The following is a 72,089-nucleotide window of genomic DNA, read 5'->3' on the forward strand; positions in this document are numbered from 1 at the left end:
CTAAACCTCAGCAGTCCAACCATCCCCCAAGCAATGTTGCATAAATGCTGCTCTCTCCACACAGCAACATCTAAACTGCAAACTTGAGTTTACTCCCTCTCCAGGGAGACAGTCCTGGACCCACTCTGGTCTCTAATATTTTGTTGTTTTCAGTTTCCCATTCGACAGAACCAATTCCCCAATCAACGCCCTGACTTCTTTGTCGCGCCCAGCACACCACAAAACCCGCCCATAAACGCTGTCACCCACGCAGCATACCCCAAACTCGACCCCAATCAATATGACCCGCCCAGCACACCTTAAACTTCACTCTCAAACGTTGTGCCATGCCCAGCAATCCCAGATTCCCGACCCAAACACTGTTCCCCGCCCAGCACACCCCAATCTCCGCTCCCAAACACAATTCTCAGCCCAGCACACCCTCCATTATCCCATTTCTCCTCCTTCCCTCCCAAGGACCAGGTCTTTCGCTTTCTCCCTGTTTTTTTGAGTTTGATGGTGGGGGTTTTGTTGGAAGTTTGCAGGTCGGGAACAGATGTGATTCTCTCTCCTTTGCAGTGCTGGGGTGGGAAGGGAAGGTTTGTCAGAGAGCCTCGATGAAATTCAGAAATTTTGCTCTTATTAAAACTAGGCCTGAAGCTTTTGGACCATGTTTGACATCAAAATTTCAACACGTCAGCCCAACACACTGGTGGTGATTTCGGCCCTGGCGTGGCCTCCTGTTGCATCATGCCGATGATGGGCCAGAGTACCCCTTGGGGGCGCACATTGACCCCTCCTTGCTGGAGCCCACTGACGCCAAGACGCAGCCTCGGTGCCATCCAAGCCCTGGAGGACGGTGATTGGTGAGCTGCAGCTGCTGGTGGAGGTAGTGCTGGGTGTTATTCAGCTACTGCTGCTCACCGAAGACATGGTGCAGGAGGGACCGTGCTGACACAGATGGCTAGCGGGCTCTCAATCCTCCATGTTTTAGCTAGCAGTGGGCAAGTACCTGGAGCCGGGCATTCAGGACACTCTGATGGTAACCATGGAAACTGCGAGTCGGGGGCAGGCGAGGCTGCACTCAGGCGTGGAACAGTAATGGCACACCATATCAATTGGGTCAGATTGAGGCCTGAGTCAAATGCACGGCCAATTGGTAAGGCAAAACTAAAACAGAGGCAGATCCTAGATTTCCTTGCACTAAGCAGCAAGAATGGTCGTTCACTCTTATTGGCTCACTCGTACCAGGACCATTATGCATCCAAGTCCGATATGCTCCTGCATTAAATCCACTACTGGGAGTGAAAATGGATATTTGGCTATCCCAGCTCTAGGTCGACGATGCACTCTGAGCCGATATTTCACTGAATTGTGAAGATATTGGTTAATTGACAAACACAGCACATGGTCTGAGATGCATCCGAGACCTGCACCACGGTCAGGGTGCGAATGGGATGTGGCTCATTTAGGCCCAAGTTTCAACCTGCGCTGTCTATCCCTGATTTATGGAGTTCAGCTAACTCTAGAACAACTGGAAGTTCTAGGCAAAGGAACTGGATCTTAGGCCTAAACTTCTTAGCACTGCGGGTCCCAATTCATCCCACATCATCGAATGAGAGATCGATTTAGTAAAGGGCCCAAGAATGGAGCCTGGGACTCTCCTGCTCTGTGTGCACTTGCTTTTAGCTGTGAGTGTGAAGGTCCTTAGTTTCACAGCATTCTGTAAGGTCAAATCCCCAAGATGATACCTAGATGTTCGTTTCACTAAATTGTGGGTCTTGGTCAGTCCCGGAAGGAAAAGTCAAGAAAACTGGCAGATAATGCATACTGGAATGAGTCACTTGGCTTACTTCAAAACAGAATCGTCTTTTTACTCTCTCTGGTTCGGAATGAGATTGGTCTTATCGGCAGTACAAAGCCAAGGTGGAACCTGGAAGGTTCCTGCTGTGGACGTCCATACATGTGGGGGGTCTCAGTCCCAGAGTCCATGAAGGATCAACAAAAATGAGCCTGAGATGGGACCTACGTCTAAACCTCCCTGTCTGGGTCTCCAAAAGTCCCACACTGGATGAAATTGTTAATTTTGATGCTTGGCTGGAAATGGAGCCTGAGGCCTTCACTTCCCTGCCTGGTGCTCGAACCGCCATACACCGGGTGAAATTGGTAAAATGAGTGCTCGGCCTTAGATCGAGTAATGGCATGTCTCTGCAATGCTTTGCAAGGTGTGTGGAGGAGAAACATATAGTTCCTGGTGAAGATACAATTCCCGGCGTAATATAAATACTGAAGTGCAGATTGAAAGAAGCAAGAGCAGTGCAAGATCAATTGCTTAAAACTCAGGAATATGAAACGTGAAATCACAAAGCATGGAACTACGGATTATTCGGGAGGCTGAAGGGGTAACTGAGAGGAGTTACCGGGAGTTGGTCACTCCTAAGGCTCAGGACAAGGATAGATGGGTTACAGTTAATGGGAGAAAAGGGGACAGACAGACAGTGCAGAGATACCCTGTGGAAAATCCCCTCAGCAATAAGTATACCGTTTTGGACACTGCTGGGGGGATGACCTACCAGAGGAAAGCCATACCAGTCAGTTCTCTGGCACTGAGCCTGATATTGTGGCAAAGAAGGAAAGGGAGCAGAATAGATAACTACTTGTGGTAGGGGACTCGATAGTTAGGGGAATCGACAGGAGATTTTGTGGTCAGGATCGGGATTCCCGGAAGGTATGTGGCCTCCCTGGTACCAGGGTTAAGGACGTTTCCGATCGGGTGTATAAGCTTCTAAATGGGAAGGGCGAACAGCCAGAAATCGTGTTACATATTGGCACTAATGATATAGCCAGGAAAAGGATCGAGGATATAAAAAGTGATTTCAAGAAGTTAGGATGGAAACTGCAAAGCAGGACGAACAGATTAGTGTTCTCTAGTTTACTACCAGTGCCACGAGATATCGAGGCGAGGAATAGAGAGCGGACACAGCTTAACACGTGGCTGCGCAGCTGGTGTAGGAGGGAGGGCTTCAGGTATGTAGATAATTGGGATGCCTAATGGGGAAGGTTGGGACCTGTACAAGAAGGACGGGTTGCATTTGAACTGGAAGGGCACCAATGTCCTGGGTGGAAGGTTCGCTCGAGCAGTTCGAGAGGGTTTAAACTAGTATGGCAGTGGGGTGGGAACCTGAGCTGTATACCGGAGGTGAGAGTTGATCCAGACAAGGCAACAGCAAGAGCAAGACCAGCTACTGGGAAGGATTTTCCTGGGATTGAACCAAGGGATCAGTCAAAGTGTGTTTGCTTTAACGCAAGGAGAATCAGGAATAAAAGTGATGAACTTAGAGCACGGACCAGTACCTGGAGGGGTGATGTTGTGGCCATAACAGAGACATGGGTTTCTCAGGGGCAGGAAAGTTTGCTGGATGTTCCAGGGTTTAGAACATTTAAAAATGATGGGGGTGGTGGTGTAAGAGGAGGGGGTGTAGCACGACTGATCAGAGAGTTTATCACAGCAACAGAAGCTTCCATTGTCGAGGAAGATCTGCCTACCGAGTCAGTATGGGTGGAAATTAGGAACAGAAAGGGAGCGGTCACCTCGTTAGGGGTTTACTACAGGCCCACAATAGCAGCAGGGAGATGGCAGAAAGCATAGGTCGGCAGATTGTGGTAAAGTGTGGACGTCGTAGGGTTGTTGTAATGGGTGATTCTAACTTTCCCAATATTGATTGGAAATTCCTACGTGCAGATGGTTTGGAAGGAGCTGTTTATGTAAGGTGTGTTCAGGAGAGTTTCCTAACTCAGTACGTTGACAGGCCGACGAGGGGAGAGGCCATTCCAGACTTGGTGCTCGGAAATGAGTCGGGGCAGATATCAGATCTTGTGGTGGGAGAGCATTTTGGTGATAATGACCACAACTGCCTCACATTTTACATAGCTATGGAGAAGGCGAGGATGAGGCAAAATGGGAGGATATTTAATTTGGGAAGAGGAAACTATGAGGCAATGATATATGAGATAGGAAACATGGATTGGGAGCAATTGTTCCATGGTCACGGCACAATGGACATGTGGTGACTGTTTAAGAAACAGTTGTTGCAAGTGATGAATAAATATGTCCCTCTAAGACAGGCAAGAAGTGGTAAGATAAAGGAACCTTGGATGAAGAGAGCAGTGGAGCTTCTCCTCAAAAGGAAGAAGGTAGCTTACATAAGGTGGAGGAAGCTAGGGTCAAGCGCAGCTCTGCAGGATTACAGAGAGGCGAAGAAGGAGCTCAAAAGTGGTCTGAGGAGAGCCAGCAGGGGGCACGAGAAAGGCTTGGCAGAACGGATTCGGAGAACACAAAGGCATTTTACACTTACGTGAGGAATAAGAGAATGGTCAAAGAAAGAGTCGGGCCATTCAGGTCCAGCATAGGGAATTTGTGTGTGGAGTCTGAGGAGGTAGGGGAAGCAGTAAATGCGTGTTTTGCTTCTGTCTTTATGAAAGAAAGGAACTTTGTAGTGAATGAAACCTTTGAAGAGCAAGCCTGCATGCTGCAATGGATAGAGATAGAGTAAGCTGACGTACTAAACATTTTGTCAAACATTAAGATTAACAAGTCGCCAGGCCCGGACCAGATTTGTCCTCGGCTGCTTTGGGAAACGAGAAATGCAATTGATTCGCCACTTGCGAAGATCTTTGCATCCTCGCTCTCCACTGGATTCGTACCTGAGGACTGGAGAGAGGAAATTGTAATTCCTCTCTTCAGGAAAGGAAACAGGGAAATCCCCGGCAACGACAGACCAGTAAGTCTCACGTCTGTCTTCTTCAAGGTGTTAGAAATGACTCTGAGGGATAGGATTTATGACCATCTGGACGAGCATGGCTTGATTAAATGCAGTTTACACGGCTTTGTGAGGGGCAGTTCATGCCTCACAAAGCTGATCGAGTTCTTTCCGGATGTGACTAGAAACGTTGATGAGGGTCGAGCTGCGGATGTGGTGTATATGGACTTCAGCAAGACGTTGATAAGGTTCCCCATGGTAGGCTCATTCAGAATGTTAGGAGGAATGGGATAAAGTGGAATTTAGCTGTTTGGATACAGAATTGGCTGGTCAACAAAAGACAGTGAGTGGTAATAGAAGGAAAATATGCTGCCTGGAAGGCTGCGGTGAGTGGTGTTCCACAGGGCTCTGTCCTTGGACCTCTACTGTTTGTAATTTTTATTAATGACTTGGATGAGGGGATTGAAGGATGGGTCAACAACTTTGCAGACGACACAAAGGTTGGAGGTGTCGTTGACAATACAGAGAGCTGTCGTAGGCTGCAGCGGGACATTGACAGGATGCAGAGATTGGCTGAGATGTGGCAGATGGAGGTCAACCTGGATAAATGCGAAGTGATGCAATTTGGAAGATCGAACTTGAAAGCTGAGTACAGGATTAAGGATAGGGTTCTTGGTGGTGTGGTGGAACAGAGGGATCGTGGTGTGCAGGTACATATTTCCCTTAAAATGGCCACCCAAGTGGATAGGGTTGTTAAGAAAGCATACGGTGTTTTGACTTTCATTAACAGGGGATTGAGTTTCAGAGTCGTGAGATCTTGTTGCAGCTCTATAAAACATTCGTGAGACTGCACTTGCAATAATGCGTCCAGTTGTGGTCGCCCTATTATAGGAAAGATTTGGATGCTTTGGAGAGGGTTCAGACGAGGTTTACTAGGATGGTGCCTGGACTGGAGGGCTAATCTTATGAAGAGAGGTTAACTGAGCTCGGACTTTTTTCATTGGAGAAAAGGAGGAGGAGAGAGGACCTAATTGAGGTATACAAGATAATGAGAGGCACAGATACAGTCGATAGCCAGTGACTATTTCCCAGGGCAGAAATGACTAATACGAGGGGACACAGTTTTAAGCTGGTTGGAGGAAGGTACAGAAGGGATGTCAGGGGCGGGTTCCTTACCCAGAGAGTTGTGAGAGTATGGAATGCGTTGCCAGCAGCAGTTGTGGAATCAGGGTCATTGGTGACATTTCAGAGACTATTACACATGCATATGGTCACAAAAAATTGAGGTACATACGTGGAGCAGTGCCTGTTCTGTGATGTATTGTTCATAGTTCTATGTTCTAAAGGGGCCAATCGGCAGAGAAATGGCAGATGGAGTTTAATTCAGTTGAATGCAAGGTTCAGCATTTTACGAAAGTAAATCTTAGCAGACTTACACACTTCATGGTAAGGTCCTGGGAGTGTTGCTGAACAAAGAGGCCTTGGAGTGCAGGTTCACAGCTCCTTGAAAGCGGAGTCGCAGGTAGATGAGAGAGTGAAGAAGGCATTTGGTATGCTTTCCTTTATTGGTCAGAGTACCGAGTACAGGTGTTGGGAGATCATGTTGTGTCTGTCCAGGACAGTGGTTAGGTCACTCTTGGAATATTGCGTGCAAATCTGGTCTCCTTACTGGTCTCCTTCCTATCGGAAAGATGTTGTGATACGTGAAAGGGTTCAGGAAAGATTTACAAGTATGTTGCCAGAGTTGGAGGATTTGAGCTACGTAGAGAGGCTGGACAGGCTGGGGCTGTTTTCCCTGAAGTGTCGGAGCCTTTAGACGATTACAAAATTATGAGGGTCATGGATAGGAAAAATGGGCAAAGTCTTTTCCCTGGGGTCGGGGAATCCAGAATTAGAGGGCATAGGTTTAAGGTGAGAGGGGAAAGATATGGAAGAGACCTGATGGGCAACTTTTTTACGCAGTATGTGGTACTTGTATGGAATGAGGTGCCAGAGGAAGTGATGGAGGCTGGTACAATTGTGATATTTAAGAGACATTTAGACTGGTATAAGAATGGGAAGGGTTTGGAGAAACATTGTCCGAGTTCTGGCAGGTGGTACTAGATTAGGTTGGAATATCTGGTCGGCATGGACGTTTTGGACCGAAGGTTCTGTTTCCATGCTGTACATCTCTACGACTCTCAGATGTTCACGGATAGCGATAACAGCAGTACTCTTAAATTGAAGGAAGGCAAACTATAGAAATATTAGGCAGGAACTGGAAAATTTTGATTAGAGGCAGGTATTTGAGGGTAAAACTACATCGGACATGTTGGATTATTTCAAACAGCAGTTGACAAGATTTCACGAGTGGCACATTCCTGGGAGAATGAGGGATATGAATGGCAAGTTACATGAACCTCCAATGACCAGGGATATTAAGACCTTAGACAGTAAGAGAAGGAAGCATTTGTAAGGTCGACGACGATGGAAACTGATGAAGCCAATGAAGTGTGTAAGGAAACTGGGAAATAACATAAACATGGAATTAGAAGGACTAAAAGGGGTCATGAAAGGTCATTATCAAACAGGATGAAGGAGAATTGAGCGTTTTTTAAGATAGTGCAAAAAGCAAGAATGTAGCCAGGGAAAAGGTTGGGCAACTCAAGGATCATGGGTGGAATACATGGTTGGAATCAGAAGAGGTTGGTGAGATCCGAAACGAATACTTTCTCTCAAGATTCAGCAAAGAGAATAAATTGGTGGAGGATGATCTCAGGGACGAGTGTCACGGTGAGTTATTTACATTGTCCTTTCCTCCTTCTGTGAAAGGCAGTAGAGTGCAGGGATGAATGGTGAAGTTGAAAGAGAGACAGATGGCGAAGGTGGTATTGCAGTAGACAGATCACTTCACTCACTGAGGGTCTGTTGAAATGTCACTGAATGATTTCGTCATGAATGACCTTTCATGGAGAGAAGGTGGGAAATGAAGAATGAAAAAGTTTTTTTCAGGAGAGCTAATGGTATGCAAAGTATGACGTTGTTGTTGCTCAAGGGATAAAGACTGTGAAATAGAGATAGAGCGAAGGATGGACAGAACATTCGAGAGACAGAAAGGATTGAGAGCCACTGAGTAAGAGGGCAGTTCGATGGCAGTGACAAACCATAAGACTGAAGGGGAGAGGGGGGAGATAGAGGAAATCAGCCATTGGGAGAGAAAGAGAGAAGGTCAGTGAGAAAAATGAAGCGGGACTGTGACAGAGATCAAGACAGACAGAGCGAGATGGAGGGATACAAACAGGGACCACAAGAAAGAGAGACACTGAGTGATTGAAACGGAGCAGGGATAGAGCGAGAGAGATCATAAAGCTGCGTGTTCACAGCTCCTGGTGCGCCATGTGTGATTAGCTGTGTGATGTGACAGTCAGGGATTAGCTGAAGTTTACATCTCATTGCACCCTGTACGCTAGTCTGGCACATCTTCGCCAAAGAGGAATGGGTATGGACAGACACAGCCTGGGCACCTGGACTCCAGCCCAAGTCACCTCGGGCCAGGAAATGGCAGCTTGAAATCACAGTTCAGATCAACAATGTTGTTCCTATAGGAAGACAGAGAGAGACATGAGACAGAAAGACAGCTATGGAAAGAGAGAGAGAGAGAGATGGACAGATAGACAGAGAGGACTGAAACAGATCGATCAGTCCATCCAGTCTATACAAAACATAATCCCAAACTAAACTAGTCCCACCTGCCTGCTGCAGTCCCTTATACCTCCAAACCTTTCTTTTCGTATGTCCATTCAAATGTCTTCTAAATGTTGTAATTGCACCCACATCCACCACTTCAATGGGAAGTTCAATCCACATGTGAACCACCCTCTGTGTAAGAAAAATGTTTCTGATGTCTGCTTTATATTTCGCTCCTTAAAAATGTGCCCACTAGTCTTGAAATTCCACACCTTAACGAACCATTAACACGATCTAGGCCTCTCGTTATTTTACAAACTTAAGTCAGGTCACCCCTCTCAACCTCCTATGCTCCCGTGACAAATGTCCCAGCTTATCCTGATGACTCAAATGTTCCATACCGAGCACAATCCTGGTTAATCAGTTCTGATCCCCCTTCACCTTGCTAACCTCCTTCCTGTAACTGGGCGACCAGAACAGGAAACGGTATTCCAAAAGAGGCCTCACCAATATTCTGTACAATCTCAATATAATATCCTAACCCTTAAACAGAAAGGACTAACCAATGAAAACAAGCGTGCCAAACACCTTTTCTAACCATCCTGTCCATCTGTGACACAGACTTTAATGAACAATGAACGTGAACTTATCGATCTCTCTGTTCTGCAACACTGCCTTCAGTCCAACTATTAATTTTACAAGACCTACCCTTGCTTGTTGTACCAAAATACAATAGCTCGCATTTATCAAGAGAGAGAATCTGTGAGAGAGATCAAGACAGCAGAGAGCGAGGGATAGAAATTGAACAAGTGAAAGAGAGAGTCAAGAGATTTGGCAACTGATAGACATAAAGGGAAATTGAAAGACTCTGAGGGAGTGAGAGACAAACACAGATCACATCAGTTGTGTTTTGCTGTTGCCTGTCAGGGAGTGTGATGCCCCACTTGCCTGGATGGCTGCAGCTCCAACATCACTTAAACTTGACAATGACCAGGCCTGCTTAATTGGTACCACATCCACACCCGCCACCACGGACATTCAGAAACAGCAGTGGGGTATATCTACAAAACGTACTGCAGAAAGTCACCAACGATCCTCAGACAGTACCTTCCAAATTCATGACCCCTTCCATCTGGAAGGATTAGAGCAGCAGATGCATGGGAGCCCCACCCCCTGCAAGTTCCCCTCCAAGCTAGTCACCACCCTGGAAATATGTCAGCCATTCCTTCTACGTCACTGGGTTAAACTCATGGAATTCCCACCCCAAGGGCATTTTGGGTTAAGCCACAGCACATGGACTGCAGCAGTTCAAGAAGGCAGCTCACCCACATTCTCAGGAGCAACAAGGAACTGGGAATTTATTCCCGCTGAGTCTGCCACGTCCATGTACCGTGAGAGGATATAAGAAAAAAAGGCTAAGAGGCATTAGATTTAAAAGGATGATGAGGAGGAATTATTCCCTCAACTGGTTTTGAAACAATGGAATTCATTTCTCACAGTGTGTTAGATGTCAGTTCATTGATTAAATTAAAAAGAGGACACAGACAGAGTGTTAATTACTAACTCATTGACAAGTGGAGTTAAGGCTGAGGTGTGATCAGCCACAGTCGTATTAAAGGGTGGGTCAGGCTTTCATTGCAGACGCCTGCTACTCAATCTCAAGTTCCTTCCATAGTGTGTCAGTGAGATTCCTTCAGCATTAGCATCAGAGACCGCAATGGAGAGAGATAGAGAGATGGAGAACACTGATAAGGCGACTCTGTGTGGAGTTTGCACATTCTCCCCGTGTCTGCGTGGGTTTCCTCAGGGAGCTCCGGTTTCCTCCCACAATTCAAAAATGTGCAGGCTTGGTGAATTGGCCATGCTAAATTGCCCTTAGTGTTCGTTGAAGAGGTAAATGTAGGGGAATGGATCTGGGTGGATTGCGCTTAGGCGGGTCAGTGTGGACTTGTTGGGTGGAAGGACCTGTTTCAAAAACTGTAAGTAAGCTAAGTAATTGCACAAAGATTAATCCTGGTTTGCCCCGTACACGAGGAAGCTGAGATCCAGCAGTTCAAAAGTGCTTGGATGAGCTCTGAGTTGTGAAGCAGAAATCTGCTTGAGCGACAGTGCTGGAGACAGAAAGACATTAAAAAAGGCACCATGAATTATCTCGTATGTATCCAGGAACCAGTCTAACAGACATAAAGTACAAAAACGCTCCTCTCTACTTAATTAAAATATGCTCCCCAATACTAACTCCAGGATTAAACTGAGATTAATGTCTGATCAAAAATAAACATTTATTTCCACATCTGGCTTGGCTCACTAGTTAGCACTGCTGTCTCACAGCACCAGGGACCTTGGTTCAAATCCAGCCTCAGGCGACTGTCTGTGTGGAGCTTGCACGTTCTCCCTGTGTCTGCATGGGTTTCCTCCCACAGTTCAAAAATGTGCAGGTCAGGTGAATTGGCCATGATAAGTTGTCCGTAGTGTTCGGTGCCTGAGTCAGAGTGAATTGAATCTGGGTGGGTTAATCTTCGGAGGGACAGTGTGGACTTGTTAGGCTGAAGTGCCAGTTTCCACACTGTAGTGAATCCACTCTGGACAAAAACCTGAGCATCCAGTACCTTCAAACGAGACAGCTCCTCGATTCATTTATCTTAATGATTGTACACAGAGGTTTAGCAGGTTGTACAAAGGAATAATGTGGAAACGCTGGGGTGGACAACCTCAATAAATTGATTTAGTTACAAACAAAGAAATAGATTCATTTCGCTAAACATCAGAATCGCGCTCACGCAGGAGGTAGTTTGTGCCCTCCATTGACGAGCATCACCGTTGGCCAATGGGAGTCCATGGAGGACAGAAGTAAGCTGGGCCGCCAGGCAATCAGCGCTCCTCTATTATCTGAATGCGGTAGTTGGACAATGAAGTTGCTGATTGGTGCCCAGAGAAGGTGCTGCTCCTCCTCATCTCTCACTGAATGAAGATGGAGCTTCAACAAGACTGAACCATCCTCCTGTGGGAAATCATCTGGGAGCATTTTATTGTATTTCTGTTCTTTTCTGATTTGGGGTTAAACTGCGGACTTGCAAGAATTGCACGTTCAGAAAGTGAATCCAGGGAAGGGAACATTATCTAGAAAATGAGGTCCATGTCTCCCACTCTGTAAAAGACAGTGACATCGGTTACTGTTCTGAGGGAGGGTCACTCGACCCGAAATTTTGAACTTTGATCTCTCTACACTCATATTACCAGACCGGCCGAGCTTTTCGAGCAATGCCTGCGTGTGTTTGTGACATCCTTTACTCAGTCAGTTTGGCGCACTCGTTTGGCTGGCTCACAAAATTACGTCATTTCATAATGTTTGCAATTAAAAAGGTTGATTTCCAGGCAAGAGCTGGCAATGTGATGAGGCATTAGATTAATATCAGGTTGAATTATGCAATTTTTTGTCATACTGTACATATTTGGAAATACCATGCGAATATAACATCCACCAGGAAAAAGTGAGGATAGCAAATGGTGGAGTTCAGAGTCAAGAGTGTGGAGCTGGAAAAGCACAGCTGGTCAGGCAGCATCCGAGGAGCGGGAAAAGCAACGTGTCAGACATAAGCCCTTCATCAAGAACGAGGTTTGTGGGCTGGGGGATGAGAGATAAATCGGTGGATGTCGGGGCTGGAGGAAGGTAGGTGAGAATGTGAAAGGTCGATGAAGGTGGGGGAGAAGGTGATAGGTTGGAGAGGAGGGTGGAGTGGATAGATGGGAAAGACGATGGATAGGTCAAGATGGCAGTGCCGAGTTGGAAGCTTGGGAAAAAGGTAACGTGGTGGAGGGGGATACTGGTGAAATCCGCATTAAGTCCGTATGGTTGCAGGATCCCAAGGCGGAAGATGAGGCGTTCTTGCTCTAGGCGTCGGGTGGTTCGGGTTTGGCAGTGGAGGAGGCCCAAGGTCGACAGGTCCTTGGTGGAATGGGAGGGGGAGTTGAAATGTCCAGCCACTGTGTGATTTCAGGAGTCCATGCAGAATCAGTAGGCAGGAACTGAGGACGATATGTGGCTGTGGTAGCGAGTCTGCTTCAGGAAGTGGCTGAAAGATTTGTGGCTGAACATTTCAACTCCCCCTCCCACTCCTTTATGGACTTGCATGGGGGCGGCTTGGGGGGACCTAGGCAGATAGTGAGGAAAGAGATCAATCTAAGACTGGTGTAGTTGAGAAAGGAAGCAAGTCAAAAAGTCAGAGCAGGAAGGAATCAAAAAGAGAACAATTTAGGACTGATAAATTAAACTGAATTACTTCAATGCAAGAGGCCTAGAAGAGAAGGCAGATGAAATCAGCACATGATGAGGAATATAGCACTGGGATAGCATATCCATCTAATAAATGTGGCTCGGGGGTGTATAGGACTGGCAGCTCGATGTTCCAGTATACAAGTACTGTCGGAAGAATGGGAAGGGGGTCAAGACTGGTGCGGGTTAGTGGAGGGTGGGAAGCGTAGCAATGTTTATAAGGGATAGTATTACTTGCTGTACTTAAGATACTCATGGGAATACATCTGGAGCCATTATTTAGGTGGAACTGAGAACTAAGAAAGAGATGATCACCTTATTGGGATTTCAATATAGACCCGCTAATAGTCAGTGGGAAATTCAGAAACAAATTTGGAAGGAAAATTCACTTTTCTGTAAGGAATATAGGATAGTTATGGTCGGGAATTTTAACTTTACAAGCATAGACTGGCACTACCATAGTGTTAAGGGTTCTGATGGAGAGGAATTTGTTACGTGTGTACAAGAAACCCTTCTGATTCAGTATGTGGCTGTTCGTAAGAGACAAGGAGCAAAACCTGACCTGTTCTTGAGCAATTAGGCAGAACATGACTGAGGTGTCATTGGGGTAGCACTTTGAGGCCAGCGACCATAATTCCAATTAGTTTTAAAGTAGTTAATGAAAATGTTGGACAGGATCTGAAAGCTGAAGGCCTAAATTGGGGGCAGGACAATTTTGACGGTGTTAGGCAAGAAATTTCAAAAGTCGTTTGGGAGGTGGGCTGGGGGGTCGTAGATGTTCGCAGGTAAAGGGGACAGCTGGAAAATGGAAAGCTTTCAGAAATGAGATATCGAGAATACAGTGGCAGCATATTTCTATGAGGGTGAAAGGAAAAGGAGGTAGGTACAGGGAATGGTCGATGTCGAGAGAAATGCTTTGGAAAATAGGATTAAGGATAATCCACAAGGTTTCAATGAACACATTAAGGACAAAAGGGTTACTGTGGAGAGATGATGGCCCTTCAAAGATCAGCAAGGCATCTTCGTTTGGAGCCGTAGGAGATGGGGAGACATGAAGCACATGTTTTGAATCAGCTTTCACTGTGGAGAAAGACATGGAATGTGGGGAAATAGATGGTACAATCTTGAAAAATGTCCAGATTGCAGGGGTGGAGGTCCTGGATGTCATGCAATGCATAAAGATGGATAGGTCACCAGAGAAATCTGAGAAGCCAGGGAAGTGATTGCTGAGCCCATTGCTGAGATATTTGTATCGTCGATCGTCACAGGTGAGGTGCTGGAAGACCAGAGGTTGGCTAACGTGGTGCCACTGTTTAAGCAAGATGGTGGGTAAAAGCCAGGGAACCTTAGACCAGTGAGTTTGGCATCAGTGGTTGACACAGTATTTATATGTATTTGAAAAGCAAGGACTGGTTATAGATAGTCAGCTTGGGTTTGTGCGTGGAAAATCATGTCTCACAAACATAATTGAGGATTTTGAAGAAGTAACAAAGATGATTGATATCGCAGTGCATTGGACGTGATCTGTATGGACTTCAGTAAGGCGTTCGACAAGTTTCCCCATGGGAGATTGGTTAGCAAGGTTAGACCTCATGGCATACATGGAGAACTAGTCATTTGGATACAGAACTGGTTCGAAGTCGGTGGTGGTGGAGGGTTGCTTTTCAGACTAGAGGTCTCGTGACCAGTGGAGTGAAACAAGGATTAGTGCAGGCACAACTACATTTCATTATTGTATAAATTATTTGGAAATGAATATGGCAGTTCTAATTAGTAAGTTAGCAGCTAACATCAAAATTGGAGGTTGTAGTGGACAGCGAAGATTACCTGAGAGTACAACAGGATCTTGTTGAGCCGGGCCAATGGGTTGAGGAGTGACAAATTGAGTTTAAATCAGAAAATTCGAGGTGCTGTATTTTGGGAAAGCATATCAGAGCAAGAGTTGTACACTTAATGGTAAGGTCCTAGGGAGTGTTGCTGAACAAAGAGGCCTTGGAGTGCAGGTTCATAGCTCCTAATAAGTAGAACCGCAGGTAGACAGGATAGTGAAAAGGGTTTTCCTTTATTGATCAAAGCATTGAGTATTGGAGTTGGGAGGTCATGTTGTGGCTGTACAGGATATTGGATCGGCAAGGTTCGGAATATTGCATGTAATCTTTGTCATCTTCCAATCAGAAAGATGTTGTGAAAATTGAAAGGTTTCAGAAACGATTAGCAAGGATGTGCCAAGGTTGGAGAGTTTGAGCAATAGGGAGAGGATGAACAGGTGGCGGCTTTTTTTTCCTGGAAATTCTGAGGATGAGTGGTGAACTTGTAATAGTTTATAAAATCACAAGGGCATGGAGAGGGTAGACAAGGGGTGGGAGAGGGAGTCCAGAAATAGAGGGCATAGCTTAAGGCTGAGAGGGGAAAGATATAAATGTAACCGAAGGGGCAACTTTTGCACACAGACGGTGGTGTGCATATGGAATGAACTGCCACAGAACGTGATGGACCCTGGTACAGTTGCAGCGTTTAAAAGGCATCTGGATGTGGACATGAATAGGAAAGGTTTACAGGGACATGGGCCGGTGCAGGCAAATAGGACTCGATTCGATTAGAATATCAGATCAGCATGGATGAGAGGGACCGAAAGGTTTATTTTCATGCTGTACATCTGAACGACTCTAAAACAAGTATTCGACCATGCAGTATAAAGGGGGCTGTTCGGCCCATGCCATATGCACTAACAGCAAATAGAAATCTACTAATTCTCATGAATGTGCATCACCTTGCAAATATTTCCTTTGAAGTTTTATCTTGCACTGAGATATTGATGGCTTTCTAATCAACATTTTCAGATAATAGAAAGGAAGGATGTGGAGAAAGAAATCTAAAATTAACATCATGTCAAGATCTGAAATCACTGGATTTGTCAGGAACAGAACGTAGTGCGTGATCCACCCTGGAGGGAGAATTTTTTCTCTGTTCTATCTGCTTTAAAGAATTTCAAGCAAAACATCATGATATATACACGCCATGTGAGAGTGTTTCAGTGCACCGACAGTGAGAAAAGCTGAAATCAGCCTAAGAAGAAAATTGCACAATTCGCAACCAAGAGAGACCATTCATATGTTCTATGTTTGGACGAGGCTTCCACGGATTGTTTGACCTGGACAGGGAATGCGAACAGTTTCTGCATGGATAAACCCTGGAAATGTAGGCATTATAGGAAGGAAGCTATTACTCATCTGCTATTGAGATTTATGAGCGCAGACACACGGGGGAGAGGCCATTCACCTGTTTTGTATGTGAGAAAGGATTCAGTGTTCTCTCTGACTTTCTGACACACCAGAGATTTCACGCTGTGCAAAGGCCATGCACCTCTCACCGTGGGAAGAGTCTCACTGATGCATCCACCCCATTGGCGCGCAAGTAAGTGGGTATTCCCCTGCTCTGATTGTGGGAAGGAATTCATCAGATCAGCCAACGTGCTGAGACACAAGCGAGTTCACACTGAGGAGAGGGCGTCGTGTTGGTCTGAGGGTGGTAAATGATTTATTCAGCCTTCTGGCTTGGTTATTCACCAACAGCTTCACAATGGGGAGAGGCTGTTCACCTTCTTTCAGTGCGGGGAGGGATACATTCAGTTATCCGACCAGCAGACACATCTTCAAATTCACATCCGGGAGAGGCCGTTCACCTGCTCTCAGTGCGGGAAGAAGTTCTCTCGATTCTCTGACCTGCAGAGACACCAGCGAGTTCACACTTGAGAGAGGCCGCCCGCCTGCTCTCGGCGGCGGAAGGGATTCACTCGAGTATCCAGTTTGCAGAAACACCAGCGGGATCTCCGGTGACTCCAGGAGTGTGTTCAACTGCTGGCGCTGCTGCTCATCATGTTTAGGACTGAACCATGTTGATCCTGACAGTGGGTGAAGTGAGCAGCTCAGAGGGTTTCCTTCTGCTAGAGTGGCCACCCTCACCACTTTGCTTCCAGTGAGGTGGATGCTTCAATTGCCATACGAAGCACTGAATGAAGAAAGGTTCGGAAGGTAGAAGATGTTTAGTCTGAAAAGGAACCTCAATTATCCAGCAATATTGCAAGGTCGCAATGCTTGGCTAAACTGTTATCTGGCATTCAATGAACTAAGCAAAATTCTCCCCAGCCATGTCCTTCAGATTATTTTCTCCAATAACGTGCCACGTTGGCATAGAGACGGTCATGTTCTGCTGTTGTTTTGATAAATTGAGGTGGGCGTTTCGCCCAGAAGGTAACTGGGGATTTGTGAAGATGGCAGGTCATTTGGAATCGCTGAGGGGAAATGAAACCGGAAGGCTAGCTGAGCTCGGAGCTGGAGGATGCAATCTTCAGTAAGGCTGTCGGTTAAATGCATTAGGTCTTGTGTTGGCAGCAAGATGTCAGACATTGGCGATATGAAAGAGGAACAGTAAAGCTATTCAGCCGTTCGAGATGCCTCACGGCGTGAGAAGATTGTGATCAATCGAATTGTCATCTTCATTCCTGTCTAAACGCTCAAAGCTCGCCTCACAAGGTGGTAAAAAGATGATGCCAACGCTGTAACCGAGTCAGTGGAACTGGTATGTTGTCACGGTCAAAGGGTGGAACTTTTAAAGTAAAAGTTCTAGGGATCAAGGGGTGAATCAGTGTTGCGAAAAGTGGCTGGTGTTTCCCCAGGGAATGTTGCCCAAAGACAGAAGCTTCTGAGACACTAATTTGTTCTAATGTGATTACCACGAGTGAAAATAGAGCCGATCAATTCCAAAACACGTATATTTTCAGTAAAGTCACTCCAGATGTCCCAGAAAGCCATGAAAGACATATATTCTGAGTTGCCAACTCAGCTGAAAACGTTATTAGAAAAACATTTTCCAAAATGGTTTGCATTTATCCATTAATTGTGTAAATTCCAGATGGCCTCCTTCTTCAAAGATCGGAATTTCCTCGCCCATGTGGTTGACGATGCCCTCCAATGCATTTCATGCACGCCCTGCACCTCTGCCCTCTAACCCCAACCCTCCCAATGCAACAAGCATGGAGCCACACGCCCCCGCACCGGTACTCAGCTTTCACCCGACCAAACTCCATATACGCTGTATCATCTTCCGACAATTCTGTCACTGACAAACTGACCCCACCACCAGAGACATATTTCTCTCCACACTCTTACAGCATTCCAGAGGGGCCATTCCCTCTGAGACTCCCTGGTCAGATGCACGGCCCCCCACCCACTCCTGACACCTTCCATTATCACCGATGGAAGTGCATAAACCTTGACCCACACCTCCCCCCACCTCCGTCCAAGGCCCCCAAGGATACTTCCACATTCGACAGAAATTTACCAGTACCCCAGCCAAGGTCACCTATTGTATCTGTTGCACCTGATATGGTCTCCTATACATCGGACACAGGACGCCAACTTGCGGATCGTTTCTGGCACAACTGCATCAGCCAACCCTTCCGCCCCATCGCTGAACACATCAAATCCCCCTCCCACTCTGCCAAGCACGTGCAGGTCCTGGGCCAGCTCCATCACAAAACCCTTCCGCCTACAGCTTGAGGAAGAATCGCTCATCTTCAGCCATGGGACCCTGCAACCACTCTGGAGCAATGTGGATTTTACAATTTTCCTCATTTCCCCCTTACGTCTCCCCAGCCCACCACGCACCACGACTCCCGCACCCGGTTTTCTGTGTCTCAAACTGCCAACTCGGCAGCACCAGCTTCATCTGTGCATCACCTTTCTCATCTATCTGCTCCGCCCTCCTCTCCCACCTTCATCTCTCCAGAGTTGACAGATAAATGGGGGTGGGAGGAGGTGTAGGGCTGATGATAAGTTACGAAAGAGTACAATAGGTGAATGGGGGTGGGAATGGTGGTGATAGGTCAGAGAGGAGGGGGGTTGAAGTTTGCAAAGTTTTTAAACCTCAGCCAGATGTGGAAGAGTCGAAGTGGTAGAACATATGAACATAGAAAAATACAGCACAAAACGAGCCCTTTTGCCCATGATGCTGTGGCAAAGGTGAATCCTAATGAAAAATAAAATGACCTGCGCACCCCTCAATTCACTGCTTTCCATGTGCATGTCCAGCAGTCGCTTAATGTCCCTAATGATTCTACTCCCACCATCACTACTGGCAACGTTTTCCATGCGCTCACAGCTCTCTGCACAAAGAACCTACCTTTGATCTCCCATCGATATCTTTCTCCTTATTATCTTAAAACTGTAACTACTCGCTCCAGTCAAGCCTGCCGTGGGGAAGAGTCTAGAAAGAAAATAAAGTACAAAATTGAGAAAGCTGTTGACATTATTGTGGGATGAATAGTTTTTCTTCTGAATGGGGATTAGGAACAAATACCAAGAAATGTAGAAAGCCAACTTGCCCCTTGAATGTAAAAACACATGGGAATAACATCACCAAACATGGTGGGAACCAACCATGAACCAGTTGCAGGTCTTTTGACAGGCAGCTGTGACAACACAGACGCTGGGCCATTTTCAGATAGAAAATTCTAGAAATCACAGTTATAACAATGGGAAACTGGGGAGGAATCGGTGTAAATTCCAGTGGGCTATGGCATACGTTTGTGCTGATCCCTTTAGTCAGTGAATGACCCTCCAGGACATCATGAGATATCCGTCTTGGCCAGTAAAAGTGAAATTCAATTCCAAACATCACAGATATATTAGGATTGTGTTAAAGAAGGATGCTTTGTTAACCTTCTCCTTTGCCCAATAAAGTTTGTTTTTGTTTAACAAAGAGACCTGAGTGGCCATGCAATACTTGCTGAATGTTTCAAATGAATAGCAAGGTTTTGGAGGGATCTGAGTCGTGTGTTGCAGGTGGGACAAAATTGGGTTGGGATATCTGGTCGGCATGGACGGGTTGGACAGACCGGTCTGTTACCATGCTGTAAACTCTATCACTCTATATTGATTGTACTGACAAAGATTGCAGGATTCCTGTTCCCGAGGAACAAAGGAAACCAGGGTCAGTCAGTGGGAATCTCCGTATACAGTGAGGCAGCGGAAGCTGGTCAGGTTCAGAAAGTGATGACCGGATAAACCACCTGATGTAGGAGGAGCGCTCGAAATACCAGTGCTTCCAAATACACCTGTTGGACTGTAACATGGTATTGTGTGATTTTTAACTTTGACCAGATAAAGCGCATATTCAACTTACAAAGCTCACAGTGTGATGAATTTGTTTTTGGTTGACACAGGGAGTGTGTCAGAAGAAAGATTTTTGAAAATGTTTGAATGGGAGTGTCACTGGCAAGGCCAGCAATAGGTGCCCATCTCTACCTATCCCTAAACAGTGATGGGGTATCAGTCAGCTACTTGAAGTGTTGCCAACTCAGCCTCTCTGTCTGCTCAGCGACCACTGGAGCCGGTCTTTCCTGCATAATGAATGTCAGATTACGACTTAAATTGGTATTCTTTCAAATGGATCTGACGAATGCATGCATTGGGAGGGTACGTGGTGTTAGCTAGTGAAAGAGAATGCAGTAGTACCGTAGTTGAAGCCAAACTGCTTCGCCTGTCCTTCCCTTCCCTCCTCACCTGACACACACTCACACACTGGCCCCAGATCTGAAATCCACACAGAGTTTGCGCACTCCCTTGTGGATGATGGGTGCAGGAGACAATCTCAGCTCTTGAAGCTCACTCACAGAGTCCGAGAGTCCTACAGCACGGAGACAAGCCCTTTCGTCCAAACTAATATGTGCTCACCAAAATGGCTGTCCAAGCTAACTCCATTTCTGCATGTCCTTCCAATCTTTACTGTCCATGTCTAAATGCCTTTTACATCGTGTAAATGTACCCGTTTCAACCACTTCCACTGGCAGCTCATTCCATTAGCATACCACTCTCTGTGTAAAAAATGTTGACCCTCCGGTTCCCTTTTTATTCTTTCTCTCTAACCTTAAACTGGAGCCCTCCAATCGTCGATTCCCCAACCCTCGGAAAAAAGATTGAGTGCATTCACGCTGTGCCTCTCATGATCTTGTACATATCTAAAAGGCCCCCCTCAGTCTTTTAACTGAGGATGAGAAAAGTCGAGCTTGTTCAAACTCTCCCAATGAGGAAAGGCAGCATGCTTGTAAATTTGGTCTACAATCTTTCGAGTTTATTAACATCCATATTGACTACGTTTATTACTCTGCCCTTGTCAACACGTAACATAGTTGTGGGGCCTCATGTCCTACTCAGAAAGCCATGCTGTCTACTTTTAATCAAACGCTGTTTTTCCAAATGCATGCATATCTTATCCCTCAGAATCTTCTCAGGTAATTGGCCCACCACAGATGTTAAGCTTACAGGCTTTTCTTTGCAGCCGTTCTTGAATATCTTGAATATGTCCACAACATTCGCTATCCTCCAGTCTTCTGCCTGTGGCTAAAGATGATACAAAACTGTCAGCCAGAGTCCCCTCAATTTCTTCTCTAGACTGTTGCAGTATTCCTGGATATAACTGGTCAGTACAAGTATTTTTATACACCTTCATACATTTTAAGACATCCAACACCACCTGGACTGTGATATGGACTGACCCCAAGATATCACCACTAACTTCCCCACTTTCACAAAATTTCATGTCTTTCTCCACGGGAAACATAGAGGAGAAATATTCTTTGAGAATCTCTCTCCCTCTGCTGTTGTTATGCAATACTTCTCCCCTTTGGTCTGGCGGGGGGATGGGGGGAGGGGGGGATGGGGGGAGGGGGGGATTCTTATTCTCGCTCTAGTTATAAGTTTTCATTTAATATACTTAAAGTACCTCTTTGGATCACTCTAATATTCTCAGTCAAAGCTCCCTCATGCTCCCTTTTCGCCTTGCTGATTTCCTTTTAAAGTAAGCTACTGTGTTCCCTGTATCCCTTCAGGGATTCCTTTGATCCCAGCTGTCTGTACGTGAACCACACTTTTTCTTTGCGCATCTCTTGTTATCCAAGGTTCCTTGTTCTTGCCACCAACGCCCTTCACTCTCACAGGAACGGATAGAGCTTGATTTCCAGTTGTGTCAATTTTAAAGGCCTTCTATGTTCCTTCCACATAGTTTTCATTCCAGTGTTAGTTTATTTTATTTAATAAGTAATTATTAATTGGCTGAAGCAGTTATATACCGATGTTGACAAGCAATTATGGTTGCAGAAGTAACACTGGTTTGCCTATTTCCCACAATTTTCACTTTTTCTTTAATAATCATTTGTTATCTTCTGCATATATGTCGTTTGCAAATTCGCCAGCAAATGTTCGGAAATTTCATTTATTTTCCCAGGTCACTTGCTCTCTCATTGTTTAACAGGTAGAGCCATTCCCCCCGATTTATCATTCGGGCATTTGTGTGGTCAAAGCTGTTTTAATCGACCTTTGGATTAACCGCCGTTCGCAAATTATGATACAGCATCCTATTGCGATTCCTAGTCCCACCACTACGATCAAGGAAGTAAGGATGAAACCACCACACCCTCCACTTTCCAACCACAATTCTTGCCACCCGGTGAATGATGTGCTGACTCCTTCATTTTCAGCTAGTTCGTGGGCAAGTGTTGTTTGAGCTTGCAGGGGTCAATAATAGACCCATCTGGGGCTCTGTTATTTGGAATAAAGGCACAACAGCTCCCTCCGTACATTGCACATATTCCCTTTTTTTTCTGCGAGGATCATACCTCTGGATATTCTATTCTCCCATGCCATTCTGCTGGTTGCATCAGGTTATTCGGCTATACCTTTAATTGCATTTCTAGTTTGATTGGTGAACCTTTGCTGATTATAGAAAGTGAAACTTATCCAGTCCACATTGTTTTGACTGTTACGCATCAGAAGAGATCTGATTCAAAAAACCCTGTGAGCCGTTACGAGCCTTGAACTCCTCAGGTACCACTCTTGGGATTCCTATAGAGTCTAGATATACCTGATCATCAAACGAAGTACCCAAAAGTGATCTTTTACTTCATCCCCCTTCCTTTAATATCGCTTTCTTTTTAAATGCCAGCATGAACTGAATTTCCAATTGTACAATTGCACACATGCCCCTCCATTCGGGAGGTAAGGTGGGTCTCAATACTTTCCCCCTGCAGTACCACTACAGATCAGCTCGGGGAATCCTTATTGTGGAGCACTGCCCTCCCTTTTCCGTCACGTACTCAATTTTGGTACATTATTTCGGCTCCCCCAAATATCTGGACCAATTGTTCCTCGCCTGCTTACACACGATGTGTGATTTACTACCACGGCAAAACATGGCCGGGGGGCGACTTTAAGACTTCCTACTTTAAAGGAGGAAACTTTAATAGAAGGGGGATACAATCTTCATTATTCCATGCAGACTCATCCTGATACAGGGCTATCATGTATGTTATACCCTTCCTGTCTCGCTTCCACCCAAGCGGAAAGGGGACTACTTGGGCCATTCGTTTCCCAGAGGCGCACGCTTAAAAATTGTTTTTGTTCAAACTTTTCACAGTGTCCTTTACCCATTCAAACCAGGTATTTGTATACCTAGCGTTTTCTACTTCAATGGTCTTTAACTCGACAATTTTTATCACCATAGGGTCAGAGTAAGGTACTGTACTATTCCTTTCTCCTGATCGGGTTCATTCTTTCACCTGTATTTTTTTAAAAAATGTCCCAGGAAATTCTTCCTGTCTGCTCTCATCTCTATCTCAAATATTTGTACCATTTGTACCTGAGAGGATCCAGCCCCTAAAACTGTTTCATCCCATGACGTTTTCTTTATTGATAAAGATATTGGGTTAATCTTTTTATCGGGACAGTCAGGAGCTGGCTGGAAAGGGCCTCGGTGTACTATACCCAATGGAATAATCAAGAGATCAACTCTGAGGAGTTCCTGCCTCCACCATTCTTTGCATTCTTTATTCCAAAGATATCCCTTACACTTCTCTCTCCGGGACATTTTCTTCCTGTTAGTTTTATCCCATGCCCTCTTTTCGGGACCTTTTTCATACGATCTTAGATGTCTCTCTGAGTTACTGCATTGCCTATGATTTCTTACATCTCCACAATCCACCAGGCTGCAGGCATCTGTTTCTATGACTTGTTGATTTGTACTGTCTGGAACCATTATCACTACGTAAGACGACCACATAATAGCTTTACAGAATCCTATGATTAGAAAAGCTAATATAGTGTACCTAAACATTCTTCCCATTCTACAGTGTTATTGAAGCACCGAGAGACTCAGCATAAGATACGACAGAAACTGTCTTGCGCTCGTGCTATTATTGTATAATCAGGTATTTGAAGTCTTTTTAGCTTAAGTTAAAACGGTTCTTTAGTCCATTCGGTTGGCCAGACTTCCTTCCCAACTGGAGATTCCACTGATGCTTTTATTCGAGTGTAGTGAGTCCAGCCTTTCTCTGCCGTTCTTCTCGCCGTTTCAGTGGTTAAGAGTGCTTCCGACGGCCCCTACCAGTCTACTTGCAATTTGGTCTCGGTCCATGATTTGACTAGGACCCAATCCCCCGGCTGGATCTGATGGACGGTTACCTCAAGGGATGGAGTCAGTATCAACAAACTCTGTTCCCTGAGGAAAGACAAAGAGGAGATCAAGCCCAGTATATACTTCTTTAAGAACAGATCTTTAGTCTCCTGGATTGACAGTTCCCCTTTCGTTCCCAGATAGGGAAGGCCAGACAAGACCTCATGAGGGAACAGCCCCATATCTTTGATTGGGGCCATCCGCACTCGTGAAAGGCTGTAGGTAAACACTTCGTCCAAGGGAGCCTGGTTTCTCCTATTAATTTAAATAACTGCTTCTTGAGTGTCTGGTTTATTCTCTCAACCTTTCCTGATGAAGTTGTGTGCCAGGAGGTGTGGAAATCCCAGGAGCTTCTTAACCGTTTCATCACTCCCTGGAGTACCCTGGAAGTAAAAAAGCTCCTTGATCTGTGTCTATGCGCTCCAATATCCCGTATCTGGAGATTATGTGTTCAGGTATTACATTGGACACCCCACTTGTGGAGGCATTGAATAAATGGTATCCCTCCACCCCTCCAGATAGGTGATCAACCATTACTAGCTTTTACCTCAGTGTTCCAACTCGGGGTAATTCGGTATAATCTACCTAAATCCTCTGAAATGGTTTAACCCAGGGTCTCTCCCTCCTCTGACTTGTTTCTTTAACACGTTTTTGTTTTTTTTTTACCTTATGCATCCCACACACATCTGTTTGGCTATTGTATATATCCCTTTGCATCCATGTTTCTTTAAGATTAAATCACACATTGATTGCACTCCGCAGTGACTCCCCTGATGTAAGACAGCCACAGTTTCTCGCATTGTCATTTCATTCAACATTCCCCCCCGCCATCGGGTAACATCCATCGCCCATCGGCTGTCTTTGCGACGCCTAAATCTCTTAGGTCCTTTTCCTCCTTTGCAGTAAACAACGGGACAACATGAAGATCTGGAATTGCAGGTAATAGGGGTATATCACTGCTCCCTGTGGATTCAAGGCTGCTTCTTTAGCTACCTCATCGGCCAGTTTATTTCTCCTTACTTCTGGTTCATTCCCCTTCCCATGTCCGTTTATATGAACGACTGCTATTTCTTTTGGGTGTATCAGAGATTCCAGCACTTGGTTGATCAATTCCTTATGCGCTAGTTCTTTTCCCCTGCTGTTTATTATTCCTCTTTCTTTCTGAAGGTGTGTACCACTCCAAATACATATTTGGCGTCTGTGTACACCGTTGCTTCCTTGTCTTCTAAGCCTCTGAGAGCTCTTTCAAGGGCATAGAGTTCACAAGTTTGGGCTGACCAGTTTTTCAGCCTCGAAAACGCTTTCCTCTATCTCGTCTATGACAGCATATCCATTGGGCAAATTCCCCTCAATCACCCGGGAGGACCCATCGATAAACAACCGATCTGCAACGGTATGTCTCCTAAGTACATCCGTACTTTAGTCTGATATACAATCATATCAAGGCATTCGTGTTCTAGATTTCCAAGGGCAATCCTCTCCCTGCAACAGAAATGCAGCTGGATTCACGCATCTGTCTGTGTCTAACACAAGGTCATTCTGCTCTCTTAAGTTTGTCTCACATTTAAAGATCCTAGAGTCTGTGAGCCATCGTCCTGCTTTCTGAGTTAGTATGTTCCGTTCCTGATGTGGGGTGCTGATTATTAAGGCTCCCTCAAAATTAAGTTTCCGATTCTCTTATACCAATAAGGTTGTTGCTGCTACTGTCTCACACACTCTGGCTACCCGCTTGACACTGGGTCTAATAATTTAGACAAGTAGGCAACCGGTTGCTTCTTACCACCCCCCCCACCCCCGACCCCGACACCACCCCCCCATCGCTGGGTTAGAAGCCCGAGAGCCACTCTCCTGTCTACCATGACAAACAAATGGAAGTGCTTGTCTAGGGATGGTAATGCAAGAAAAGTGGCATGGATTAGGTTCCTCTTTAGTTCTTCAACTAATTCCCTCTCTTCTTCTGTCCAATTCAATAATTTAGGTTCTTCCTCTAATAGTTTCAAATATAATTTCTTTTTTTTTTCTGTGCATATGAGTCTAACCACCATATACCATACCATGCAAATCCCAGGAATTTTCGTAATTCCGTTTTGGTTTTAGGCAGCGACATTCCCACAATTCCCTCAATTCCTTCTGGACTTATTATTCGATTTCCTTCACTGAATAGGTGTCCCAAATATCCGACTTCTTTCTCTGCGTTCTGCAATTTATTCTTGTAGGCCCTCAATCCTTGTTGTCCTTGAAAGTTTACGAATTCGTTTGTGGCTTCTATTGTTTTGTCCCTTTTCTCGCCTGTTACAAGATGACCATCTACACATTGTAACAGGTTAGTTCCTTTGGGGCTATTGAATTTCTCTGAGACTTGTTCCAACAACTCACCAAAGAGAATCGGAGAGTCAGTAAGTCCTTGCGGGAATACCGTCCATCTGTCCTGCTTTTTTCATCCTATTTTTGGACCTTCCCTCTCGAAGGCAAACAGATTCCTACTCCCCTCCGCCAGTGGACATACACAGAAGGCATCCTTGAGATTCACTCCACTGAACAATTTAAGACCATGGGGATATTTACTCAGTAATGTAGAGGGATGAGGGATCACAGAGTGGCGGGCTTGTATTATTTGGTTCAATGCCCTTAGGTCTTGGACCAGGCGATAACTAACGTCCAATTTCTTTACTGGCAGGATAGGGGTATTGTAAGGGGACATGCAGTGCTCTAGTAATCCATCCTTAATCAATTCCTCAATTACTGGCTGCAGTCCCTCACGTCACTCGACTGAAAACGGATATTGTATTTGGAAACCACGTCTCCCTCTCTCTTTGAACTGATTTCCAAAGGAGGTATTTGTAATCCCCCGCGATTCCCTTCCCATGCCCACACTCTGGGTTCTATTTCCTTCTCCACTTCCTCGGTCAGGACGGCCATTTGTATCAATAATCTGTGGTCTCATACTCCAACCTCCAGTCCCAGGAGTATAATTAACTCCCTCCACAATAAGTTACTTCCCATATCAAGAATATATAACAGTTCACTTTCGACTATATCTTTCCCACTTTCGATTATTATAGGTTCAAAAGCTGGAACTGTAAATCCTTCTCCTTTTACTCCAGAAAGAGTTAAAAGTCGTTTCGAGATTTCCACTCCCTTGCGCTTCAAATTTAAGCAGGACCTTGCTGCCCCCGTATCGACTAAGAAAACTACGTCCTCTTTGTAAGGTCCCACCTTTAAATTTATCAAGAGTTTCGGGTGGGTCCCCCGGGGGAAGGAACCCCTGACACCACTATTCTTCATCAAGGTTCATAAACTGCACTGCCTTTGCTTCCTTTTTCAGATCTGGACACTCCCTCTTAAAGTGACCTATCTTTCCACTGTGAAAAGATCCCGCCTGTGGGGATTTCGACTTCGAACCTTGTTCCTATCCACCAGACCTCTTAACATCTCATCGCCCATTTTTTCTCCTCCCTTTATTTTCAACATGCTGCCCACCGCCATTCAGAGTTCCTTCTGCTTTTAGTTTTACCCTTCTCTTTATTACCTAATCAAACGTGGCTATCATTATTTCTGCCTTTAGTTTCTGCTTCTCATGTTACGTTACCGGATCAATTGCTGAGCCGATTTAACCAATTGAACAGCTTTAGGACCATGTAATGGCCATTCTTCATCACCCAATGTTTTTCTCAGATCTTGATTTTTTTTAAAGAAATATTGCAATATTTCTTTCTCCCTGTAACCTCAAATACCGATTCATCAATGTATGTTTGTCTAACTTTAAAACCTTTTCGTAACTATACATTTTGGAATCGTACTTGTAAATATATATTTATATATAAAAATTCATTTATTCAGCATTTAACATTTCACATGTTCCCAACTTCGAAATCCACTATAATTACCCGGTTTTAGCTCCTTAATCTAAATCCAAAATTACTGTTCTTAAGTCGTCCTCACCAGTCATTGCTCAATTACATTGATTTAGGCAGTGAAATACCCGGGGCTCCCTTAAAAGTATTTGTCTACTCAAGTTTCAAAAAATATTCTTATGCATGAATAATGGCCGAATCCACGGACGCAGGAATTAACCATAGGATTTTTTTTTTTTTGTTTTATTACAATCTAATGTTGAACTGAAACTTCAACAATCCTGCATAAATCGCTTTTATGTCAGGATAAAAGAGATTAGTTACAAACTGATAGTAAGGCAGTCATGACCTGTAAAAAGAACAGGAGTTAACATTTTATTTTTTAATCATTGTAAAATCCTTAACCTTTAAAGGAATCATGTTAAATTTCCACAATAGAAATCAGATTCAAAACAGACCCGGATCTCAAGCTCCAGGGAATACAGCACAAACATTCAATATCCAACACACAAATGTGCATTCAAACTAAATCACAATGGGTTAAACGTTCTATTAGATGAACAGCTCTTTTCTCTCTCTCGCTCTCTCTCTCTTTCTCTCTCTCTCACACACACACACACACACACACACACACGCGCGCGCGCGCGCGCGCACACACACACACACACACACTCAAACACACACACACACACACCATATCTCACAGACACTTTCTGAACTTCCCGCAACAACTCCTCTAGCGGCTTCTCCCTCCACACCACTATTTTTTAAAATCTTTTTTGGATGTCTGGCCATGATTTAGTTGCGAAGTGTACCCTCAGTAGTTCTTCAGCTAATATCCCTTCCAACACGAATCATAATCTGATTCCTCCTGACTGCAAGGCTGATTTCCATTGACATATAAATTCAACTATTTACACGTATTCTCTTTTTTCGACCCAGACTTTGGCCAGAAGACGGCGGGATGAAGAATGGATTCCCTAGTGCAAACAAAGCAACAATATTTAATCATCTGTTCCCTCTCTTTTCTCCTTGTACAAGTATTACTTCTCAATTTCCACAACATCCTTCCCAACGGACATTCTGGAGGTATGTTTTCAGGGCCACCGCCTCCATTTCGATTTCTTTTTATCTTCCCCGGAGGTTTTTCCTAACACTTGGCATAGCCCATATTGTGTTCCTTCGTTCGTCCCTCAGTAACGACTAGAACTCAATCCCAGCCACCAAGGCAGTACTTAAAAAATCAGTTTACCTTCCTTAGTCCATGCACGGAGTTGCCTGGATCGATGTCTCCCTGTGCCTACTTGCAACCTTTCGCCTGCCTCAGATGGACTCTCATCGGATCTCGATCAGTCAATTAGAAGGGGGAATCCACCACCGAGGAACATGGGTCATTCTAAAAGGAATGGAACGCATCTTACCAGCTGTTGATGGTGTCTACCCTGTTGGTGATGATGGACACCCCGGACGAGCGCACCAATTGTGAGAAACAGAGCTCAGAATATAATAAATATCAGCTCGAGTAAAATTCTGAAACAGCGAATTTTATTGAGACGTTCTTGCAAGACAGGTGTCTAGCAAATAGCCACCCCGATCCAAAAAATACTTCACAATTTATACAGTTGAACTGAGTCTATCTCGTTATTCCCCGTTTACATTATTGGCTTCACACATATCAATATTACTTATTGTGCTCTGCCCCAGCCTAACTCCGCTCCACCCTGTTTGCTTCTCCCCTACTCCAAGCCGGACGGCCCTCACTCTGATTTACCCTGAAACTAACTTGGCTCGTTTCAGTGACTAAATGAGGGCAACGTGCCGAGTCTGGCATAACTCAATGTTCCTTGCATCTCATCTGTTTGTCTGCAACATCTTCCGAAGTTTACAGGTACATTTCATACGTGGATGCACATTTCAGTTGATGAAAAGCAATTATGTATTTTCGCCACATTCTTGGCTGAAACAATTATATACTGGTGCTGGTCCATTTACCTGGCATATGCAATTATGGTTGCAGAATTAACACTGATTTACCTATATCCCACAGCATGTCTAACCACAGGGAGGCTCCCACCCTTTCCTTCATTATTGAACTTTTACATCTTCATTCCCAACATACTCCTCGCTTGTCATTGGCCAATCCCCATTCCGTTTCCTCATTTGACAGTTCCACATTTGCCCCTACATTCCACTATCACGCTGTCCATACAGGTTTTCGAAAAGCGGGAATCCCATTGTTCAAATACTCTTGCCTTTCTATTCGCTCATTCCAGTCAGTAAGATCGGTCTTTGTCAATTCAGGCAATTTCTGGAAAATCCATCCCCAACAAGGGAGTGAGCAACAGGAGCTGGGACTACCATCTCCCCATCCCTTATCATCCACAAGGGAGTGAGCTTCAGTAGCTGGGTCTGCCTTCCCCCTCCCCCATTATCCACAATGGAGTGAGTAACAGGGGCTGAGTCTGCGCTCTCCACTCCCCCATCATCCACAACGGAGTTAACAACAGGAGCTGGGACTGCCCTATCCCCTCCCCCATCATCCATAAGGGAGTGTGCAACATGAGCTCGGACTGCCCTCTTCTCTCTCCCAAACATCCACAAGGGAGTGTGCAACAGGAGCTGCGGCTGCCCTCTCCCACCCATCATCCACAAGGGAGTGAGGTGCAGGAGCTGGGTCTGCCCTCTCCCCTCTCCCAATATCCATAACGGAGTGAGCAACAGGAGCTGGGTCTGCCCGAACCCCTCCCCCATAATCCACAAGTGAGTAAGCAACAGGAGATGGGACTGTCCTCACCCCTCGCCCATCATCCACAAAGGAGTGCGCAACAGGAGCTGTGACTGTTCTCTCCCTTCCTCCATCATCCACAAGGGAGTGAGCAACAGGAGCTGGGACAGCCCTCTCCCCTCCCCCAATCATCCACCAGGGAGTGAGCATTAGGAGCTGGGTCTGCCCTCACCTCTCCCCCATTATCCATAAGGGAGTGTGCAACAGGGTCTGGAGTTGCCCTCTCCCCCACATCATCCACAAGGGAGTGAAGAATATCTGTGTGGGTTTCAAGTCTGGGGAATGTGTGTGAGTGTGTGTCAGCGGAGATGAGGGAGGGAAGGGCAAGTCAGTGGCAGTCCACACTCAACTGTTGTGCTGCTTTCTCTCTCAACAGTTAACCGCCTCCCAAACTCCACCCGATTATCATTAAATAATCGGGACACTTTGCAAGAATACCAATTTTAGGAGTACACCAACATTTATTCTACAGGAGAAGCAGGTTCCAATGTTCGGAAGGCAGACACAGAGACGCAGAGTCTGCAGCACTTCAAGGAGCTGACTGACACACCATTACTTTCCAGGGATAAAGTTAAAAATCCAACTGCACCGGGTTAGACTCCATCAGGACAATCCCGGCTCCTCCACATCATCTTCAGGGCGGATCAGGGATGGCCATCCACTTCGGGCCTCGCCTGTCACACTCCCATTCAAACCGTTTCCAAAATCTTCAGACATGCTCCCTGTGTCAAACAAAAACAAATGCATCACACTGTGCCCGTTGTCATTTAAATATGTGCTTTATCTGGTCATCACTTCCAAAACCTGTCTACCTTCTGCTGTCTCACTGGGTGTGGAGATTCTCACTGATTAACCCTGCTCACCTTTTGTGCCCAGGAAACAAGAATCCTGCAATATTTGTTGGGACAGTCAATGTTTAAAGATACTTTCAATATTCATATGTAATGCTAGGGTGTCACCGTGGCTAGCACAACTGCCCCACAGCGCCATGGACATGGATCGGATTCTAGTCTTGGGCAACTATGTGCAGTTGCACATTTTCCCAATGACTGCGTGGGTTCCTTCCGGGTGCTCCGGTTTTTTTCCACAATCCAAAGATGTGAAGTTAGATGAATTGGCCATGGCAAATTGCCCCGCGTTCTGGTATGTGTAGGGTTGGTATATCAGGGGTAAATATAGGGTACGGGAATTGTTCTGGGTGGGTTACTTTTCAGCGAACCGAAGGGCCTGGAGGGATTCTATTCTAACTGAAAGATGCATAGCACCAAAAGTCAAACTGTTTAACAAAAATGAACTTTATTATGTGAATGAAAAGTTTAACGCAGAAACATCCTAACACAAGACAATGTTTGCTTCAACAATCTCTGCAATGTTTTGAGTTTTTATTACTTTTACAGCCCAGATGTTTATCTCATGAAGTCTTGAAGGTTCATTCACTTTCTAAAGAGATCAACACAAACGACTTCCTTTGCCCACTTGAATCTACGGCCATTTCTTCCCAATTTCTCATTCTGATACCGGAGATTTCCAGAGCTCCCTCTCTCCACAAATGTTCCACTGTCTGTGTTGTCAGAGCTCTTTGTATAAAAGCAGTTTGTCTGTCAAAAGACCTGCAACTCTTTCATGGTTGGTTGAAGTCTTCATTAGTGACATTGCTCAATGCATTTTTATATTTAAGGGGCTGCTTTGATTTTTTTTCCCTTACCCCCAGTGAGAATAAACACGATTTAATTCCCAGTTAACAGATTCCTCAATTTTTCTTTCCAGTTTCCTTCTCAACACTTTGATCCCTCCGCATCATGCTGAGGTTTAATTTGCTCTTTTCTGAAATGGGAATTGATTATTTATTCTGTATTAATTTAGTAGTGGCGGGCAATTTAATCTTTGATATTATGAACACAGTCGTTCATTCCTTTGTCTGATCTATCTTTTACTTTGAGATTTTGTCGATAGTTTTATCCAGCTCCTGCACTGTCAATGCTGCAATTTCTCGAATTTCAAATAAGTTCCATGCTGAGCCGAAGTCCAAATAAAGAGGCAGGCATAAGTTTAGAACTGTAACTCTCCATCCAAGGATGCAAAAAAAGTAACGTGCCCGCAAAATCAATTCCCTCTGTTGAATTCATATGATTAATAAGAAACGTGCAAACAAAAACAACAATAAGAGACTCTACTCCCAAAATAAAATGTTAATTCACTCTGAACAACGGACAATAAGACAGAGGTGCAGTAGTAGACCATTCAGGCCATCTGATCAGCTATTCAATCAGGTCAATACCATTGATCTGATAACTCTCAAATCCAATGACTTGCCTTTTCTCTTAAACCGTTGATTGCCTTCCTGATTAAAATCCGTCCAGCTCAGCCTTTCAGTACACTTAATACGCCAGCCTCAATAGTCCTCAGTGATAACAAGAACTTAATCCTCATCTCGTTCTTAAATAAGTGACCAAACATTGTTATCACACACTGTGGTCCTAGACTGTGGGCCTGTGACCAGTGGAGTGCGGCACAAATCGGTGCTGGGTCCACTACTTTCCATCATTTATATAAATGATTTAGATGTGAGCATAAGGTGTATAGTTAGTATGGACAAGGGACTAGTTTGCAGAACTTATACTCTTAGTGGTAACCTCCTCGGGAGTGTTGCTTAACAAGGAGAACTTGGAGTGCAGATTCATAGCACGTTGAAGGTGGAGTCGCAGGTCGATAGAGTATTGAGTACAGTAGTTAGGAGGTCATGTTGCGGCTGTCCATGACATTGTTTAGGCCACTGTTGGAATATTTCAATTCTGGTATATGTTCTTTCGGAAAGATATTTTGAAAAATGAAAGGGTTCAGAAAAGATTTACAAAGATGTTGCCGGGATTGGAGGATTTCAGCTATCGGGAGAGGCTGAACAGGCTGGAGCTATTTTCACTGGAGCGTCGGAGGCTGAGGGGTGATCTTACAGAGGTTTACAAAATTAAGAGAGGCATGAATAGGATAAACAAACAAAGTCTTTTCCCTGGAGTGGGGAAGTCTAGAACTAGATGGCATAGGCTTAGGGTGAGGGGGAAAGATATAAAAGAAACCGAAGAGGCAACCTTTTCAGGCATAGAGTGGTACGTGTATGGAATGAGCTGCCAGAGCAAGTGTTGGAGTCTGTTAAAATTGCAACATTTAAGAGACATTAGGATGGGTATATGAATAGGAAGGGTTTGGAGGGATATGGGCTGGGTGCTGAAAGGTGGGACTAGATTGGGTTGGCATACCTCTTCGGCATGGACGGATTGGACCGAAGGGCCTGCAATTTCCTGGATTATCCCTGCTATCCTTTTTATATTATGGCATTATGTCAGGAGCCAGTTTTGGACTGGAGTGGACAAAGTTAAAAATCACACAACACCGGGTTATAGTCCAACAGATTTAATTGGAAGCACTAGCTTTCAGTGCGCTGCTCCTTCATCACGTGGTTGTGGAGTAAAAGATAACAGGAAACATAATTTATAAAGTGTCATGAAACATTGAACAAACCTGGATTGTTAAATCTTCCATCTTTTAGAGTACTTTTCAAGTTTTGATTCATTAATATGTAAATCCTAGAACTTCTTTGAAGTCACTGCCTTGTTGTTGGCATGGTGGCACAGTGGTTCGCACTGCTGCCGCACAGTGCTGGAGACCCGGGTTCAATTCCCGCCTCAGGCGACTGACTGTGTGGAGCTTGCACGTTCTCCGCGTGTCTGCGTGGGTTTCCTCCCACAATCTAAAGATGTGCAGGTCAGGTGAATTGGCCATGCTAAATTGCCTGTAGTGTTAGGTTAGGGGTATGTGTGGGTCGTGCTTCGGCGGGTTGGTGTAGACTTGTCGGGCCGAAGGGCCTGTTTCCACAATGCAATGCCATCATAACTTAAGGTTTTATAGCAAATGGTGACATCTCAGCTCAGACAATGCATTAAAGGTGTGGGGATCAGATTCTGTCTATATCCCAATCTTGAGCCAGACTGGTTGTATTTGCAAAGTGGAAATTACGAGATATTACATGTTTTGACTGCCTGTATGGACTATGTGAGGTATTCACCTGACATCTGGTGGCACAAACATATCTGTCAATGCTTTAGTAGTGCGTTTTGAGAAGGGTTGTAGCTCAGGTTGATGTTTTGGATGTAGGTTAGCTCGGTGAGCTGCATGGTTCATTTCCAGATGTTTCGATACCCTACGAGGTAACATCTTCAGTGGGTCTCAGGCGAAGAAATTATGAAAATTCCTGCTATCTGTTTATATGTTTGCATTTCTTTGGGTTGGTGATATCATTTCCTGAGGTGAAGTAACTGCCTGTTCCTTTTCTCAGGGGGTGGCAGATGGGTTCTAACTCACAATATTTGTTGGTAGAGCTTGTTGATAGAATGCTCCAGTAAATTGCTCTCTTGCCTCACTCAATACTCTGGGACAGATCCCATTAGAACCTGGGGTCTTGTATATTTAATATGATTTAAAACGCACAACACCTCTTCCTTTTTACCAGTAACTTGGCTTAGAAATGTGCCAAAGACTTCCATGAGATCATCCTCCACCAATTCCTTATCTTTGTTGGATACTGATATAAAGTGTACGTTTACGACATTTTCTGACTCTACACATCGATCACCTCCTTTGCCCCTGGTTGAGGCCTTCCCTATGGGTACCGAACTTGGCTATCAGCCTCTGCTCGAACTTGGCTGTCAGCCTCTGCTCGGCCACGTTTCATTGTTGCATGTCCTGAAGTCTGCCTTTGAGGATGGTCAGCCGAAGGTCTGAGGACGAACGTTCTGGATTGCTGAAGCGTTCTGCGACTGGGAGGGAACACTCCTATTTGTTTGGTTGTTTTGTGGTGCGCATTCACCGTTGCTGTAGCCGATGCTTGGTCTCACCAATATACCATGCCTGTAGTGTACGATATAGACTATGTTGGCTGAGTCAAATGACTACATGCCACGTACTCAGGGGGATGGCCTCAACCGGGACCTTCCGTTCATGTGACCCGACAGGTGACACATACACACACACACACACACACCTTTGTGGGGTGAATTTGCACTTGCAGAATTACATTTTATTTTGCGCAAAAACGGCTTAAGCCCATGTCAGATTCTGTAGATTTTTTTAAAATTAGTGTCAGTCTGAACACTGTGGCATAGACAGCCTCACACAGGGCACCTCACACCTCCAATGCATTATCTGGGCCAAAGTGGCACCGAGGGTTAAAGTTCCGGAGAGAATGTAACTTTTAGAACGTTCCGTCATTTGCATATGGAAGAACTGATACCATCATGATATTCTAAAAAATAAGAGACATAACAAACAATTCAGATCATTTCCAATATATAATTTCAGTTATAACACGCTGTAAACATTTGCTCTTAATTCTGTGTCTTACAATCATATGCTCCACAACCACCTGACACAGTGACCGTGCGCAGAAAGCTAGAGCATCAAATTAAATCTGTTGGACCATAACCTGGTGTTGTGTGATTTTTAACATTGTGCACAACAGTCCAATACTGAGACCTCCAAATTAAACCTTTCAAAGGTTTTGTTTTTCATTCTGACCAAGGTCTTATCATCCCTAGTCATCCGATGTTCACGTATCTTGCGATACGCATCCCTCATTCTCCCAGGAATGTGCCACTCCTGAATTCTTATCAACTGCTGATTGAAATACTCCCACATCTCCGATTTCGATTTACCCTCAAACAGCCGCCTCAGATCAATACTGGATTAGTGGTGCTGGAAGAGCACAGCAGTTCAGGCAGCATCCAACGAGCAGCGAAATCGACGTTTCGGGCAAAAGCCCTTCATCAGGCGTCGATTTCGCTGCTTGTTGGATGTTGCCTGAACTGCTGTGCTCTTCCAGCACCACTAATCCAGTATTTGCTTTCCAGCATCTGCAGTCATTGTTTTTACCTCCGATCAATACTGTCCAGTTCATGCCTTGTTATAGTGCCCCTTCCTCTAATTTAAGGCCGTCACCTGAGGGCTGCTAATACACGACCATCTTACGGTATTATGGTCACGACTCCTGAAATGTCCCATCTGCCAACCGAAAACACCCCGCCCGCCCCTCCCCCCTCCCCCCCACCCCAATGTGGCACGTTGGGTTAGTGGTGGGGTGGCACGGTGGTTTCGTGGTTAGCACTGCTGCCTCATGACGCCAGGGACCCATGTTCGATTCCAGCCTCAGGTGACGGTCTGCGAGGCGTTTGCATGGTCTCACTGTGTCTGTGTGTGTTTCCTCTGGGAGCTCCGGTTTCCTCCCCAGTCCAAAGATGTGCAGATTAGATGAACTGGCCATGCTAAATTGCCCACAATATTAAAGGATGAGCGGGTCAGGTGCAAGAGTCAGGGTAAATAAAGAGTAAGAGGTTAGGGGATGGGTCTGGGTGGGATACTCTTCTGAGGATCATTGTGGGTTTGTTGGATTGAAGGGCCTGTTTCCACACTATCGGGATTCTATGATTTCATGTGGGAAATTTGGAGCCCCATGCTGAGAAATGTAAGCCTCAGTCTCCATTCCAGCATAGCACTGAATTTAATAATTCCACCCAATGTGGGACTTCTGGAGACACAGACTAGGAAATCTAGGTGCAGACTCAGTCTCAGGCCAGAGCTTGCTGATCCTTCATCAGATCTGGGACTGAGATTCCCCACATGCACGATGTGCATAGCGTGAAATTTCCAGTTTCCAATTTGGCTTAATACTTCTGAGATTAACAATCTCAATCTTAACAAGATAGAGTAAAAACCAGTAATCCTTGGAAATAAATGTATTGGTCCTCTCTTTTGAAGTAGACCAGGTGACCCAGATCAATAGTCCTCATCTGCCAGTTTTCCTGACTTTTCCTTATCGATCTGACCAAAACCCACGACGTAAAAAAACGCAAACTGAGGCTTCATCGTGTGCCTCGTGCTTGTTGATCTGATGGAATAATGTGGAACCAACGTACCTCACCCTCCCAGCTAGATACAGGTGCACACAGAGCAGGAGAGTCCCAGGCTCCATTCTTGGGCATATTCCTACACTGATCTCACACTTGATGATGTGGGATGAATCGAGAAGCACAGTGTGGGGAAGCTTAGGCCTAGGATCCAGTTCCTGAACTAAATATTTCCTGTTGATCGAAGGCTAGTAGAAACCCAAAAATCAGGGAGATGCAGCCCAAGTTGAATCTTGGCAGAAGACTGGATTAGCCAATTTCACTCCCAGTATCAGATCAGTGATCATCTCCACTATCTATACACACAAAGCCAAAGCTGTATCTTGGGCCTCGTCAGCCAATGTGATCCATGTTGGTGGATTAAATGAGCCATATCCCACTCCCACCCTGGCCATGATGAAGTTCCACGTTGCATCTCAGGTCTAATGCTGAGTAAGTCAATTAGTCAATACCTCCACAATGCCCGAAAATATCTGCTCAGGATGCTTCAAGTGCCTAGAGCTGGGTTAGCCCATTTCACACCCATTTATGGATTAAATGTGGGTAAATATACGACCAGGCGGTATAATGGGCGTATTGCTGACTGAGCCAATCCAAGTACAGGACTGATTGAGAAGCTCAGTGCAGGGAAATTAATGCTCAGGTTTCATTTTAGACTTGATTCACCAATCAGCTGGGTCTATGACTGAGGCCTCGACGCAGCCTAATTGGCATCGTGGGCCAAGATTGTTCCACTGGTGAGTGCAGCCTCCCCACCCCTGAGACCCATCATTTTTGCCTCCCAGCGAGTGGATCAGCAGGGGTTGCCGACGGCCCTTCAGGGTCCCCAGATGCCAACCTCCAGCTACCTGCACGCCCAGCCCTGACAACCACTTGGATGGTTGGGAGCCCGCTCACCACCTGTGTCAGCATCATGCCCCCCGCCATCTCCTGGCTGCCCTCCTATATCGTATCCTGGGTGAATGGGGGAGCCGAACAAGGCCCGACAATACCGTGACCGGCAGCTGCAGTGAACCAACACAGGCCTCCAGGTCCAGGATGCCAACCTCGGCTGCATCGTGACCTCACTGCACTTGGCCTCCAGCAAGCTGCTAAGCCCCAGGCAGCCACAGGAACATTCCATCCCATCCTCGGTCATGAAACAGTGGGAGGCCATGTCAATGACTACTACATCATCACACATTGGATGGGTTGAGGTGTCAATGATCTGGAGAGACTGAAGCCTGAAGCCCAGCTCCTAGTCATCAACTGCAATGATCACAAGGGTTAAAGGTGGCCAAAAGGCCTGGGCCTCGCTCTTATTCATTCATAAGAAGGATTTGCATTTGTCAAAAGCCTAGGACCTCGCACTTAGGATCAGTCGGCAGAATTGGCAAGGGAGTTTTAAAGTCGTGATTTGAAATGTCCCAGGGAATCTCTTGTGGACTCAGACCCGGAAAGCCTGTCTCTAGGATCGTCCCAGAGATCATACTCTTTGGAAGTCTGGAATAAATCCCTCTTACAGGCAGATTAGTTTAATCTTAGTCATCCCCATTATTTAACAATAGCATCGCTCTTACAACATAACACTGACACCTATAAGCTAAACTCATTAGTTTTGAATCACCAAGGCGAGTAGTGTACCAGCTCTTCAAGTGCCCCAGCAGGGTACTCTGATGTACTGATACAAAGTGGCTTCCTTCATACAGAATTTACAAAATCACTGCATGTTCTTAGACAGATAACAGAGAAATTCATAAGGAAGGAAAGTAAATTGTCCGGTCTGTGTGTGCTTGATTAATCACTCCGACAGGACCTAAGCCATTCATCATGTGACACAAACACACCCAGCCGAGTTCGGCGCCTGCTAGCGCGAAAAACCACTGTCGTAAAGAGGTACCAGTCTGAGCTAATTGGAGAGTTCATAAGGTAACCTTGCACAGCTCCCATGTCAGGTACAATTGTTTGAGAAAATTGCTTCTTAACAAGGTGGGCAAACTTTAGATCACAAAGTGGCTTCCTTACTGATTGGTGCCAGAATCTCTTCAATGTTAGGCATGGATTTTTTTTTAAAGCTAGGAACAGACTCCTGCTTTTCGAGGACTGTATCGCGAAAGAGAGAGCTCAGAAGAGCCAGGAGGAGACATGAGAAGTTTTTGGCCGACAGGATCAGGGTAAACGCGAAGGCTTTCTATAGGTATTGAAGGAATAAAACAATGACGAGAGTAAGATTAGGCCCAATCAATGAGAGTAGTGGGAAGTTGTGTGTGGAGTCAGAGGAGATAGGGGAAGCACTAAATGAATATTTTTCGACAGTATTCACTCTAGAAAACGACAATGTTATCGAGGAGAATACTGAGATACAGGCTATTAGACTAGGTCGGATTGAGGTTCACAAGGAAGAGGTATTAGAAATCCTGCGGAGTGAGAAAATAAAGAAGTCCCCTGCACCGGGTGGGATTTTGGAAGCCAGGGAGGAGCTTTTGTCGAGCCTTTGGCATTTATCTTTAAATCGTCATTGTCTACAGGAACAGTGCCAGAAGTCTGGAGGATAGCCAATGTGGTTCCCCTGTTCAAGAAGGGGAGTAGCGACAACCCTGGTATTTATAGACCAGTAAGCCTTACTTCAGTTGTTGGTAAACTGCTGTAAAAGTTTACAAGATATATGATTTATAATCATCTAGAAAAGAATAATTTCATTGGGGTAGGTCGTGTCTGATAAGCTTTATTGAGTTCTTTGAGAAGGTGACCAAACAGATAGTTGAGATTAAATCGGTTGATGTGGTGTATATGGATTTCAGCAAGGCGTTGGATAAATTTCCCCACAGTAGGCTATTGTACAAAATGCGGAAAAATGGGATTGTGGGAGATATAGCAGTTTGGATTAGTAATTTGCTTGCTGAAAGAAGACAGAGGGTGGCGGTTAATGGGAATTATTGACCATGGAGTCTAGTTACGAGTGGTGTACCGCAAGCGTCGGTGTTGAGTCCACTGCGGCTCGTTATTTTTATAAACGACCTGGATGATAGCGTAGAAGGGTGGGTTAGGAAAATTTCAGCCGACACTCAGGTCGGTGGAGTTGTGGACAGTGACGAAGGATGTTGTAGGTTACAGAGACATAGATAAGCTGCAGAGCTGGGCAGAGAGGTGGCAAATGAAGTTTAATGCTGACATATTTGAGGTAATTAACTTTGGTCGGAGTAACCGGGATGCAAACTTCTGGGCTAATGGTAAGATTCTTGGTAGTGTAGATGAGCAGAGAGATCTCAGTTTCCAGGTAGAGAGATCCTTGAAAGGTGCCACCCAAGTTGACAGGGTTGTTAAGAAGGCATACAGTGTTTTAGCTTTTATTAATAGAGGGATAGAGTTCCGGAACCATGAGTTTATGCTACAGCTGTACAAAACTCTGGTTTGGCCGAACTTAGAGTATTGTGTACAGTTCTGGTCAAGGCATTATAAGAAGGTTGTAGAAGCTTTGGAAAGGGTGCAGAGGATATTTACTGGGATGTTGCCTGTTATGGAGGGAAGGTCTTACGAGGAAAGGCTGAGGGATTTGAGGCTGTTTTCGTTGGAGAGAAGAAGGTTGAGAGGTGACTTAATAGAGACATATAAAATAAGCAGAGGGTTAGATAGGGAGGACAGGGGGAGTCTTTTTCCATTTATGATGATTGCGAGCACGAGGGTGCAAGCTTTGAATTGAGGGGTGATAGATATAGAACAGATGTCAGAGGTAGTTTCTTTACTCAGAGAGGAGAAAGAATATGGAATGCTTTGCCTGCAATAGTAGTAGATTCGCCAACTTTAAGTACACTGAAGTCGTCTTTGGACAAGCATATGGTCGTACATGGAATACTGTAGGTTAGATGGGCTTCAGATTGGTATGACAGTTCGGCGCAACAGCGATGGCCGAATGGCCTGTGCTGCGCTGTAATGTTCTATGTGCAATGTTCTGTACCAACGTTTTCCCCAGGACCCTTCCTGTAATTACGGACACACTTACCGAAACGCACCTGTAAATTGTAAATATGGGCATGCTTCCCGAGACCCCGCCCAGTAAATACTAGCACTTTCTCGCCACACCCCTGTAAATACTGACACATACAACGGCATCACCCGTAAGTAGTAACACGCTGCCCAGGAACCTCCAGTTAATACCGACAAAGTACCTGTTAACGTCACCTCCATAAGTACCGACACATTCCTCGTGACACCCCTGTAAGTACTGGCACAGTCCTCGGGAACACCCCTGTAAATACTGACACACGCTCCGGGACCCCTGCTGTAAATATTGACATACTCGCCACGATCCACCCTATTATTTAAGGCTCTCTCCCAGGAACCTCCTGTAAGTTCTGACACACTGCCTGGGGCCTCCCGTGTAAGCCGTTACCCATCCCAAGTCATCACTGTAAATACTGTCACATTGCACAGGAGCTCTGCTGTAAGTACTGACACACTCCTCACACCACTCCTGTAAATATAGACGCACATCCTGGGACACGCCTGTAAATACTGACACACACCCCGAAATGCACCTGAAACAATGACACACTCTGCTGCACATTCCTTTAAATGCAGACAACACTCCAGGCCCCCAATTTAAATTCTGCCACTTTCAGCGAGACATACCTATAAACACTGATGCATACCGCAGAACCTCCTGCAAGTACTGACATATTGGCTGGGACGCACATCCCAGCACCGCCCTGTAAAGAGAGACATACTCCCCGAGATATCCCGGTAAATGTTGACAATATCCGTGGGACCACACTTGTGATTACCGACCTTCTACCTGGGATCACTCTGTAAATACTGACTCACTCACCAGGACGCCCTTTTAATACTGACACCCTGCCTGGGGGGACCCTGTAAATACTGACAAAATGCCCAACACTTACCTGTAAAAATTGACATATTCCCCTGGACCCGGTTATTAATACCAATACACTCCCTGCGACCACCCTTTAAATACAGACACTCTCCTATGCACTCAACCCTGGAATGGGGTCACACTCCCCAGGAACAGTCTCCTAACACCGACACAGTACTTGTGACCCTCCCTGTAATTACTGACTCACTCCCTTGGACTCACCTGTAAATACTGAAACACTCCACGGGAGTCCCATGTAAACAGCGACATGCTCCCCGGGATCCCCATTGCAAAAACTGGCACAATCCACAAGATCACCCAATAAATACTGACGCTTTCCGCAGTGAAACCCCTGTAAATCCTTACACTCTCCATGTGCCTTCCCCTATAAATACCGACTCCCTCTCCGGTAACCCTCTGGATATACTAACACACAGCCCAGTACCACAGAGAATACTGATACTTTACCCGGCACACCTCTGTTAATACTGTCACACTGCTCAAAAACTACACTGAAAATAGTCACATATCCCTCGGCGGTTCCCCCAATAAATCCCGAGCGCTGCACGGGAATTCGACTCTGAATATGAACACACACACTGCGAGACTCCTCCATCCCCCTGTAAACACCGAAACAAAACCCGGGGTACGTTCCTGTAAATGCTGACAGATGCCCCGGTGCGCCACTGTAAATACTGTCACGCTGCCCCGGAAGCCCTCTTTAACGACTGACAGACTTCCCCAACACCACCCAGTAAATAATGACACAGTCTCTAGGAACGCATATGTCAATAGGGGCACAACCCCCGGACATCCCCCTATAAATACTGACGTACTCCACTGAACACACCGTACGCACTGAAACAGTCGTCATGACTCCACCATATAGAACGAATTTCACCACAGAAGTCCCCTGAAAACACTGACACACATCATGAGACACACTCGTGCATGCTGACAGGCTCCACGGGTGCCCCGTAAACACTGACACACTCTCCGGGTCCCCTCTTTAAATACCGACCCCTCCCCCACCAAAGCCCTCTAAGTACTGATACATACACTGGCATTATACTATAAATACTTCTCCGGCACCCCTTGTAAATACCAACAAACTCCCTGGGACCACCCCTATAAAGTTTTGCACACTCCATGGCACCCTCTTTAAAAATCGACTCTCTCCCCGGGGCCCCCTTGGAAATGCTTTTACATTCCTCAGGGACCCTGATAAATGCTGGCTCATTCCTCGGCATACCCCCGTAAATTATGGCACACTGCACAGCAACTCCCCTGAAAACACTGGCACACTCCCTGGTGCAACCATGTAAACACTGTCACACTGCCCTGGAATCCTCTGTAAAGATTGACACATTTCCTGGAAACCCCACCGTAAATCATGACACACTCCCCACCCTGTATGAAGCGACGCAGGACCCTGCATTCCCCCCTGTAAATACTGACCTACTCCCTGGAACTCCCTCTAAATACTGAAACATTACACGGGACCCCACCTGTAAAGACCGACACACATCCTGAGGCGCACCTGTAAACACTGACATGCTCCAAGGGCGCCCCTGTAAATACCAACACTTTCCTAGGCACAACCCTGTGAACACTGATACATAGCCCAGCATCACCCGACACACCGGTAAACCCCAAGTTAATACCAACACATTCCCTGGGAAGCTCACCCCAGCAAATACTAAAACCCTCCTCCCGACCAACTCCTGCCCCCTGTAAACATTAGCATACTCCTCCATAACACCCCTATGAATACTGACACCCTCGTAAATGCTGACACTTTCACATGGACAGCCCTGTAAATACTGACACACACCACAGTAACCCTCTGTAAGTGCTGACATACTCCCTGGGAGCCCTGTTGTAAATATTGATCGACTCCACAGGACCGACCTTGTAAATGCAGAGTCTGTCCCGGGAACAGCCCGTAAATTCTGACAAACTCCCCAGGGGTACCCTGTAAAACCTGACACAATTCCTGAAATACCCCTTTAAATAGCCTCACGCTGAATGGGAATTCCTCATGAACATTGACACACTCCTCACAACACACCTGAAAATATTGACCCACTCCCCAGGATACCCTTGTAAATACTGACACACACCCCGACACGGAACTGTAAATACTGACATGCTCCCCTGCACATCCCTGTTCATGCTGTCACACACCCTGTGCCCGCAATTTAACTTCTGTCCCTTTCACTGGGACACACCAGTAAATACTGACATGCACGCCGACATGCACATATAAACACTGACAAGCTCCACTGCACATCGCTTTAAATGTTGACACAGATCCCGGGATCCCAATTTAAATTCCATCACTTTCCGTCAGACACCCCTGTAAATACTGACACATTTCGCGGAACTGCCCTGGAAGTACTGACATACTGCCTGGGACATCTCTGTAAATACAGATGCATATTCCAGCACAGTTCTGTCAATACTGGCATACTGCCAGGCACATCCTGGTAAATGTTGACAATCTCCAATGGACCACACCTGTGACTATCGACACTCGACCCATGATCAATCTGTAAAAACTGACACACTCACAAGGACGCTCCTGTAAATACTGACAGACTGCACGGCGAGACCCTTTAAATGCTTGCACATACCCAAGGACTCCCCTTTAAACACCAACACAAGTCCCTGGACCTTAGTGCAAATACCGACACACTCCCAGTGACCTCTTTGTAAATACAGACACACTCCTTGACACTCCCCCGCTGTAAATAACTATACACTCCCCAGGAAACCCTGCCAACACAGACGCAGTCCCTGCGACCCTTCCTGTAAATACTGACTCACTTCCCAGAATGCACTTGCAAATACTGACACACTCTACAGTTCCCCCATGTAAACACTTACACACTCCTCAGGAACCCCCATGTAAATACAGACTCCCCAGGACCCCCCGCTATATGTACCGACACATTTCCCGGGTCACCTGTAAATACTGCCAGACTCCTTGGGAACCCCCTGTAAAGACGGGCACTTTCCACCAGGGCATCCCTGTAACTACTGACACATACCTCAGGACCCACCTGTGAATACTGACACACTGCCCAGTAGCTCACCTTTAAATCCTGACATATACAATGTCATTTCCCTATAAATACCGACTCTGACCCGATAAACCACTGGAAATACTGGCACATCACCCAGGACCCCCAGTAAATAATGACACACTCCCGGCAGAACTCTGTTAATTTGTCACACTACCCAGGAATATTGATACGTTCCCTGGAAATCCCCTATAAATACAGAATGCTACCTGGGAATTTCCAAGTGAATACTGACACACAGCGCAGGACAGCAGGTCCTGTGAAAACCCGAAAATCCCTGGGGAACCTCCCTGTAAATCTTGACACACTCCTCGAAGCACCACTTTAAATACCGTCACACTGCCTGGAACCCCTCTGTAAATATTGGCACACACGCTGAAACACAAACCTGTAAATAATGACACCCTTCGCGGAAACTATCTGTAAATAACGACGCACTCCCCTGTATTGCCCCACTGTAAATACTGAAGTACTACCCAGAACCTCCTGTAAATTCTGACCCCTACCCACCACACTACATACCGACTTTCTTCCTCGGACTCCCCTGTCAATACTGACACACATCATGAGACACATCCGTAAACACTGACACACAACCCGGATCCCTCCTGTAAATACTGACACGCTCCAAGGGACACCCCTGCAAATACCGACAATTTCCCTAACACACCCCTGGAAATACTGATTGATACATCAGCATCATCCGGTAAATACTGATACACTACATGGAAACCATTCCGTTAATCCCGATACAGTCACCAAGGACGCTCCTGTAAATACTGACAGACTGCACGGCGAGACCCTTTAAATGCTTGCACATCCGTAAGTGCAGCAGTGTCCTCAAGAAAATCTGACACACTGAACATGATCACCTCGTAAATACCGACACTTTCCACAGGGACACCTCTGTACATACTGCCATTTATCCCAGTAACCCTTGCAAATACCGACACACTGCCTCTGACCATCCCTGTAAATCCGGACACACTCCATGGTACCCCCTATAAAAATGGAATTTCTCCCCCAGGAGCCCTGGTAATGCTGACACATTCTTCGGCACACCCTTGTTAATGTTGTCATACTGCCTGTTACCTCCCCCTCCGTAAAGATTGACAGACTTCCCGAAGCCCCACCCGTAAATAATGACACATTCCTGGGGAACCCCCCTTAAGTAGCGACACACTCCCCTGCAACCCCCCCCCCCCACCCCCCGTAAATACTGTCCTCCGCCCTGAAACTCCCAATAAATACTGAAACACTCCATGGGACCAAACTGTAAATATCAATACACTATGCGACCCCGGTAAATACTGACGCACTCCTCGGGACCACCTGTAAATACCAACACTTTCTGCGGGAACCACGCTGTAAAGATTAGATTCCCCTACAGTGTGGAAACAAACCCTTCTGCTTAACAAGTCCGCACTACCCAGCCAGACCCATTTCCCTCTGATTAATATGCCGAACACTACAGCCAATTTAGCATGGCCAATCCACCAATTCTACACATTTTTGGATGGTAGGAGGGAACTGGAGAACCCCGGGGAAACCCACGCAGACACGGAGAGAATGTACAAACTCCACACAGACAGTCAGGCAAGGGTGGATTCGAACCTAGATCACTGGCCCTGTGAGGCGGCAGTGCAAATCACTGAGCCATCTTCCCGCTCCAAATATTGCCATGTTCCCCAAGAACCCCTATAAATTCGATACTCGACTCTGACACACTTCCTGTGACTCTCCTGTGAATAGTGACACACTCCCCGGTATCCTCCTGTGAATAACGACACATTACCTGGGACCACACCCTGTAAATACAGATCATCTCCCTGCGACCAGACTTGTAAATACTGGCACACACCTCGGAACCACCCTTGTAAATGCTGACATAATCCACTGGGACACGCGTGTAAATGCAAATACATACCCCAGTAAACCTTGTATATAACCGACACACTCGCCAGGAACCCATACCCCCGTAAATAGTGATGCACACGTCGGGAAACCCCTATAAATACTGATATTCTACTCTGGAACCTCCCTGTAAATGCTAACACACTCCAGAATTGTCCACTGAGAATACTGACACACTCTCCCGCATCACCCTGTATAAACCAACACACTCGTTGAGTGTCCCCTGTAATAATGATACATTCTATGGGAGCGCCCTGTAAATACTGAAATACTCCCCAGGACACCACTGTAAACACTGACACACACCACAGTCAGACCCTGTAAAAGGTGACACACACCCCACATGCCCCTTTTGATAACAACGCACTCCCTGGAGCCAAGCCCTGAGATACTGATACACTTCACGGGACCCGCCCATAATTACCGATACTCAACTCGGGAAATGCCTGTCAATACAGAACTGCTCCTTGGTATCCCCCTGCAAATAACAGCACACTACCCTGGATGCTGTGTGTAATTACCGACACACTCTCTGGGATGCCCCTGTAAATATCAAAACACTGCACAGGGACCCCCTTGCAAAGAAGGATATTCTCGCCAGGATCCCTGTAAATACCGACACAGTCCGTAGGTCGTGTCCTGTAAATACTGACACACTCCCCAGTAGCCTCCTGTGAATCCTGGCAAACTCTCTAGATCCCCCTGTAAATAACGATACACTGCCTGGGACCCGCTCCCCGCTGAATAAATATGTTCACTCTCCCCGGGACCACTCTGGAAGTAGTGACACTACCTCAAGACGCAACCCATGCAAGTACCGACTCAAATCCAGGGACACCCCTTCTAAATACCGACACACTTGCTGGGACAAACCTGTGAATCTTGGCACACTCCCCGGGACGTCCGTGTAAATAACGACACACTTCCTGGCTTCCCCTCTGTAAATACAGACACTCGACCCGGGAATCTCCATTAAATACTGACAATCACCCAGGACACCCTCCTGTAAATACCAACACACTCCCCAGGGCCAACGTGTCAATACTCACACGCTTCCCGTAACCCCCACGTAAATACTGACATTATCCACTTAACGCCCCTGGAAATACCGACAGACTCCCCAGGTCTCCCTGATAATAACAACCCACTCCCCAACCCCATCTGTAACTATTGACACATACACGGGACCCCTCCTGAAAATATTGACAAAGTCTGCACCACACCCCAGTTAATATTGAAACACACCCCGGGACCACCTTGTAAATACTGACACACTCCCTGAGGCCGTCCTGCAAATTCTACACACACCCTGGGACCCCCCACTGTAAACGTTGACACTCTCCCCAGGACTCCGCTGGAAATGCCAACACAATCTCCAGAACAAACTGTACATAACAACACAATCCCCTGCACCCCCACTAAATAGCAACACACTCCCTGGGAGCCCTGTAAATACTAACACACTCCCGACGACCCCACTTGAATAATGGCACACTCCCTGGGAACCCCCTGCAAGTTCTGACACATTTCCCAGGACCTTCTTGTGAATACCAACACACTCCCCGGGGAACTCTATATATATCGACACACTCTCCAGGACACGCCTGTTAACACAGACACACTCTCCAGAACCCCCACGTAAATAACAACACACTCCCCAGGACCTACTTGAAATACTGGCAGACTCCCCGGGACCCCACTATAAATACAAACACGCTGCATGGAACGGCCCTGTAAATGCTGACACATTCCCAGAGACCCCCGGTAAAAACTACACACTCCCCAGGACAACCTGTATATATTAACACTCTCCCCGGTACCTCCCTGTAAATATTTACAAACTCCCTGGTATCCCCCTGTTAATAATGACACACTCTCCGGGACGCTCGCTGAAAAGTGCAGACCCTCTCCCTGGAACGCCCCTGTCAATACCGTAACACTCCACAGGACACCCGTAGAAAGATTAGATTAGATTCTCCACAGTGTGGAAACAGGCCTTTCAGCCCAACAAGTCCACACCGCTCCTCCAAAGAGAAACCCACATAAACCCATTCCCCTCCCCGATATTCACAACTGACTAACGCACATAACACTGTGTGTAATTCAGCATGGCCAATTCACCTGCCCTGCATATCTTTGGATTGTGGGAGGAATCCAAAGCACCCGGAGGACGCTCATGCAGACACAGGGAGAATGTGCAATCTCCACACAGACAGGCGGGAATAAAGAAAAAAAGGACCCTGGTACTGTGAGGCAGCAGTGCTAACCACTGAGCCACTGCGAAAACCAATACTGACACACACTGGGACCCCCTATAAATATTGACTTGCTCTCTGGACCCACCGGTAATTGCAGTCACATTGCACGGAAACTACACTTCATACTTCCCAGGACGCCGCCTGTAAATGCGGAAAACACCCCAGGAAATTCCCTGTGAACAATGACCACCATGGAACTATCGACAATCTCCCTGGGAACACACTGAAAATACTGGCGATCTCCCCCGGACCAACATAAATACCGATAGTGCCTCCCTGACCCCCACTGTAAATACTTACATTCTTCACAGGATCAACACACTCCCCAGGACACCCTGTATATATCAACACTCTCCCCGGTACCTCCCTGTAAATATTGACAAACTCCCTGGTATCCCCCTGATAATGACACACTCTCCGGGACGCTCGCTGAAAAGTGCAGACCCTCTCCCTGGAACGCCCCTGTAAATACCGGAACACTCCACAGGACCCTAAATTCCGACACTCTCCTCGTCGACCCCCTGTAAGTAATACCACCGTCGCTGAGAATCCCTTGCCAATGCCGATACTGTACCGGAGGCACCCCCACCCACGTAAAAACTGACACTCTCATGAGAAGACACACTCCCTGGGAGGAACTGCAAATGCATACATTCTTCTCAGGAACCCCCTGTAAATACCAATACACTCCCAGGGACAGACTCTGTACATGCCATCACACTCCCGAGACCTCCCATAAACACTGATACTCTCCAGGACTCCCTTGTAAATAACGACACACTCCCCGGGACACCGTTTGAAATACTGGCACACTCCCCAAGACACTGCTGTAAATATAAATACACTCACCAGGACACCCTGTATACACCAACACACTCGTCGGAACATCCCTCTAATTATTGGCACACTTCCAAGAACCCCTCTGTAAATATTGATAGACTTCCCAGGAATCCCCAGTAAAAACTGATACACTCCCGTCCCACGCTGTCTCATCCTCTCTCTCGAAGACCCTTCTTTCTCTGTCTCTCTTCCTCCCCCACTCTCTTTCAATGTTTAAACCCTCCCACTTTCTGTCTCTTTAACACACTCACACGCTCTCTCGAAGACCTCCCACTTTCTCTCTCTCTACACCCTCTCAATCTCTCCCTATCCTCTCTCTCTATACCCGACTCTTTTTACTCCTCCCTCTCTCACTGCAAACATCACCCACTCTCCTCATCTCTCTTGCTGTACCCGTCCCACTTTCTGTGCTCTTTTTCCACTCTCTCTCCACCCCCTCCCACTCTGCATCTCTCTACACCCTCCCGCTGTCTCTCTCCTCACGCCCACTCTCTCACTGTCTCCCCACTCCAATTGTCACTCTCGCTGTAAACTCCCCTCTCTCTCCCCACTTCCTTTCTCTTTTTACACGCTCCCGCCCTCTCTCTTCCCCACAAATCTCTCTCTCTACCCCCTCCCACTCTCAATCGCTGTACCCCGTCCCACTCTCTCTTTGCCACCTGCTACTCTCACTCTCCAAAACCTCTCTCTCTCTCTATTCCCTCCCACACTCTCTATCCTCTCTCTCTATACCCTCGACTGTCTCTCCGCTAAACCTTTTCCCATTCTCACTATCTCTCTTTCTCTACCCCGTCCCATTCTCTCTTCCCTCCTCCAATTCTCTCTCTACCCTTCTCAAAATCTGCATCTCTCTACTCCCTCCCAGTCTCTCCTCCAGCTCCCACTCTCTCTCTCCACTTTCCCACTCGCTCTAAGGCCCTCCAATTCTACCTCTGCAACCTATTCCCTGTCTCGCCCCTTCCGCCCCTCTCTGCATCCCTCTCTTTCTATCTGCCTCCCTCCCACACTCTCACTCCTCCCGCCTTGCACTTTGTCTCTATCTACACCCTCCCACTGTCTCTCCTACTCGAAATCTCTCTTTTTTTCTCTCTCTATTCCACTCCCTCTATGTCTCCTCAAATCCCTTTCTCAGTCGTTTTCTGAATCTACCCTGCTCACATTCTCTCTGTCTACCCTCTCCCTCTACTCCCTTCTCCGCCTCTCTCTTTACCCCTTCCGACTGTCTCTCTGTACACCACCAACACTTTCGACCCCCTCCATCTCTCTCTCTCTCTAACCCGCTCCCCCTCTTTCTTCCCCTACTCTCTGTCTAATTCCTCCCTTTCCATCTGCCAGAACCTCGTTTCCTCCCTCTCTATGTCACAAACACCACCTCGCTGGTCCTCCCTCTCCCTCTGCCGCAGAAATGGGGGAGGTTTGGAGTGGCTCTGGCAGTCTTGGGGGGTGGTAGAGAGGTTAGAGAGTTATGGGGGTTGGGAGGAGGAAGAAAATGGGAGAGATATGGAAAGGCGGGAGGTAGACAGAGATAGCAGGAGAGTGAGAGAGAAAGAGAGGGAGAGAGAGAGGAGTTGAGGCAGGTGGAGCGACTACATGAGAAACAGAGAGAGTTGGGGCAAGAGAGACTGAAAAGGAGAGGGGCAGAGGAAGAGAGAGATTGAGGAGAAAGAGAAAAATGAGAAGAAAGATGGGGGAGTGGAAATAGAGAGACCGGTCAAGAGAGGGGGTAAGGAGGAGGAGTGAGAGTGAGGGTTTGAAGTGAGAGAGAAAGAGAAGGGTGCGATTGAGTGGAGGTGGAAGGAACGCTCTCGACAGATGAACTTTGCCGATGGCCAGGTCGGAATGTGGGCAACCTAGAAGTGAAAGCAAGGACAGAGGGAGTTACACCCAACTCCTGAGCTCATGCTTCAGTTCTCTCCACTTCTCTGAGGACCAGGACTTGGAGCTGATTCTGTCTCTCTCCGTCTCAGCTTCTTCAACACAAAGACAAACAAGAACATCATTCGCTCTGCTGCTCGTCATTTTATAATGACCATTTTTATTGTTTACAAACTGAAGTGATTGATACAGTCAGTGCGACGATGCCTTTTCTCACTGGCCACTGAGTTGTGAGGAACATCGAAATGAGTCCCCGTGTCTCTGTAACCACCCTGTGGAGTAAGGATGGAGAAACCAACGCTACCCTCAGTCTGTTACCATAAGGACAGTCTGCTCCATCACTGCAACACTGAACTGAAATGAGAAAATCCTGAATGGACTAATTAATGAGTGAATTTACTTGATTGGTTAATTTGGGTGAAGGGATATTTAAGCACATTCTTCAGATGCTGTCTGAACTTAGTCTGTGTCACGGCATAAATCGCGGTGTTTGTGCAGCAACTGAGGAGCTGCAACATGAAACCCAATTCCTGAACGAAAGGATGGAGAATCACAGGAGTATCCACAATCCAATACATTCGGCTCCAGATAGAATACAGCATTAACGTTGACCATAACAGGATGAAATTGGCCGAGATCACAAACAGTAAAATGATAGAAATCTTTCGGTTTTTCATTTCAGTGTCCGACTGAATGTCCCCATTGGTGTGAGCCCGGAGTCTCCTGCGGGCTCTGCTGGTGAATAAAATGTGTCTGGCAGTAAACACATTGAGCAGCAGAATCAGGACAAATGGGAGAGCCGGGGTTAGAATTTGGTGGAGGAACTCATTTGTGATCCAGAAACTGGAGGAATACGCACCGTCTATTGCCACACAAAACCAGGGGTCATTTCCCAGCCGATATAGAGTGGTGAGCAAAAAATACCAGAAAATGTTCTTTAAGCAGCTCAGCACGGTCACTGTTCCAAGAACCACATAAGCCGTTTTCTTACGGCAATATTTACTTTTCTGCTTCTGGCAACAAATGGCCACAAATCGATCAAAGGTGAAAGTGACGGTGAACCAGACAGAACAGTCAGTGGCTGCATAAAGTAGGACAGCGTGGACATTACACGCAGGGATGGAGTACAGGAAATAAAACTTTGTCCGATAAGCAATGGGAATGTGTCTCAAGATCAGGTCGAGGATAATAACCAGTAGATCCGCCGCTGCCATAGACCCCAAGTAACGTCTGATACATGGAGACAATCCACAATCTTTATATGCCAAGACGTAGATCGTCACTACGTTAACTGTGAGGAAAGGAAACAAATACATTATCCATCTGCCTGGAGGCAACGTCACCAGTTTGATTGCAGAGGCAGTGAGATTTTTCAAATGTGTCACTGCATTCAGAGATTAACTAAAATAATTGGAGCTGAAATAACAAATGGGAAGGTCTGAATTATGTTCGAAAATGTGTTATAGAAGACATGAAACCCTCTCTCCCTAATCACACAGAGACACATCCATAAGAACAGATGGTTTCCAGAACATTCCGACACACATTCGATCACTCCAGAGCAGACACATGTCACAGGTTCGAGATCCTAATACAGAGGTTGAAAACGGTGCTGTCCTCAGGGATTCTCTCTCAGTTCCTTAAAGGCAAACGGAGGTTGGAAATTTCTGTCATTTAGTCGAAATTGTAGTTGATTCAAGTGAAAAAACTGGAAACGCAATGAAAACGTATTCACATCTTTAATTGCCTGGGATGACTTTGGAAGAGTATCTCCTTCTCTCTGGAACGGGATCTTTTCCCTCTGGATCTTGTCTTTTATTCAATTTACTGACGTTTGGCTGTTCACAAATAATGTCAGAGATGGAATGATGCAGAGAATGTTGGTTATAGAATGTACGGGAGAAAGTGAGGACTGCAGATGCTGGAGACCAGAGTTGAAAAGTATGTTGCTGGAAAAGCGTAGCAGGCCAGGCAGCGTCTGAGGAGCAGGAGAATCGACGTTTCGGGCATAAGACTGAAGAAGGGCTTATGCCCGAAATGTCGATTCTCCTGCTCCTCGGATGCCTGGCCTGCTGCGCTTTTCCAGCACCACAATCTTCAACTACAGAATGTACGGTACAGAATGATCTCGGGAATGTGTATTATAGAATGTTGGGTATAGAATGTTCCAGAGCATTTCAGTTATGGAAGGTCGGATGACAATGTTCTGGGTCATATCAGATTAAGAGTGTTGGTTGCAGAATATTACAGGAAATGTTAGTTATAGAATGTTGGACATAGAATGTTCCTGGGAATATCAGTTATAGAATGTGGTGTACAGATATTTCCAGCAATGTCATTTATAAATGTTGGGTAGAGAACATTCCGTGAAAAGGTCAGTGGCTACACCGTCACCATTACTCACCTTTTCTGCTGCTGCATCAATACCTAAATCGGTGCCACCTCAAGCTCCCACGAGGAGGATGAACAGTTCTTCAACTTCGTAAAGGCGTTCTACTCTGACATTAAGGTCACCTGGACCATCTTACAAACCTCACTGCCCTTCATGGACCTCTCCATCTTCGTCTCTGGTGAATGACTAACCACGGATATCTACTGCAAGCCCACCGATTCCCACAGCTACCTGTATTCGATCTCCTTCCACACTGCCTCCTGTAAAAACGCCACCCCTTATTCCCAATTACTCTGCCTCCTCCACACATGCTCCCAGGTTGAATACTTCTACCCTATAAAATCCCAAATGGCCTCCTTCTTCCTTGACCACAAATGTTCTTCCCACGTGATCGACGATAACATCCAGTGCATGTCCTCCATTTCCCATGCGTTCCCACTTGAACACCATCGTTCACAACGCAACAAGGACAGAACCCTGCAGTCCACACCTTGCAGCCACCACGAGTAGATACTTTGCTTCATTCTCAGCCATTTGTGCCATCTACAAAACCCACTGCCTGAGATATATTTTCTCCCTACAGCTATCAGTGTTCCCGTAAGAACATTCCCTCCATGACTCCCTTATCAGATCCATGCCCATCCACCAGTCCATACCCCATTCGTGACAACTTCCCCTCCCAAGGCAGGATGTTCAAAACTTGCGCCGACACACATCCCTCACCTCTGTCCAAGGCCACAAAGGATCCTTCTGCATCGGACAGAAATTTGCATGTACTTCAGCAAATCGCATTTACTGCATAAGTTCCCTGTACATCCGGGAAACAGGATGCTAACTTTTGGATCCTTTCAGAGAATAACTCTGGGACACCCGCACTAACTAACCCCATCGGCCCGTGGCTGAACACTTTAACTCTCCATCCCATTGAGGTCCTGGGCCTCCTCCAATCACCAACCCCTAACCACTCGACGCCTGGAGGAAGAAATGCCTTGGGATCCTGCAACTTCATGCGATTAATGTGGATTTCAACGTTTCCTCATTTTACCTCCCGCTGGACACTTCCTATATCCAACCCGACAGATCGGCACTGCCCTCCTAACTTGTCGATCACCTTTCCCATCTATCTGCTCCACCCTCTTCTCCGACCTATCACCAACACTCCCACATTCATCACCAATCGTATTCACAGCTACCTTCTCCACAACGCCACTCCCTCCCATTTATACACGAGCACAACGGCCCATAAGCACAAATCCTGATTAAGAGCTTATGTCCAAAACGTAAATTCTGCTGCTCTTCGGATTCCGCCTGACTTGCTGTGCTGTTGCATGGTCGTATTCATAGAATGTAACTTGATGGATAATATTCATCAAGCCCAATCACCATACCTGTGTATAAACTGTCACACCGACACCGTGGAATACATTTCGGAAAGGAGTTACACTGGAATTACTCAACATTGATTATAGAATCCGGTAAATATCATGGTAACAGGTCAATGTTGTTCAAGGAAATTGCCTGATGATGTACATGCACTGCCCTCCTCACCATCCCTCGTTGATAACTCAGTTCTCCATGACGTTGAAAACAATCGGATGAAGCACTGAGGCAGACAAGGACACAGAAGGTACTCTGAGTATGGGGACTACAATGGTCATCATCAAGAGGGTCTCCGCAGGCCCACCAAAGACTGAGAAAGACGAGGCGACAAATATACAGCAGCCACACTTTGTGAAGTGATGTGGGAACCAAAAAGAGGCAATTATTCTCACAGAAAAATAAAACTTGTCACACATGGATGTGCCCTTATCAGTATCTGTAGGATTGGGAAGCCCACAGTACTGACCGTGGTAACGTCTCAGTCTCATATTGAAGATACGTCCACTATATTATTTGGCACTACCTTCTGTGAAATAGGACATACCTCGAATGGACCGTGAAAATGGAACTTGTGCATCCAAAAGGCACTGTGGGCTGTCGACAGCGTCAATGGCCTTCGGTCCATCATAAAGTCCGAAGTGGAAAGTTCATTGATGGTTCCAAAATATTCAGCAACATTCACAACTACACCTATACTGAAGCAAGCTATTCAGCCCATCAAGAATTTTAAGCAGGGTTAGAATGAGGCCATTCAGCCATTCGAGGCAGTTACTCAACAACGTGAGCAGATAATTTAATCTCTCATGCCTGTTACACAGGAAATGGAAGGTGACATTCATCCTTTCAAAACAGCCATGTTGGATTACGTAGTGGACTGATTAGTAAGGAAGGTGCGGAGGTACATTGGGTTTAAATCAGTCTTTATCAGATGAACACACATTAACAACTGCAGTGATACAGTGACCAGTGCTGGGGCCTCACCGATTTGCAAACGATATCATGGTTGGCATAAATGCAACAAACGTGATCTATGTAAATTAGAAATAACACTCAGCGAGACAGGAAGTGAAGTTATCAAGAGGAGGTAGAGAATCTCTAATTGGATAAGCAATGGACAACAATTTGACTGCTGAAATATAACGTGGGTAACCATGATTCTGTGAATGTTTCAGGCAGAATAAAACGTTGTACAAACAGAGAGAGATTACAGGACTTAATAATACAGTGTGTACTGGAGGGTTCACTCTGACACTTTCAGACATCGGAAGTGTAGCTTCATCTCCCTGATTGCCTGCTCCCCGATGTTCCCGGCGCCCCATTGCCCTCAGTACACACGTGGTAGTTTGATGTGGTTGGTTGACGACTGGGACTCAACTTTATTTCCTTTTGGAAAATAAGGCAGGGTATGTGATTGAGCCGTTACACTCATATCATTTTGGAACGAGTGATTGTCATTCCCTTAGTTTGAAAATAGTTCTTGAAAAGGATAGACCTTGTCCACAAGGTAACTTTATAATTAGTGGCAAGTTTGACGGCATTAGGCAGGAAAATGCAAAACATGATCAGACAGAGAATCAAAGTCTCAAAGAAATGAAAGTGGACGGACCTAAACACTGACTCCTTGCAGCCCACAGACGGCGGTGCGTCAGGAAGGCAGCTCAACGACACCTTCTCAAGGAAAATGGGGAAAGGGAATTAAATGCTGTCTCAGCATTTATTTAATGAATGAAAGGCGGTTATTACACTAACTCACTTAAAACCGGGAATCTGATGTCTCCCCTACATGTTCATGACATTCATTAATATGGGAACAGGAGAAAAATTAATTAGATTAGTCCGTTTTTTCTTCCATTCCAGCTGATCTTCAACAACCACTTTTATATTTTCATCTATTTCTCTTTCTCTATCATTTCAACTCACTCCTTCTCCTCATCACAGCAGACACCCCTGTCACCAACATTAAACAAACCATTTCACAGCTGTGTTCAGTCTGATATATAGGCAGTGGACGAGAAATGCCAGTTGTGTTTTTTTCTCGATCCGAGGTTTTCATATCTGCTCAGTTTCTCTGGCACGTTCTTGGTCTTTTTTGTTTCTGATATCTAGCATTATTCCTTGTTTGTTTAAACTTTAATTTTGTTAATGCATGGTATGTTCACAACGATGACAACGGCAGCATTTGTTGACCTCATTGATTGCCCCTTACTGATTGCCAGTTACTTATGGTCGTACAAAGCCAAACACATGGTTGTCGGTCTGAATTCACTTTTAATCCAAACCAGGTAATGATGTTAGATTTCAAGGACATCAGTGAAATAGAAAAGCTTCTAAACAAAATAGTGGTAGAGTTATGGTTGCATGGGTAAAATTCGCTTTTATTTCCGATCTGTGTCATGTGAAATTAAGTTCTGAAATCATCTCTGGCAGGATTTGGTACAGTGTTTTTCGTTTAATAAGTTTACGAAACGTTTACAATGGCTGTGAATTACATGTGTTACTACTCTGACGCAATGTCACCATCATGAAGTTATTTTAAACAGAAGAACAAGGTTGTGATTGAAACATTTGTAACTGAAAAAGTGCTCAGAACAGAGCTGGAACCGTAATGTCTAAATTTTACCAAGGCATAGATAATGGTTTACATAGCAACAGCACTGGCACAGAGATAGAAAAGAGGATGTTATTGATCTGATAGTGGATAGGTTTAATAATAGAGAAAATACCGAGATATAAACCAATTCAGGGCAAAAAAATAGATCTCGACATTGTGAACAGTCTTGTTTTCAGATGTTTGCGAGTTGAGCGGGGAGGACTTAAGTATGTGGGTAATGAATGGAGGTCGTAATTAAAACTAAGCACAACAGTTTCGGTCTTTGCCAAGTATAGATAATGGAAATAACAGTTAAGTTCACCATAGTTTATTGGCTTAATAAATGGAAAGCAATGGAGAGACTTACCTGGTACACCAACAATGGCGAGAATGAGATAGTAACCCGCCTGAATAATCAGCAGCACACCGTATATCCGCCATGGTAATGTTAACCTTGACAAGGATAAATAGTAAAGGCCCTCGGATAGACTTCTGTTCATTGTTCTAATATTGCAGTCTATTGTTTTCAGAATCTGATATGTTATTGTAACTTTCCAGTCTAAAGTTATTAGGTTTGAATTTTCCTCTCCCTATCTCTGCAACTGCTGAACGCGGTTCGTGTCTGAGGTGATGGATCTGCTGCTGCAATGAGATAACACTTCGAAAGAATTCCCTTACTAATAGGTAAGGGAAACCCTCCAGTGACACAATTAGTATCCATGGAGACAGACACCAAAGGCAGTCACTGTACAAACAGTTGCAGTTAATTTCTTTCAGCATGGTAGTTTCAGTGCACAATAAAAGCTGGAGTGGAATGGAGATTGACAATTTTGGCTATAGATCTAATCCCTCATCACTAATTGCTCTAATGAAGTTCGTTATGAGGAAGAATGATAGATGATACCTTTTACCAGGCTGGACGATTCTGCTGTGTTGTCCATCTACAATGCTGTAACTACTGAAACCCCACACGCTCCCTAAAAAAAGAAACACAATACAGAGATTTTTACTGTGCTACTTCCACCTCCTCCAAACCATTTGCCAAACAATAGAATATCATGGGCATATTTACCCTGACCATACACAAGAACTGTGGATTTGTCTGGAAATTGATCTTTTGCACTTATAAGGTAAATTTGATTCTTCAACACCCAAAATGCTTCAGGGATTTTCATGTAAAGTTAAAAACATCTGAAAACAGCTCATTAGCTTTACTGAAATAAGACTTCCACTTTGTGACTACAGTCCAAATTCAAATGTGACATGTACAATAACTTTGTTTTGTAAAACCCATGATGAATGAGTCAGGGAGACTGCTAATATCTGGACAGCATATTCAAAATTAAAACAGGCACATATAACAAATCTGTGGGCTTACATGGAGTTGCAGCAGAGTAACAGTAAGTGCACAGTTCATTCCGTCTGGTGTAGAGCTGATAAGCTGCGTGACCACCATCTTCTCTTTAATTATTCTGAGAAATATTTTTTAAAACTTTCAGAGTTTGAGAAGACAGGTTTGTTCATAATGAGTACACAATGTTATCATCTATAGTCTATTCTTGTTGTTTCGTTAAGTGTCGCTGCCTCGATCGTGTCTTTTAAATCAAAATCAATTTGCTGAGGCTAGCGCAGTTAATACGACATTGACAATGACTTTTCTTGTGGAATTTAAGAAAGGAACAGGTTCCACTGCAATACAAGTGACACCGGTACAAGTAATGGCCAACAGAAACGGAGCATATTGTTCGAATATAAACAGGTTCAACATCTAGACCCATCAAGAGCAGCAAAATCGTAGAGATAATGGAAATCTGACAAACAAGCACAAAATGGTGTAGAAATGCAACAGATAAGGCAGGATCTCCAGAGAGAAACAGAGCTAACATACCGACTCTGATATGAACCTCTTCTAAACAAGTCATATTGAATTAAAATTTAAAAAAAACTATTATGCTCAGATGGTGCCAGAACTGCTGGGATTCTTTCCAGCACTTTCAAATGGCTTAATGGCAGGAGACAGAGAGTCATGATGTAGGGTTGCTATTCGGTATGGAGGCTTGTGACTCACTGTGTTCCACAGATGGTGCTTCTGCGTTCTCATTGCTGGTCAATTATATAAATGATTTGGATGAGAATTTACAAAGCATGATAAGTACGTTTGCGATGACACAAACATTGATGATGCAGTGGGCAGTGCAGAAATGTTTCGAAGATTACAAAAGGATCTTGATCAAATCGATCAATGGGCTGACAAATAGCAGAGAGAATTCAATCTGAATGAATGCGAGGTGCACGCAATAGTGTGTTTTTGCCGCTGTCTGGTGCATCAGTAACAGGATGGTTGTGATCCCGATCTCCTGGGGTTTAACACAAAGATTTCCTCCATGAAATTTGAGAGGCCCTACCCTCTCCCCAGCTCCCCTCTCGCTATTAGTGTAGTTGTAGAAACTCTCTGATTTATCGTCATTCTTATCTGTTCATCCACTTTACTAACATCTTCCACCTCGAACTCAAATTTACCTCGACTGTCTCAGATTCCTCCCTTCCCTTCCTAGAACTCTCTAATTCTATCGCAGACGACAGACACAACATATACATTTACTACAAACCGACCGACTCCCACAGCTACCTAGATTACACCTCCTCCAACCCTGCCCCCTGTAAAAACGCCATTCCATATTCACAATTCCTTCGCCTCCGCCGCATCTGCTCCCAGGAGGACCAATTCCACTACTGAACAACTCAAATGGCCTCCTTCTTCAAAGACCGCAATTCCCCCTCAGGCGTGGTCGACGACGCTCTCCTTCGCATCTCCTCCACTTCCCACACCTCCGCTCTTGAATCCCACCCCTCCAATCGCCACCAGTACAGAACCCCACTGGTCCTCACCTTCCACCCCACCAACCTCCTGATAAATCGTATCATCCTCCGCCATTTCTGCCACATCCAGGCAGAAGCCACCACCAGGGATATATATTTCCCTCTCCATCCCTATCAGCATTCAGGAGAGACCACTCCCTCCGCGACTCCCTCATCAGGTCCACACCCCTCACCAACCCAACCTCCGAACCCGGCACATCCTCCTGCGACCGCAAGAATGCAAAACTTGCGCCAACACTTCTCCCCTCACCTCCATCCAAGGCCCCAATGGATCCTTCTATATCCTTCGCAAATTCACCTGTACCTCACACACATCATTTTCTGTATCCGCTGCATCCGATGTGGTCTCCACTATATTGGGGAGACAGGCCGCCTACTTGCAGAACGTTGCAGGGAATACCCCTGGGACACCCGCACCAACCAACCCAACTGGCCCAGGCTAAACACTTGAACTTCCCCTCCCACTCCACCAATGACATGCAAGTCTTTGGCCTCCTCCATCGCCAGACCCAAGCCACACGACGCCTGGAGGAAGAGCGTCTCATCTTCCGCCTCGGAAACCTCCAACTACTCGGTATGAATGCAGATTTTTCCAGCTTCCTCATTTCCCCTCCCGCAACCTGATATCAGTCCCAACCCTCGGATTCAGCACCGCCCTCTTAACCTGCAATTTTCTTCCCGAACTCTCCGCCCCCACCCCCCTCCGGCCAATCAACCTCACCCTTACCTCCTTCTACCTATAGTGTACCCAGCGCCCCTCCCCCAAATTCCCTCCCCTCTCCTTTATCTCAACAGTCTGAGCACACCAGCCTCATTTCTGAAGAAAGGCATTTGCCCGAAACGTCGGTTCTCCTGCTCCTCGGATGCTGCATGGCCTGCTGTGTTTTTCCAGGGCCACATTTTTCAACTCTAGTTCTCCAGCATCAGCAGTCCTCACTTTCTCCTTCGTCATTTTTAACTGCCAATGCAATCTGATATCCCCTTTTGACCTTCCTGATTTCACTCTTAAAATTCATCCACACTCTTTATATTGATTTACAAATTCGATTGAAGCAAGTTGCCTATGTATAAATTAAGATTTTCCTTTATTTTTGATTAGTGCCTCAATAATTTTATTTATCCATCGTTCCTTGATCTTACCAGGCAAAAGTGAGGACTGCAGATGCTGGAAACCAGAGTTTAGATTCCAGTCGTGCTGGAAAAGCACGGCAGGTTAGGCAGCATGCGAGTAGCAGGAAAACAGATGTTTCGGGCAAAGGCCCTTCATCATGAATGGAGGCACGATGCCTCCAGGGTGGAGAAATAAAAGGCGGAGGGTGGAGCGGCAGGAAAAAGGTAGCAAAGAGTACAACAGGTGAATGGGGGTTTGGTTTGAGTTGATAGGTCAGAGAGGAGGGTGGGGGAAGGTAACAAAGAGGACTATGTGTGGATGGAGGTGGTGGTCAATGTGATAGGTCAGAGGAGAGGGTGGAGTGGAGAAGTGGAAGTGAAATCGGCAGGTAGGACAGGCCATGAGGACAGTGCTGAGCTGAAAGTTTGGAACCGGGGTAAGATGGGGAGAGGAAATGAGGAAACCGGTGATTCCACGTTAATGCCTTGTGGTTGAAGTGTTCCGAGGCAGAAGGTGAGGCGTTCTTCCTCCAGACTTCGGATGGAGAGGGAGCGGCGGTGGAGGAGGCCCAGGACCAGCATGTCGTCGGTCGAGTGGGAGGGGGAGATGAAATGTTGGGCCACAGAGCAGTGGGGTTGATTTGAGCGGGTACCCGGAGATGTTCCCCAAAGCGCTCTGCGAGGAGGCGCCCAGTTTCCCCGATGGAGAGGAGACTGCATCGGGAGCAACATATACAATAAATGATAGTGGATGCGCAGGCATTGTGGAAGCAAATGTGGCTGTGGTAGCGAGCCTGTTTCAGTACATGGTTGAAGTGCTTCAGGGCAGTGGAGATGACCCCCACCCTACTCTCTGTCCTATCCCCTCCATCCCCACCCCATTCACCTACTATACTCTTTGCTACCTTCGCCACAGTCCCACACCCACCCATTTATCTCTCCTCCCTGGAGGCTCCCTGCCTCCATTCCTGATGAAGGGTTTTTGCCCAAAACATCGGATTTCCTGCTCCGCGGATGCTGCCTGATCTGCTGTGCTTTTGCAGCATCATCGAGTCTAAACCCTTAATCTGACCAGCTGTACCCTTCACTCTGCCAGCAATATAATGTCTCTGAACTCTCGTCGTCACACTGCTGCACGCCTTTTCACTTTTCAGAGATCCTTTTCCCTGTGAACAGTCTGCTCCAGTCAACCTTTGATTGTCCCTGTCACATGGCATCAAAATTTGTTGTACTTCAATCATAAAAATGATTTTTTAATGGAAGCCTTATTAGTTGAATCACAATTTTTAAATTAATGGAATCATGATCACAAGATCGAAAGTATTGCCCTACTTTTACTTAACTCACTCGCCTTGGCATACTGCCAAATGAAGATCGAAAATTGTTCCTTTTCTCAGAGTAACATTTACGTCATGTTAAAGAAACACGTTTTTGAACACATTTATGAAATGTTTCATCATCCAAATCATTAACATTTTTTTAGTAACAGTCAACGTTGGGGAAATTAAATTTCTCCATTAGTACAACCTTATTATGCTTCCATATATCTGAGATGTCCCTCTATATTTGTTTTTCAATTTCTTGCTTAATGTTGCGAGTATATACAACAATCCCACCAAAGTGATCTTTAGTTTCTTGTTTTTAATTTCTGCCGGTATATTTTTCAGAAATGAGGATATAGCAAAATCCCAGCAAAGTGATTCTTACTTTAGTAGTTTTAATTTCTACCCTGATATTTTCACTGGACAAGTTTTCAAAAATAGCTTGCCGAGTTTCAGCTCTAATTTATTCCTTAATTAAAAACGCCAGCTCCCAACCCATATCTCCTTTTCTATCCTGCGTAACACCTTGCACCTGGAACATTGGATTGCCACTCGTGAACATCTCTCGGCTAATTCTCTGTAACAGCTATGATGTCACAATGTCATGTTCTTAAACATGCGCTGAGTTCATCAGCCTTCCCTGTAAAACACCTCTCGCTGAAGTAAATGTCGGTCAGGTCTCCTGAATTACTCTATACTCTGACTGTCTTATCTTTCCTTTCAAATTGACGTGCTTTCCTTACATTCAGAATCTTCTCCACCCATCCTATAATTTACACTGCCACTTAGAATACCTGCACTTGCCTTCTCTATCAATATAATGTCTCCCTACATAGAGTGAGCAAATCTCCCTGCTAAGATATTGGTCGTTTTCCAGTTTAGATTCGACCAATCCTTTTTGAACAGGCCTTTTATATTCCAAATGACATCCCAATTTCCCAAAACCCTAAATCCTTGAACAACACATCAGCTTTTCAGCCGTTGATATTTGTCGATAACCTTTTTTTCCTTCCTGCGGTTGAATTTTGCATTCGGAGTAAATAAGAAATGAAGGATTTTGCTGAGGATTTTTTTTAGTCATCTTCCTCACCTCGTAAATTCACTCTGTACTGCTTTAAGCTTTTCCCTAAACATGTCATTCCTACCAATATGTACAATAATTTATGGCTTTACAATCTCTTCTTTTGCAATATGCTTGAAACGTTCAGAGATGTTCGTAAACCTCACACCGGGAAACCAACCATCTATTCTAAATGTCCATTCACTGCTACAGAATGTCTTATTGATACCCCTGACAGAAGACTCCCCGTAGCAACTTTTCTACTTAATCTTGTCAAAAAGCCACCGAAGACTTCTGAACTACCCTCTTAAATTTCCTGAAAATCTCCCATATACCTGACTGTTTTTGCTGGATAACAACTTTCCTACATCCTTCAACCATCTTTTTCTGTACCTTATATGTGGCTTTAATATGTTACTATTACTAATATTACCTGTCATGTCAAAATGGAATGTATTGACAAGTATACATGCATATACGTATAATCATTAAATTTAACCAACCGTTTAGCTAATAAAATAAATTTTTAAAAATTCTCTTCAATAAATACCTTGAATAAAAATGTCTCCCACAGAGCTGAGTATGTGCAGGGCTCTCCGTAATGAGACCACAACTTCTTTTCTGACAAAAGAAACTTCGATTTTTCAAAACAAAAAAAAAGTTTTGCAGTTTAATTATTAAAGATAATGAACCTTTTAAACATATACAGAGTTATCTAATTTCATTTTAGACCACTCTTAGAAAGTTCGTCAAAAAAGTCATTTGGAAAAAGAATCGCGATTTTTTGCTTCTTTTTGTTTTCTTGTCGTTGTTGTTGAATGTTAATAAAGCAAAATGGAGTAATTATCTTATAGTAATAAGTTATAATGAGTATATTAGCTGTAGAAAACATTATAACAAATCTTTAACTATGCCGGCAGTCCATGGAGCCGCATGTTATAATAATTTGATTCCTATTCAAGATAAACGTGATGATATGAATTGATCTCCACCACTATGGCAATCATGTAGAATTCAATTAAACCTTTTTTATTAATACTCTCGCTCTTTCAAACAACCTTATGAGTCTTTTTCCATTCTGCTCACGAAAAAATTCCTTCAGCTCTGACTATTGCAGGGAATGTTATTATCCAGATCTACATAAAACAATAATGTAGCAGTAAAAGTCACCTGTACCTCGTCCAGTGTTAATTACAGAGGGAAAAACAATGACTGCAGATGCTGGAAACCAGATTATGGATTAATGGTGCTGGAAGAGTACAGCAGTTCAGGCAGCATTCAAGGAGCTTCGAAATCGATGTTTCGTGAAAAATCCCTTCATCAGGAATAAAGGCAGTGAACCGGAAGTGTGGAGAGATAAGCGAGAGGAGGGTGGGTGTAGGGAGAAAGTAGTATAGAGTACAATGGGTGAGTGGGGGAGGGGATGAAGGTGATAGGTCAGAGAGAGGAGAGGGTGGAGTGGATAGGTGGAAAAGGAGATAGGCAGGTAGGACAACTCCGGACAAGTCATGGGAACAGTGCTGAGCTGAAAGTTCAGAACTAGGGTGAGGTGGGGGAAGGGGAAATGAAGAACCTGTTGAAGTCCACATTGATGCCCTTGGGTTGAAGTGTTCCGTGGCGGAAGATGAGGCGTTTTTCCTCCAGGCGTCTGGTGGTGAGGGAGTGGCGGTGATGGAGGCCCAGGACCCCCATGTCCTCGGCAGAGTGGGAGGGGGAGTTGAAATCTTGCGCCATGGGGCGGAGTGATTGATTGGTGCGGGTGTCCCGGAGAAGTTCCCTAAAGCGCTCTGTTGGGAGGCGCCCAGTTTCCCCAATGAAGAGGAGATCGCATCGGGAGCAACGGATACAATAAATGATATTGGTGGATGTGCAGGTAAAACTTTGATGGATGTGGAAGTCTCCTTTAGGGCCTTGGATAGAGGTGAGGGAGGTGGTGTGGGCGCAGGTTTTACAGCTCCTGCGGTGGCAGGGGAAAGTGCCAGGATGGGCGGGTGGGTTGTAGGGTGGTGTGGACCTGACCAGGTAGTCATGGAGGGAACTGTGTTTGCGGAAGGCGGAAAGGGGTGGGGAGGGAAATATACCCCTGGCAGTGGGGTCTGTTTGGAGGTGGCGGAAATGTCGGCGGATGATTTGGATAATGTGAAGGTTGGTAGTGTGGATGGTGAGCACCAGGGGCGTTCTGTCCTTGTTACGGTTGGAGGGGTGGAGTCTGAGAGCGGAGGTGCGGGATGTTCACGAGATGCGTTGGAGGGCATCTTTAACCACGTGGGAAGGGAAATTGCGGTCACGAAAGCAGGAGGCCATCTGGTGTGTTCTGTGGTGGAACTGGTCCTCCTGGGAGCAGATCCGGTGGACCCAGAGGAATTGGGAATACGGGATGGCATTTTTGCAAGAGGTAGGGTGGGAAGAGGTGTAATCCAAAATATGCAAGCCTTACGAATAAAACATATAGAGAGGCATCGTATAAAAGGATAATTCAGCTTCACGTCCAAAGTAAAATTGTGACTCCCTCATAAAAAGGCCTCAAATGCATCACGCTGTAAGTTCACCAGAATATGACAAAAAAGAAATTGTAATTCTCAATTCTTCTTCTATGAACAACATCTGAAGAATGGGTATAAAATCAAGGCTTATTTGTGAGCCTCATAAATGATAATGAAGTGAACATGAGGGATGGAGTTTGCAGGAATGGGAAGGAATGTTGTGGATGAAAGAACGAATCGTCAGGTAGTGAGGGGGAAGGTGTCTGGCTACATGAGAGAATAAACAGCGTTTTCAGGTGGCCACGTTAATGGCTGATTGAAACTCAACACTGATTACATTTCAGGTAATGCATTTCTTAAGTAACACGACAAGAGAGTCCTCAAACTATGAAGAGAGGATTTTTTTTCAAGCAGAGAAGGTTGGGAGGAGCTCCTGATCAAGGTGTTTCAGAGCATGAGGGCTGTGGACAGGATGAACAAAGTGCAGCTCTTCCCCTTGTTAAGTTTCTATTCAATTGCAACAAGAAATCATTTCTCTCGCATTTAAATCCTCTTACAATGAAAGTTATCATTCCCCTGGCTTTCCAAATAGTTTGCTGCACCTGTATGTTAAATGTCAGCTCCTCATAGACCCGGGCACCTTGGGTATAATTTACATCTGTAGTTTCCAACATTTTACGATTTAAGAAATATACTGCACATCAATCTCTCCAACAAATTGGATAACTTCATGTTTTCGCATCAAATGTTATTTACACTGATCTTGCCCATGAGGATGCCTGTTCAATCTTCAATAATCTTTACATCTCCCACATCGCACACATTCCCACACAACAATGACCTATTAAGTCCTTCAGTCTGTTGACTGTATTTTAGTGAATAATTAATCCATCCGAATACATTCATCATGAGAGAATCCGACGATTACATAATTTCTGATGCACTCTGCTCCTATCGCTCTCCATGCTTATAGTTTAGGTCAGGGAGTTGTGATCACAATAACTGAAGTGCTCCCCCACCGAGAGATTTGAAAACTCACCCGATTCATTGTCAAGCACCAAATCCAGTGTGGCCTGGCTCTCGTCGGCCAATTAACATATCGAATCAGGAATCCTACCTGGACATACCTGACAAAAACTGCTCTATTCAAAGTACTTTAACTAAGGAAATTCCAACCAATATTAGGGATGTTGAAGCAATCCATGACAACAATCCTGTTGCTTCAGGATTTTTTCCGAAGTCTGCCTCCCAGTTTACACCTCTGTATCTTTGTTGCAATGAGGAAGGGGGGAGGAGATTCGTTCTTTTGAAAAACTCCCAATAAAGTTCCTGCGCCTTTCCTCTTTCTGACTCCCACTCATACTGACTCTGTGGACGAACCCTTCTTGACGATCTCTCTTTCTGCAGTTGTGATACTATCCCGGATTAGAAACACCAATCAATGGCCACATCAACATAGCTCCAAGTACTAACCCATACTCTGAGATCGTCATCCATATTCGAGGTATTTCTTGGCATTAAAATAAATACACTTCAATCCATCACATTGACTGCAACTTTGCCGTATCAACCGTCTATCACAGATTCTACACTCTACACCTGCCTTTTCACCAGCAACCACGACCTCCGGTTCACATCCCCTGCCAAGAATGTTTAAAACCTACTGATGAGTATGAGCAAACGTCCCACCCAGGTTATTGGTACCTCTCTCGTTCGGGTGCATCCAATCCACCTTGTACAGACGTACATTCCTCAGAATATATCCCAGTGATTCACATTTCTGAAGCCCACCGCCTAACACCAGCCCCCAGTCCCATCTTCAGCAGCACTCGTTCTCGTTTCCCTGTCTCACTAGCCCGTGATACCGTTGGCAATGATGAAGCTGCTATTCTGCTTATCCTGCCTTTTAGCTTCGAACCTTATGTCCTATATTGATTTTCAGGTCCTCATCCCTTTTCCAAGCTATGTCATTGGTGACAATCTGTGCCACGACTTCTGCCTGCTCTCCCTCCTACTTAAAAATCTTAACGAATCCATCCAAAACATCCCTGAACCTGGCAACCAGGAGGCAACATACTGCCGGAAGTCCTTATCGCGACCACAGAATATCCTGTTTGTTCCTCTTACCATTGAATCTCCTGTCACCGTCGCTCTCCTATTCTACCCTTTCCCTTCTGATCCACAGAGACCTGGCCACTGTGTTTTTCCCCTGCTAATTATACTCCCCCAATCACCACCGAATATATTAGTTCACTTTCCCAACCAATCCTGCCTCCACTTCCGCTCCTGTTCAGCCTTCGCTCCACTGATTTGCGAGGTACGTATTTTGTATTCTAATCTAATTTCCCGCCTGCCCTGGCTCACGCTCTCCCCAGTCCCACAGATGAACTGCGTCTGTTGACTCAACAGGTCAGTATTTTATATTATACCTTCCCAGTTGCCCCTTGGTTCACGCTCTTCCCACTCCATTGGTGATGTTTGGGCTGCTGATTCACCATATCAGTATTTTATATTCCAACTCACTTTCCTGGTTGCTCCAGAAAGACATTCGCTCCACTCGCGCTGGTGAAATGGCGACTGCTGATTCACTAGGTCAGTATCTTAAGACCGTAGGACACAGGCTGGAGGACATTTTAGCAATAGGGAGGAGTATAGGTGCCAGTAGAAAATGCAAAGATCGTGGGTAATGCAGGTGTTGGAGGAGAGTACATGAATTGGAGTGATACAAATGCTGGAGGAGGTTACTTAGATAGGGAAGGAAATACTCTGAAGGTAATGATTGAGGTACTGAGGAGCGTCAGAGCTGGGGAAGTGTACAGAAATAGGAAGGAGTATAGTAACTGGAGAACATGACGGAAATATGGAGCGGTGTAGATCTGGTAAACAATAGAAGTGAAATTGTTTAATGAAATGGGGAGAAATGACGTGGCTTGAGAATTTTACAGCAATCGGAAGGAGCGAAGGTGCTGGATTTGCTTCCAGAAATATGGAGGGTTTTAAGTGCTGGTGGAGTCCGTAATTAAATGGATGGGTGAAGCTGTTGGAGGATGCTACATAGATAAGAGGGGAGGAGATCTTCGAGGAGGTTACAGCGAAAAGGAGGAGTGGGCTACGGAGCTGCTGAAAAATACACAGTTAAAGAAGGCCGTTAAGGCTGAATGCGGTTTGAGCGATAGTATTGGAAGTAGATGCTGTTAGAGGTTACAACAACAGGGACGGCTCTCATTACTGCCAAGGGTTGAGGAGATCACGAGGTGTGAAGAGGCTCGAGGATGCTTCAGAAATTGGAAGGAAGTTGTACAGAATAGGAGAGTTAACTCCTCCTTATAGAGATAAGGAGGAACGTAGGGGCTGGAGGGGTTTACAGAGATATATAGTGATACCTACTGCAGGAGGTTACAGCGACAGAGAGGACTGGAACAGCTGGTGGAAGTTCAAGTGAGAAGGAAAGTTGTCAGAGCAGCAGAAATTCCAGACATATGGAGGGGTATCAGGGCTGGAGGAGATTACAGAAACAGGAGAGAGTGTAGTAATGGGGATATGTGTGGAGATTTAAGGAAGCTACAGACATATGGAGGGATGTGCCTGTTTGAGGAGATTACAGAGAAGGGAGGGATGTAGGGATCTGCAGGAGGGTACAGAGATCAGGGGTAATGTAGGGACTTATAGACAGGGAAATAGGGGGTAGTTTAGAGGTTGGATGTTACAGAGATAGAGTGGGACGTAGATATTTGTGGTGGCTACAGAGAAAGGAAGTGGTGTAATAGGTGAATGGGCGCGACAGAGTTAAGGGGGGATCCAGAGCATGGAGGTGATACAGAAATGGACAAGCGTGTCTGGGCTACAGAATGCTACAAACTAGGGGAGGTCTGTAGGACCTGAAAGAGGTTTAAGGAATAGGGAGTAATGCAGATGCTGGAGGAGATTACAGAGATGAGGATGGGTGTAGCGCCTGGGGATGATTACTGAGATAATAAAAAGTGTAGATGATGGAGGCGTAGACAAATATGAATGTGAGTACTGTCTGAAGTAGTTCAGAGATTGGGAGAAGTGTGGGATTTGGAGAACATCCCAGTGGTATATAAGGCAGGAATAGCTTGTGCAGGTTACAGAGGTAGGGAGGATTAGAGTAGCTGACAGAGGTTAAAGAGATGAGGAAGAGTATAGTAACTGGATGAGGTGACAGAGATAGAGAGGGGTGTAATGATGGAGAGGTTAGAGACAAAATTACTGTGGTGCTAGAAAATCACAGCAGGTCAGGCAGCATCCGACGAA

The sequence above is a fragment of the Chiloscyllium punctatum genome, chromosome 51 (assembly GCF_047496795.1).
Source record: "Chiloscyllium punctatum isolate Juve2018m chromosome 51, sChiPun1.3, whole genome shotgun sequence".
NCBI classification, from domain to species: Eukaryota; Metazoa; Chordata; class Chondrichthyes; order Orectolobiformes; family Hemiscylliidae; genus Chiloscyllium; species Chiloscyllium punctatum.